At 41.3% G+C, this 54,474-nt stretch overlaps 2 protein-coding genes across 2 annotated transcripts; both read right to left on the bottom strand.

The window, feature by feature from the left end:
- Positions 1-9,946: 9,946 nt before the first annotated feature.
- PDCL2 (phosducin like 2) lies at positions 9,947-16,351 on the bottom strand (the record flags this gene model as incomplete). Its single annotated transcript, XM_084266762.1, has 6 exons — positions 9,947-10,110; positions 10,475-10,683; positions 11,572-11,715; positions 13,578-13,668; positions 14,133-14,253; positions 16,346-16,351. The coding sequence occupies 6 exons, from the start codon at positions 16,349-16,351 to the stop codon at positions 9,947-9,949; spliced, it is 735 nt and encodes a 244-aa protein (XP_084122888.1).
- Positions 16,352-18,457: 2,106 nt separating this feature from the next.
- NMU (neuromedin U) lies at positions 18,458-31,708 on the bottom strand (the record flags this gene model as incomplete). The annotated part of the gene is made up of 9 exons (XM_084266763.1): positions 18,458-18,493; positions 19,511-19,564; positions 21,553-21,627; positions 23,615-23,665; positions 23,772-23,801; positions 24,331-24,390; positions 24,487-24,534; positions 28,211-28,269; positions 31,564-31,708. 9 exons carry the CDS (start codon positions 31,706-31,708, stop codon positions 18,458-18,460), a joined length of 558 nt encoding a protein of 185 aa, XP_084122889.1.
- Between the last annotated feature and the right edge of the window lie 22,766 nt (positions 31,709-54,474).

Consider the following 54,474-nt stretch of genomic DNA (forward strand, 5'->3'; position numbering starts at 1 on the left):
CAAGTCATAACTTCTCATTTCAGTGGTAACCTTCAGAACATGGAAGGAAGGGAAAAAATAACACAAAGGTTTGCTGGACAGAGCAGAACCAGTAGTGTGCATGCCTCTCTAGGGAGAACAAGATAGACAAGTTCTGGTTTCCACTTCCTAATGGCATTTAAACATTTAAATGGAAGAAAACGTAAAATTGTTTTTCTAACATAGACCAGAACACAGGTACCTCCTTCTTCTCTGAGAAAATTAGTGGCCTAGTACCTCTCTTTGGCCCAATTAGACTTCAGTCAGCTTGGACACAAGGAAAAGTGGATTTTTAGGGTTTGGGGTTTTGATTGTTTGTTTTAAGAGACACCAATAAAATCTCTTCCTCCTCCCTGCACAGTGTTTCTGAACAAAAGGGAGAGTCACCACAGGGTTTTGGTCGGAGTCCAATCCGATAGGTGTGCCTGAGGTGCGGTTTGAACATGCCTTTGGACAAGTGAATGCCCAATTTATGATTGCCTAATTTATGAATAGTAAACACATTTAGATGCCAAGATGCTCAGTTGTGGTAAGATTATGGAAGATTTGAGTGAGAACAAAATTTCAAGGTGTTTGGAAAACTTTACTAGTGAAAACCAAGACACCTGTAAGAAATTTAACCAACAGGTGGCTACAATTCTGTTTGGGGACAGATATCAAAAATTCATTTAAATCACAGTTTTGTCTCCTCTATATTACTTTATGGATCTGACCACATATCAAAATAACAGTCAGACAAAACCTTCCCACTGATACCTGCAAATAACCTTTTTAATGGAACTCTAAAAGGACCTCTGTAGAACAATGGTACATACATTTATTTTTTAAATGTATTTTAAATGGGTCTGTCTTACTTCAGCAAGCGCTTTCTTCTATTTAACACAAGGATAATTTTCTAGCAGCATTTATCTCACGGTACCAGGTGGTCATTATGGGTAAAATAATATTAGCTTTAAAACTGATGCTTTCTCAGGTACTGAGATTCTTAAACACAGTTGTAAGCAAAAAGCATTTAAGTAGCTACATTTGCACCTAATTTGGCTACATTTTTATCATGAAGATGAGGAATGTCAATAGTATCTACCAAGCTTCATAAGATCACTCTCTAAACACCTCTTTATCAGTCTTCAATCTCATAGGGAGTATATTATTTCTAATGACCTATATTTAATAAAATATTAATACCAGTAATGATGGCTTTATAATATACTCAGCAATGCTCCTCAGAATATCGGTGGAGAATAAGACGACTAATTCAGTGATTTTAATGACAAAATGTAACAGCTGGAAGGAGTCCAAAGTATGCAAGGCTAAACTGCTGAAAGAACCTTAGAACTAATGAATCCTCCTTGCATCCACGTAACACTAAATACATGAGAACCGCAGAGCACCAAAACATTTCACATGTATGATTATACATTCTGAAAGTGTCTGTAATTAAGAATTTATATCATATGCAAAAAAGTGTGGTAAGGGAATAAGAAGGCTATAAAATTAAACACTCAGGCATGAGGTATGCCAAAATTAAAGTGGCCTTTACATTACAAAGGAATTGTGGCAGCAGTAGAGGTTGAGAATTCAATCCTTCAGGGCAGCACACAGCTGCGTTAACCACCAGGCTCCTTCCTCTTCCGTGATTTTGCATTTCACATCTTTAATTCCTGCAACAGACTAACGGTGGAATGTCCCACAGTTTCAAACTATTACAGAATGTCATTAAGTGAGGTAACCAAACGACCAACTGCATCAGTAAGTTGCTTTCCTCAGGTGGACCACCCACAGAAGCGAATGAGCCATCTTCCCAATGGATATAGCCGAATGTGCTTATGCCGGAGATATACTGAGACACTGGGATCTTCCATTTCAGACTCTTGCTACGTGACTGCAGGTGAGCTTCTTACACCTCCTTCTATCCTGAAACACCTCTACATTCAAAACAAAACCATAAACTAATGCTACTAATAATAATTGAGCATTAGAAGAAGATAGGACACCGTTGACTGGTTTGGCCATGGTCTATCTGTAGTCTCAAGAGATATTTTTTCATTCTCCAGAGTTAAAGCCACCTTAAACCAGCTACTGCTCTCCCAGCAGCCTAATGAGACCCTCCTGTTATTGTGCCACCCCTTCAGTGGTGCCAGTACAGCTTTCTACGGGGTGAACCAGCTCAATTAACATGGAAAGGTTAAAAATACACTGTCAAATAAATAAATAGAAGGTAAGAATGGCAGTAACAAATCCTAGTCTCTTTGAAACACAACTATTCTCACAAACATTTCTGCATTTACTTTATCATCTGGCTTTTCTAGTTTCTAGTGTTCACACAGAAGCAACTACTTCAGAAACACTAAAATACTCTTCTTCACTTCAAACCTCTACACCAAATTCTTCCCTTCAAGAAAACCTAACCTGTTTCAATGCTATGAAAAAGAAGGCACCTTAGTTGTAATTCCATTTCTTCCTAATTATATTCTGTTATTTTGTATTAAAAACCTGTATTAGGGTACTGATTTTGTATTTTATTAGAACTATTCATATTCTTTAATAAATACGAATGTCTGTGAGGCTTCAGACAAGAAATTCACACGTCTCCTGAAATGGTACATAGGTAAAAAAGGAGCTTTCTTCACATGATTAAATTATCTGGAGAAGACAATTCAGTTTTGATTCACAACTATTTTCAACACAAGTCTATTTTTTTTTTTTTTTAGTAAAAAGCCCCACAACTTTGCAGGTTGATAAAACATTTCATATAAAGAGCGTGTGAGGATTGGGTGGAGGAGGACATCCAATATCTCTAATACTAACTTTATCTTCAACTTTTTGCACAAATTTAGAACAGGGCCAAAACAATAGCAAAATCCCAAAGCTCTCAAAAGCAGCAAGTTCCTTGGCAAGACCAATCCATCCACAATGATTTATGACTTTGGTGAAGTTCTATACTAACAAGATAATTAACACTACAAATTAAAGTAATTACCATTCAGTTTTTAAACTGTTGAGTATAAAAAGTGTAAAACTAGCTAGAGCGGAGAAAACACTCTTTGCTTTCCTCACGTCTGTTTATTTGACCCATATGTGTTAAACTTTTCTATGTAAGAACACAAAGAAGAAATAAAAACAAGACATGGCTGAATGACATCTTAAACTATTAAATATCAACTCAGGAGGTATTTTTTTTCCCCTGTTTGGACCATTGAGAAGAGGTAACTCTTGCCTTACCAACAAAATTCTCAGACCTTAAAATGCTAGCACTCATATTCAACCAGAAAAACTCCAACCCTAACGTGTTTGGTAACCTGAAAGCAGCATCTGTAACACTTCTGAGAAAGTGTCTTAAACGGATATAAATGAAAATTAATAGGGATTTTAAAAATAATTTTCAGAGTCACTTGTTAAGTCAAGTAAAATTCCTCTATGATAACATTCAAATACTGTCTAATTTTGAATAGAAGTCCAAAACCCCGCAGATATTCATAGACAAAATCGAATTTACTCCCACAGACTGAACAGTGTGAAACAACTCAACTGCTCATATTGAACTTTGCCAGGGCTACTGCAGTTGAGCTGTATTTCTCAACTACTTCTTTAACTAGTGTATTTGCTTAAACAATCCTCTTGCCTTCTGGCACACCTGTCATGCAGAGAAATGATCTAAGTTAAATATAACCACATTAAAAAAAAAAAAAAAGGTAGTTAATTTTAACCTGGATCATTTCCCCAACCCAGTTACGGGACACAGTTCCACGAAACCGTTGTGCTGGTATAGCTGAGGGGGGCAGCAAAGAGGTGAGAGCTGGGAGCAAGGCACAGGCAGGCCTGTTTAAGTCAACACTGCCACCAAAAGCACTGCTTGTCAAACTATGTCATCAAGAAAAATACTTACTTGCAGGATTTAGAGGATCAGAATCTATCATCAGCCAGCTCGCCCTTACATGCCCCTTCATATCCCTGCTAGGTCTGTATCTGACTTTCCTTGTGCCTCTTAGTAGGTCAACTTTTAACACGTCCATGAAGACAACCAAAAACAATCTCACGCCTTGCAAAAATCTCACGACAAGCACGTTCGATTAGTTAACAGGCACTCCACGGGGAAAAGAGAACACTCCCAGTTTATACCCAGGCCTAAAGGACCAGGAATTAGAAACCACAGTCAACCAAGAACCCGAAATCGACAGGGACAGGAGAACGGAGCACCGCGGGCTCCCAGTCCCTTGCTGGCCGTATCACACACAGGGACGCACAGCGCGTTCGGCACTGATTTTAAGGACACGCGTAAGTCGGAGAGGAGCGGAGGTTAGCGAGAAGCCCTCGCATCTAACAGCGCCAACGCGCCACAGGCACAAAGTTACCGCAGATAAAAACCCAGCCCGCGAAGCCTGTACCCCGCCCGCTGCCCGCCAGCTCCGGTCCACCTGCCGCAGGGAGACTTCGCGCCGCGGGAGCGGCGGGCGCCTTCCGACCGCCCGGAGCCCGAGGCCCCGCAAAGCCGTCCCGCCGCAGGCAGGGCCCGGGAGCCCGCCACGGCCCAGCCGCCTCCTCACGGCCCAGCCGCCGGGCGGGCACCTACCGCCGCGGCCCCCGCGCAGTCGCCTGCCCGCTGTGTAAACACCTCCCTCTCTCCGTCCCTACCCCCCCGCCCCGCTCACCGCGCTGCGCGGAGCCGCCGCGGAGAAGTCCCCGTCGTCGTGTGTGTGTCCGTCCCACGCGTGGGGCACCCGCGGAACGAGCCACCCCACGGAGGGGAACAGCGACGGCCGTGCCCCGGGGGGAGGCGCTGCCCGCGGCTCTGCCCGCCCCACCGCCCAGGGGCTGGCGGCGGCTCGGTTCGGCACGGCGGCGGGGGATGCCGGGGAGTCCCGCGCCCGCCCCGCCTGCGCGCAGCCCGGGCGGCGGGGGCGGGAGCGGCCCGGGCAGGCGCCGGGCCAGGCGGGCAGGGCTCCAAACGTGCCCGGGAGTTGTCACAGGAGCAAAGTGGGTCACCGGGCCTAGCGGGTGCCCCGCGAGCGCCCCCCGCCCCCGGCGGCGGCCGCCCCCGCCCGCGCCCTGCCCAAGGGCAGCGGCTGCCCTCTCCGCACGCCGCCGCTGCCCCGGCGGCGGAGGACCCGCGGGCGCTGTCAAACTTTAACGGGTCCCCTCCGCGGCGTGCCCACCTCCGTTCTTCCCCCAGCCCCCCCCCCCCGCCGAGGCCGAGACCGGCAGAGCCGCCCTCTCCTCTTCGCGGTGCGCTCCTTACCCGGCCCCGCACGGCCGCTGCCCGCCCGACCTCTCCCGGCGAAAGCCGCTCCCTGCGCGCAGCCCCGAGCCCGCCGCCGGCACAGAGCCTCCTCCAGCGGCAGCACCAGCAGCCGGGCCCGGGAGTCCCCGCCACTGCGCGTGCGCCGCCGAGCCCACCGCCGGCAGCCGCGGCGCCTCGCGCCACCGCGCGTGCGCCGAGGCGCACTGCAACCCGCAGCACTTCGGCCCCTCGCGCGGGGCCGCCTCCGCGCATGCGCACCTGGGTGCCGACGGCCGGAGAGGTGATCCCCGGCTCCCCGCCCGGCTCTCTACGCATGCGCGCCCACCCACCCAGGAGCCGGCCTGGCCGCGAAGGGCTGGGCACGGGGGGCGCCCGCGCAGGCGCAGTGAGCTCCGCGCCTCCCTGACCTCGGTTCACCTCGCCTCACCTCACCCCGCTCCCTTCTGCTCCGCTCGAGGAGGAAATGGCGGCGGCCGCGCCGCCGATCGGGGCGTTGGCCCTCGGCCGCTGGGGGCGGCGCTCCAGCGGGGTCGTGTCCGGGCGTCTCGGGACCGGGGAAACCCGGCTCGGGGACACCCAGCAGCGCTACGTCTCCAGCTCGGAGCGTCGGCACTCGCCGACACACCGAGCTGACAGTAGCCGGGGCCGCGAGGTGCGGAGCGGGGACGGTGCCCGGCCGCGCTCCGCCTCCGGCCGCGGGAGGCTGCCAGCGATGTTACCTTGCGGCGCGGTCCGAGCGGCCGCCCGCCGCTGCCAGGCGTCGTGCTGCGAGGCTTGTGTTGCAGGCGGGCCCAGGGCCCGGACCCGAGCCCCGGGAGAGGGTTCCGGGAGCGCTTGCCTGCTGAAACAGTAAACCTGGTACAAAGCTCCGCTCCGGTCAGCTCCTGGACGTCCGACACGGTATCGGGCCGCACGGTCCTTCCCAGAGGGGAATAAGCAGCAGCTCGGGCGCTCTGCGGGAACAGGCGTGTCACCGCGAGTTAGGTGGGGGTACGGTAACCCGGCCTGGTGCCGGTCGGTGCTGTTACCGGTGTGTGCTGGTGACACTTCACGGAGCGGCAGAGAGCAGACCCGGCCCGCTCGGTCCTTTTGCCTGTGTACAGTGCTTTTAATATCAGTTTCATAAAATAGCCTTACTTGACGTTAAAAATGAGGAATTTCAACCCATAATAAAATGGCATAACTTTAAAAATACCGCCCTAACGTTGCATGGCTTGTACGCTTTATCGTACCAGTACTGGCTGGTGAGGTGTGAGATTCCTGGACCCCAAGCTGATGTAAGGCTCGGCATAAGTGAGTTTCCTGCTTTCTGGCTAAAAAGAAGCAATTTAAATCCATTCTTGTTGGCTAATCCTTACAGGTTGGGGATGGGAGGCTGTGTGACTGCAAGATGATTTGAATTTGTAAAAGTGACTGTGAAAGGTAATTCTGAACCTGGTGAATTGAAGCACGCTGTGAGGGGGCCTTGGGGTGTAGATTTGCTCAGAAAATATTCCAGCACAGGGATACACAGCTGTGGTAAGAGTTGCAGGACTCTCTCTGATAGTAAACATGACTATTCTTGTGTTTGTGTGTTGGTAAAGTTTATAAAAACTGTGTGATCTGCCTGTATTATTGACTTTGCAGAGAAACAGCCCAGCTAATAAATGCAACCAGCAGCATTTGAGTTTGTCAGATGGCTGGTACTGTGCTGCCTTGATGTATAACTGTGGAGTCCAGCCACACTGCTTACTGCAGGACTGGAACATACTTGAATGTGCAGTGATTATGTTAGTTTAAACCTGTTCTGTGTGCAGCAGAACGTAGCAGCAGTTTTCTGTAAAATAAAGCATTGATCAGTGGCAATAGTATGTAAATATTCCCAGTTTTCTTCTCAGTTACAAGGATGTGTGTTTTTTTAGTTGATCTCCTAAACAGCAATATATCTAAAAGCCTAACTACAGAAGTGTTTCTATACGGGTGTTTGTGACTGGAATGAATTAAGGAACTCGACTTGGCTGCAAAATCTCATGGATTTTTTCTTTCTGGATTACATTTCAGGCATTTCAGCTTCACCATTTGATTCACCTACTGACCAAAGTCTTTCACAAAGGTATTGTAGGGACCAGAACCTCTTCAGCAGTAATACTGCTAAAGAGCTAACCATGAGCTTGGTTTCTCCACTGGAAGAATGTTTAAAAAGCATTAGTAAAAACACCTGATTTTTTTGTTCTTACTGATTCATAATAAGTTATTCCTAGCTTTCAGTTGTGTAAAATGTGATTATCTAAATAAAACTAATTATTTCATTACACGTGCAAAGGGTAATGCTTCTATGATTAAATGTAGTAAATGCATTAGGATACAGCAGGAATGAAAAATCCATGAGAAAAGGCAGGAATATTTTCAACAAAAATTAATAACTACCAGAAGTAGCATATGGCATAAAATTAACATCGAGCTGTATGTATCAAATTTGTTACAAGATCTGAAGTAACCAGTAATTCTTCAGAAAAGCAAAGTAGAGGTACTGTACTGTCCCTCTTCACACCTTACATGGGAGCGTAACACCTACCTATGGCAGTGTTACAGTAGCAAATCACTCTTAGTGGCTTGCACAGATTTCATTTTGGGATTTGTCAAGACCAAAACAGGCAGTGCAGCTGTGGAGATGACACATTTGCATCTTATGCCAAAGTTATGGGCTGACCAAAGTAATTTAATTCATTGTTCCTTTGCATTTGAAACTATTTTAAAGGTTTCTGAAGGAACAGGACAGAAAGCTTAGAAAAGGTATGATGGTTTTATGAAAGTACTCCCCCCTTGGAAATATTATTCTGGCTCTCATTGTCAGTCTGAGTTTGCTCTGGTGTGTAACAGTGGTTTTGTTTCACTCACAAAGGTTACATTAGAGTTAAATTAATTTGCAGACATTGCCAGATTAGGAGCAGCAAGTTTTTTTGTGAATTATTGAATGATGAGACTAGATTGAGCCAGAAGTACAGAAAATTCTAGTGTGCTTCCATTGACTGTTTCCTACAGAACTGTCATCACCATCTTGTGCATGATAGACTTCAGAGCCACAGAGCAATCATCTGCTCAGAATGTTGGCTTTTTTGATCTTCACTGGTATATTCAAGTTGAGGAAACTGATTTTGTAACTAATTTTCTCTCCAGAATACTGAAATGAGGGGATTCAGCAGAGATGCTGACTTGAGAGCCCATCACAATCTACACAATCCTTGTAAAGCCACGTTGACGAATGTTCATTCGTAGATACTTTTCCTACAGATGGTGTAACTGACAAAAAGCAAGAAACATCTGCTTCTAACCTGCAGAGTCCCTTGGATTTTGCTGCAGCTTTGTCACATCTAAGGGCTGTAATCATGATCGCATGGTCGTTTCACTTGGATGATGTAAGAGTCACCAATGGGGGAGGTTTGGCCCTTTCCTGACATACCTAGCAGTGTATTATTGCTTCCAATGTAACCACACAATCGCTCGTACTGTTGTGTTACTGTGATCACGTACCTCATGGCAGCCACAGTAGCAGGAGAGAGGGTTGCTGCGAAGAGGAAGCGGGTGGTAGTACAGCAGCCAATGCTGATGTTCACCTGACGTGGCTCTGGAATCGTATCTAAAGTTACTGATGACCTATTTACATTTAAAAACTAGTAGCTTTCTAGTTTGAAGTGACAGATAATGGCTGATAAACCATTATCTCTGAAATGCATCTGCCAGTTATCTCTTTGAATCTGCAAAACACAAGTTTCTAGAAGCCTTATCTGCCAGTAGGTATCTACTGTATCGCGCTGTATCCTGCTGAGTGAAAAAACCAAAAGGCTGATGTGAATTTTCTTGTTCTTCTTCCAAGAAGAACAAGTGGTGTGTGAACTGTTTCTGTTTCATTTTTTTCCTGCATCCTGGTGCTATAAACCATGTCAATGGTTTATGACTAAGTCTTCATTAGCACATTGAGACTGTTGGTTTTTCTATGATGAGTCACTGGAAAAATAACATTGCTACTATATAATTTGATTCATTACTCAAAAATGCTGAATCAGGAGCATGGGCTCTTCATTCACCCATGTAGTTTTGCTTATCTGCAGTTGTACTGTAAACTGTTTTATTAAGGATATGCATATTTTTGTTTGTAAGGAACTGATCCAACCATGACTATTATCAAGGATAAGCTTCCCACTATTTTACAATGGAAAAAGCTCTCAGACAGCTGTCAGACAAACAGAACTGTCAGTCAACAGATTCAGGGTCAAATCCTGATTTTGTATCTCTACACACATCGTTGTCTTTAGGTCCCCTTTTCAGTGGGGGGAACTGAGAAGGTCCTTAGAGCTGTGTTCTGCTCTAGTTGTTGCACGAAGAATTCAAAGAGCATTTTGCACCCCTCCTGAGTAAAAGGAGGAAGAAAGGATGGATTAGAGCCCACCAGCTAATACCTTCCTCTCTGTTTAAGCAGAGTTTGTATGAAATGGAGAATGCAGACTCTCAGTGACAGCCATCTCTGTCTATCTAAAGGTGTGCATGGCTTACTGCATCAGTTTTCTTCCACACATCAAAACTAAAACATACACGAGTGAAGCAAGGAGTTTGGTTTGTTGGGGTTTTTAATTGGTTCGGGCTTACCAGAGGAGTAAAAGACTGTTTTTGAGCAATTTTATGTCAGAACAGATGAGCTGCATTAAAATTTTCTCAAGTACTACATGGTTTTATCACATCACTGCTTTGTGTATTGGTGCCTTCATGAGCAGAAATGTTTTGCACTGACAGTGTCATCATATTCGTAATGTCCTTTCTGGGGTTTTCTTCTAAGTCGGTTTCTACTGCTCCAACTTCTGCTAGTTTCCATTCAAGCTCTGTAAAAACAAACTACAGTTTGTCCTGATAATTGTAACAATTTTTCACTTAAGAGGTAAAGGGCTTTATTATTAAAGGCCAAAATCCATCTCAACAGCACCAAAAAATAGTGTCCTCGCAACAACCCAACTTTCTCTCAATAAAATATCTAAGCATGCAATTGCAAAGTATATATGCTTATCCAATATTCTTACCACTGAATTACATGTATTAATTCTATGCTTTTTGTAGACTTTTCTGTAAAAATGATCAAAACCCTTTCCCACCTCCCTTTCACCACAAAAGCAGTGACTTCTAGGTCTAATGGTTACAAACACCACAAAATTTTCTGTAACACGAATTGCGTGAAAATATTTCTCATACCTTCCACTTTAAGATACATTCCCCCACATTCAGCTACTCCAATGAACCTGCTTTTTATTTCACCAGATTTATACACAAGTATTGTGGGTAAACATCTGTCCTGGTAATTTGGAATGCAGCTGTTTACGATGGCTTTGAGAAACTTGACTTCTGGAAACTTCCTGGCTAGCAGGCTGAGGTGTTCATTCACCAGTAGACACATAGGGATGCTAGAAAAGAAGAAAGTTGATGCTTCTGGTAAAAATGATTGATACAATAACTAAAGCTATTAAAAATAAAGCCTTTGAAGAAGAAATGTACCTTTTCCTGTAGTCTGCTTCTACTTGAATTCGTGTTAAGAATTGCACTACAGATTTTACTTAGCTGCATCTAAGATCATTATGATTCAAAGAGCTGCTCAAGTGAACATAGATAATATACACAGCCTGTAAAATGTATCAGCAAAGCTATCAGATCCTTCAAGCATTGTGACTCTACTTTCTTCTCTGCTAAGATTTTAAAGCTCACTTTGGCCATTTTTTGTAGAGCTTAAATGAGATTTTTAAAATCTGTAATAAACATTATGACTTTAATTCATTTGAACTGGCTTTCAGTTTAACATTTAACTACTTCCTCATTGTTTTAGTGAAATCCAGGTAGTGACGGGGAAACCTTAGTATAGTCTTAACACCAGGGGCCTGTGGGCCTGTTTGTGACTTTCATAGCTGCTATTTGCAATACAATCACTAAATAAACCCCTGTAAAAAAATAATGTAAATAAAGGTAGAACAGTTCTGTTGGAGCACTCCTGCTGAGGAAAGAATCTGCAAACGTACTTCCCTTAACAGAGACACCGAACCCTGCTTTCTCAGTGAGACTCAGAAATCTCAGTGAGGTTAAGTACAAGGTAATAAGCACACACAGCAAAAGAAATCTTTCATATCATTGAACAGAAGTGAAGTGAGTAACTCTCACAAAGAGGTCACATGCTCTATGATTCCATCCCCCCCAAACAACTGTTATTCTTTAATCTGTTGTGTTTGATTTTCTAAGTATTGCTTTTTAATTACCAGTTCGATTGTCTGTATTCAAGTATTCATAAACAAGAAAGTCATTACCTTGGCCGATACAGATGAATTATAACCCAAACATCCTCTGCAGCATTTGTGACTTCCTTTACATACTGCTCTCCACAAATTTCTCTTAGCTCCCCGTACTTTTGCATTCTCTGAAGACGTTTCCATTCTTTCAAGCGTTGCTGCCTATTAAGAAGTAATCATAAAAACAAGCATTTGGAACATTTTAAATGCATTTAAAAATTAAGTTAAAAATGCTTCGAGTAACTCTTTAGCTCAAGGGTAATGTAATTTAGCAGCTGGAAAGGTTTCTGTGCTAATCCTTATTCAATACAGTATCATTAAAATATATTGTCTTAATTTTATGTTGCCTGGTATCAGCTTTGGGAAACTTGAGTAACATGTTGCAGAAGGCTTTAGCATTTGAGACAAAGCAAGAAAAAAACTAAAGCAGATACTAATTGTTTTCCTGATTCTGAAAATTAGATTAGTTTGTGTCAAAACTACCAGCGCTTATGTTTATGAGACAATTTTGAAAGAATCATGAAAACTGGAAGGTAGAAACAGTAGGTGGCAGTCTTCATCTGTACAAATACTTGCAAGGTAGAACAGGAAAATGCTTCATTGACATTTGTTCAACTAAAAGCAGCTGCTGATTTTACTAACTGAAAGCCACTACAGAAGTGGCTCTTTCAGAAAAGATTACATAACATGTGTGCAATGTTGTTACACTCTGGCAACAATGCATGATAATTTAAGTTCCTAACTTCCACATAATTATGTGAATTGTTATCTTCCTGTAAGAATACAGCACTAGATACAGTGTTAGCACTAGAATTATTATAGTCTTTTTAACAATGTGAAAGCAGTAAGTGCAGGTAGAATCTAGACAGAGGAAATGTTTTAATCATATTAGTGTTCTGTGTAAATTGAGTGTCTCATTTTTTCTTAGTGGCAGTACAAAGCTCTGCAGAACTCAGCAGAGTACTTTATAAAATACCTACAGAAATATCCATGCAAATCTCCAGTACAGGTACAATTAGAGACCTCCATAGAAACTGCCAAAGTTTTCTGAACCTGAATTTACAAACCACATTAACTCTGCATGGTATTGTAAGTAAAATGATCAGTGTGCTCCGATTAAATAGTTGAATACGGTTGTGCCACAGCTATGCCTAAGAGCAGTCTATGACATAGCACAGAGGGACACAATTACAGCATGGCTGGGGTTGTAAGGCAGCTCTGCTGATTCACACCCCTGCTCAAGCAGGAATACCCTTGAGCAGGCTGCCCAGGAACACGTCCAAGCAGCTTCCAAACACCTCTCTGAGGATGAAGACACCATAACCACCCTGGACAACCTGTGCCAGTGCTTGGTCGCCCTCACAGTAAATAAAAAAACGTTTCCTGACATTTGGAGGAAACCTCCTGTAGTTCAGTTTGAGCCCACTGGCTCTGGTCCTGTTACTGGGCACCACCAGAAACACCCTGGCTCTGTCTGCTTTATACCCTCCGTTCTCATATGTGTAGACAATGCATTATTACATCTCCCCTGAGCCTTCCTTCAATATAAACTGCAAATGAATATTTTCATGAAGTAAGAAATAGAAGAGCAATTTAAATTAATCTTGGATAAGAAGCAAAACAAACACGATAGTTGTGTATCGGAGGTCCACAGCTGACTTGATAAACAACTTTCAAAAATACACACCTTTATCAATTACCACCATTCCAGCATAGAAACTGCAGTGCATGGTATAGTGAAACTGTAACTTATAATAAATTTTACCAAATGTCCATTTCCTCCTGGCTCAAAATCTGCAGAAAGTGCTATCAAGAGAAGGGAGCAAATAGGATATAGAACTTCTGCCTTCTTTGAACAGTTATCACTGCTCTAGCTCCTCAAGACTGGAAGAAAGTATCTTCAGAGTGGCAGAGCAGGGAGTACAGTTTAATCAGGCAAAGAATGGACCTAACTTAGATAAATGTCGAGCATGCAACACTTCACATTAGTGCATATTGATCTGGATAGAAATAACTTACTATACCTGTACATTTCAATAGCTTTCCTATCAGCCTCATCAAAGTCATCTTCAGCTTCCTTCAGTTCTTCAAGATTCATTCTTTCATATGGTTTCACTACAAAAGACAAACAAAAAAAATTAGCCACCTTTTGTTCTCCAAAGTATCTACAAACATTTTAAATGTACAATAAGTATTAAAAAGATAAAGATGCACTAATTGCAGAAAGTAGTCACGTTTGGGCTAACTGTGAGAGAGAGGAAAAAAGTAGAATTTATTTCACTCTAACTATACAGGAAAATACAGAAATGCAGGACTGTATCACTACCAATTTTTGTGGATCTTGCTTATATTGACTGAAATGATGAAATAATGAAAATTAGTTATCCATGCATATTACGAGCCATATTAGTCATCATGTTGTATTTTTAATTCTGAATCCTTTTTAAAATAACAAAGTGAAAATCATAAAAATAAAAATAATTATTTTACAATGTTTAAGTTACAGAAAGCATTATCAGAAATACAGTAGCTTTTCAAATTTTGTTACACTAATGGCATGTATACTTAATTTTACTTGCCTTCTGCTTCTTTCTGCAAGTGTAAAACCATTTCTTCAATTTCATCTTTTTCTTTTTCTTTTGGAGGAAGAATTCCAAATTGTCTCAGTATGTCATTCCATTCAGTATCTTCATTTGGATCCTGTTTTAATATTACAAAATAAAACTAATGCAACAAATCAGTCTTGTGTTGTCTGAAAGGTATATGGAAATCTACTTCAGAAACTGTAAACTATACAGTTTTAACAGACCTAAAGAATACAGCTTTGTACAGAATCACAGAATGTTCAGAGTTGGAAGGGATCTCAAAAGATCACCTAATCCAACCCCCCTGCCAGAGCAGTGTCACCTAGACTAAATCACACAGGAATGTATCCAGGTGGGTTCTGAACTTCTCCAGAGAAGGAGACTCCACAACCTCTCTGGGCAGTCTGTCCCAGTGCTCTGTCACCCTCACAGTGAAAAGATTCTTCCTTATATTCACACGAAACTTCCTGTGCTCCAGTTTGCACCCCTTGCCCCTTGTCCTATCGCTGGCTCCATCCTCCTGACTCTCATCCTTATCGTGGTTTCACTCCAGCTTCCTCAGGGTTTGTGTACATAAAAAGTCTTACAGTCAGTCTTACTTCAACTTTTCAACACTTCACCAAAGCAGAATTTTGACTTCAGTACAGCCAGGGTATCATAAAATCCACAGGACTAAGAGGACCAAGTGACTCACTGAAAAAACACAAGTGATACATATGCACTTTTCGCTTCCACCTAAGTGCTTGGCTTAAATTGGGATCAGATTTCCCCACTTCACAGGATACAAATCCCTCTCCCTAGCACGAGGATTACAAAGACTCATGAGGCATTTAAAAACAAAATCATCATCATAACTGGACAAATCATTTCAAAACCACACAACAAAAAGGACTCCTGAAACAGAATTGGAAGGAGGGCTATTTAAAAAGTAAGCTCTGGTCAGTTTTTGCCAGGAAAGGTTTTGACATTTTGTGATTTTCTGTGAATGTATTTAGGTCCTACATAAAATCTCTCCAAAGTATTTTACTTAAATGGTGTATTTTATACTATTTCTAGTTAATGTTTGTAACATTCCATAGGTTTATGTAACCAGTTGTACACTGGACTTTTTGTAGATGCGGTTATGACTATAAAATGTGGAAGCAAAAATACCCTAAACTGGATCTTAGATCACAGCATAACAGAACCAGGTGTCAGATAAATCTGAACTCCAGTCCCAAGGAAGAGATCAGAGGCTAGAAAAACCTTTCACAATTTTTTGCAGACTGAGTTAAATAAATGTTTAAAAAGCTGGTGTTAAGTGATTAGTTCAAGGCTGCAGTAATGTGCACAGATGAGATAAATGAAAATGGCATCTAAAATTATGTAATTGTAAGAGTGCAAAAGATCCAAGCAATGGCAAAAGTGATCCAATGTAAATTGGTTTCAGAGTATGAAGCCAGACTCCTGAAACAGTATTACTCTACTAGCAGGCCACAACCCCAAGTGAAAAATCTTGTCCTATCACTTCTTGCTGCTGCCAATGACAATGACAATGTTAGTTACCACCAGCTTTGCTGGGGTGATGCATATATCCAGTGTGGGAACCCACAGGCTCCACAACTTCACTCCTTAAGTATAAATAACACTTCTGTTAAATTTAATTTGCAGGTTTGTTGTTTGTTGGTTTTTTTTTTTGTGAATGACATGAAACAAATTCTCAATTTTGTTTTTAAAGTAGTACCTGCATTCGTCTGGCTACCAAAGTGTAGCATTTTATTATTCTTAGAGGACAGTATAGACAGTTAATTCTTAACCATCAGAAACTCAGAGTTTGCTGATATATTCTCACAAGAAAGCCACATAACCTGCTGTCCCATCTGGCATTTCTCAGGACCCCTGCTGTGCCTGGGAAGGTTCCTCAGGACCAGGGCAACGACTCCATCTCTCTCTGCCCTGCCCTCTGGGCCCCTTGGCAGGTTTGGCTGTGTGCGGGAAGACAGCTTTGCTCCTGCCCTCCTTGCCACCTTGCCTTTCTCCTCTCCTTGCCCAGCAGTTGCCTCAGGCCACACAACATGGCTCTGGCAGCCCCTCTCTTGGCCCCAACCACTTCCCATCTGCAGCCTCCCCTGTTTCCTGGGCATCCCCACCCCAACTCCCCCATCACCCTCAGTCCCAGCTGCAGCCCCACCACATAACTCAGGGCTGGGGTGACCCTCTGTGCCCACCTGCATGGCTGCTCCCAGGGGACTGCCTGACCCAGTGATGGCAGGACAGCGGCGGCCATTGGGACAGGGCCACCCTGCCCTCAACGGCTCTAACGGTGACACCAGCCATTTGCCCCGTCAGTCGTTGGGTGCTGCCAGCAAAACCAGTCCTGTTTAAAAACATCTCAGAAGAAAAAAACCCAACAAACAAACAGAAAATAACCAAAATCCCAACAAAAAAAACCCAGTAAACATGGAGCATTTTCAGTCTGGGTTGCTTTAGGCCATGGTTTGGTGCTGGGTGTGACTGAGGGAGGCAGCTTCCCTGCTTGCCCTTCAGCCGTGCCCTCCTCCTCCCACTGCCTGCTTGAGCAGGGGTTGTATAAAACTGGATCACCGGATCCTCAGTTCACAGATAATTGCACCAGTTCAACTGGAGACACAGCGAAATGCAGGGTAGAAACAACTGGGTAAGAAGAGGAAGACTTCTTAAACCAGTTTCCACCTCCAAGGACATCTGTTTTCCCATCTACCTTCTGAAATTCAGCTCCTCATCCAAGCTTAAAGAAGCAGGAGTAGCAAGACAAATTCAGTGACCAGGCAATACAATGTTAAAAACAATACACTTCTACATGGAATGATTGGTTACTTTCAACATAATTTCAACCTCAGCATCCCATTTTAACACAACCCTGATGTGCAAAACTCAGAAGCTAGGAAGTTTGTGAGGCTAATTTGTTCCTTTAAGTAGACTTACCTTAAGTCCGCATCAAAATCAGTTGAATTTTCAAGTGAATCCTAATTGCTAATGCAATGAACCATCTTTGCCTGAAGACGTCAAGATTCTTCTTCAAAACATGCAACACCAATTTCCTTTCATTAAAGGAATTGAGATTCTCCTTTTTTTCTTTTTTTTTTTTCCCCAGCCAATGGAACACTACTAACCTTAAGGCTTTTTGAGGACTGCTAAACTCCTTTAACATCAGTATAGTTCTGCATGGCAGCCACCTGCAGAGCACTTATCTTGACCCTGCAGACTGCCAGAAGTCCACAGGCTACTGTGAAGGAAGTGCAGGGGTAGAGAAAACCATCTTGAAAACCAAACCATATGTTTGGTTTGGCCTGTCAGGAGAAGCTGTGATTTTAAAGACTCCACAAATCAAATAAAATATATCCTGAAAAAATGCTGTAGTCTACATTGCAAATGTTCTCATTAAAACAAATCTCTAATGGAGTGTCTTTATTTATGATGGAAAATAAATGTGCACAACTGCATTGTTAGAGGCAATGTCTGTTGCATGCACACACTGACTTTTCGTTTTTACAGTTGCATTACACACATTTGTAAACATAATGCTAGGAAACAAATAATTTGAGTATGCTTTTAATGTAATCAAGAAAGTAAAGAAACTTTTGAATCCTTAACAGAGTCTAGTTTAAGAACATTTACATTCTATTAGTTTTTAATTGTACATTAGTAATGAATAATTTTTGTAAGGAAAACAGTATGTCCGTGTACTCAGCATTCCTGCAGCATTAGTTCTGGGTCAGGAATCTAAAATCCTGAAAAATAAGAAAAAGCACATATATAACACTAACTACTTAAAGTATGATAGAGGTATACCATATGTTAAAAAACAGAGAGCTCTAACATTGGTCTGCTTTTTTATCTCTCCAAATAGTTGAATGCTTTGAAATGAAATTCTAAAGTCTGCACTTAATGCCAGTGTGAGGCTTTTGGTTTTGGAGGGGTTTTTCTGTGTAAGGTTAGGGCATTACTCCCAGAATGTCAGTTTACTTCTCAGTATGTATTTGATAGTTGAATCAGTTCTTCCTGACATATTATCATTGGTACCTTTCCAAACTGGTTAGAAATCTGGGATATTTTCCAATTCTTGCTGCCAGAAACACATCTGTGTTCCCTATTCTAAAAACTCAGTACCTACAGCTTCTGTTCACTGCAACTGAAGATACGTGAATTTAACACGCCTGGGAAAAGTTTGTCTGTGGACATCTAAATTGACTACACAGTTAAAGGCTGAGACTCCTCAACATAAACATTGTGGTCTACTTGTATAAAAGTAAAGTAATCTAAATGTAGATTGCAATTAGAAGTATTAAATACATACCTCCTTAGCGAAAATCCACTGATCTCCTCCCATTGCGTGGCTGAAAGACAAACAGTCAATAAGTGCTCTATAAAACTGACTGGTTTCAGTAGCAAAGCCTCACCCAACTGGCTACATACAGAAAACTAAATTACTGAGGTTCTGTCATCGTGATCATTCATTAAAGATAAACCTGAGACCAGTTGTTTCATGCACATCCACCTCTGTAGGAGAATTACACAGTAAACTTTGCTACATATAAATTGACAAATTCATTACTCCTGCCTTGTATGATTTTACAAGGGGAAGAAAGCCATGAGAAGTCAGAGAGACCATTCTCCCTCATTCATTATGCATTTTCTTTAAATACACTTTCAGATTGTTGCTATTCTTTCATTATAAGTTTTTTTTTTGCAATTAACATAAAAATGCCTAAGTCACTCTTGATTATTGTCCCTTTAGACCGTACTCCTTCGCGTAGGTAAAGAGTTTCTCTCTTTACATTGTGGTTATTTTCAGAAATATTTTACACTACTGAGGGACTCGATACAACTTCTACTAAAGCTGATTAGAAATGTCTTAGTGAGCTTAATAAGGATTAATTTTTCACTCTGGCATCTGATGTTAATATTACCCATAACTTTGGCCTGTCCTAAGAACTCAAGAAGATCCAAGCCTGATACATAAGAAGCATAGCTATACAAACTTGCTATCTTTTCATTACAATCATAGAATCATCTAAGTTGGAAAAGACCTTTAAGATCATTGAGCAATGCTTCAGAAGGATTGTCCAAGACACCGTATTTTCTAGAACTTTATATACATAATTAACTTAATAAGACACAGTATGGTATTGTGTATACACAGACATTAAGATATGTGCAAAAGCTTCCTAGCATGCCTTTATTATAATCCAAGAAAATGTCTGGAGCAGATGTTGAGCAGTCCTATACGCTGGAAAGCTCTTACTGAAAGAAATTTCCTCAGTCACTGGAATTCTTACTGTAATTCATCAGTCTCTCTACTTTTTGTTTTGTAATGCTCATCACAAAAAGAAATAAAGTTGGATGAACCATACCCTGTAGAAAAAGTAGCCTCTGCTTTGAAACCCTCCAGGTCCTTGAAGTTCTTCCTGAAAAAAAGTATTTAAATTATACCTTCTCTCATAAATTAATACATAAAGAGAGGCTGCTTATATTGATATTAACAGTATTTCTTCAGTGCTGTTATAAGGTCTTGCCCCTTAAGGCCTGTTTTATGTGTATTTCTCCATATCAGTAACAAGAAGTTCAAGCTGTCATGTAGAAATAGGAGAAAGCATATGAGTGAGGGCCAAATTCCACCTCAAGTTTTGTCTCGGTTCAGATGACTTTAGTATGCTACTAGTGATAATGAGTAGCCTTTGCCTTTGACTTTCCAGATTTCATTACCAAGACACAACCAGAGTGTCTACATGGTAGTGGAGCCTCTACAGATAAAATAGAGTTGATCTTTGCACCTTGCAGGAGGACAACAATAGAAAGATTAAATATCAGAAATACTTGGGCAGGAATGAGATCCCAGGCTGTTCCCTGAGGTATGTCACGATCACCCTTCTTACATTAACTCCCAAAGAAAAGACCACTGCTTACGATATTCTATCCTGTCGCTGCTGCACACGCTGAGAAACAACTGACTACTTTTTCTATTTAATATGTCAAAAATACCATCAAAACCAAACCAAAATAGGAAATTATCTAGAGCAGAAATGAATCAATTGTTAATATGGAATTGTGATTGATAGGTCATCCTCTGCTTATAGCCAGATACCTCTTAAAGATGATGTTGTTTTCTTGTTTGATTTCATGTCAGAAGATGGGTGTTGGAGAACAACTGAAGCTAAAATCTGTATTCATTGCAACACCTGCCTTCCAAACTTCCAAGGGTTTGGAGATGTTAAAAAAGAATTAATACATGCTGTTATGTATATACATGTATATTCACAAACCTGCGTGTATATATGGATACAGAAATATACATGTTTGTGAAATAGAGTTATTCAGAGTTTTATTTTGATGCCTGCCCTCTCTTAAGTTATCTTATTGAGTCTCTTAGATTGACTTGCCAACAAATTTTTCCTGCATCTATCAGACAGGATGTAGCTCAAGAGAAATCAAATTCATGACAAAATTTGATGTCAGTCCAAACTGGGAAGTAAGAACAGAATTAATAAAGCAAGTTTCCTCCTTCACCCATACGCCTTTACAATTTCTTATCTGGTCAGAGAGGTGGGTGTGTTTGTTGACAGCAAGTTCTGATTTGCTTCCCAGTATGAGAAATAACAAAAAGTAATCCACAGCAAGCTAACCCTTCCTGAAGCACATTCTGTGACTCCAGAGTCAATCCACCCAAGGGTGGGCAGCTCACAGGAGCGTGGGGGTTTTCAGCTCCATGGGAGATCGGAGTTCCTCTGCACATCTGAGGCAGGGTCTCTCTGATCCTCTACTGGTTTTAAAGTTTACCTATGCTGTTTCCCCATCAGCCCATCTGGTACAGGCTCTTAGAAAGATATATAGCCTTAGCCTATAGGAAAGAGTTGCAGCCCTCTCAGGGAATAACTGCAATACTTCTATTGATGGCAGATATTTCAGTGTTTTCTTAATTTTCTTGTCAACTTGAACGGCCATCAGCAATAACATTTAGAGAGGGTTTTGAACTCTTATACTAAAATATGATGAAATCTGCCTTATAAACTAATAATACGTTTAAGGAGTAGACTGTTTGAATTCCAAATGGGGGGAAAAAAGATCCCCCTAAAAAATATAATATAATGGTACAGAAAAATTTGAAAGTACTTTCTCTAAAAAGAACTAACAGATCAATTTTGATACATAGGCTCTGTGTTCTACCACTGTTTCATGTTAAAAATGTGGTTTTGGGGATTAAGTATCAGCAGGATTATCTTTCAGTAATTAAAGACTTGAAAAAAACCCTTGTGTTTCTAATGATAATACATTAGTGTGTTATCAAATGATGAAAATAAAAATGTTGTGAGCAGAACGGTCTAAAAAGGCACTTTCAGAAGAGCTCATGAATCCCAAGGAGAGAGAAGGCAAGCATGCAGAGTTTAAGATTACATACGTCCGCTTTGTATCTCTTCAGTCTTCTCTCATTAAGCTGGGGAACGAGTTGCAGCAAAGGATGCAGGACAGACGACTGAGAGGACACGAACACAGACACATGAGCAACAATGACATTTGGGCCTTATGATGCAAAAAAAAGAGTCTCTTCCTGCAGTATTGGCTTATGGACCAAGCATGCACCAGAAAAGGACTGAAGATGCTAATTGAGAAACTGACTGGTTTCATATTCTGACTTGACAACATTTATATTTACACTGTGAATGTGACTCACAGATGAACAGAGAGGGGAAAAAAACCCTATGCATCCTCACCTTTATTCATTGAAAGTTCAGAATTCCTTACAGACTTCTTGCCCAGGCAATTGCATTTATTCAGACTTCAATCAGCCTCTGAGTGGTACAGAGAGTATTTCCATACAAGTACTCCACCTAAATTTCTGTAAGTACCTACTATGGGAGTTAGGAGCTTCCATCTCTGTACTACTTCAAAGTAGCTTAAATCACAGCAATAAAAATTGGAGTTTTTTTTCTAGAAAACAGTGTGCAGGAGGGATCCATTTGCAAATAAGATTTGTAACCATGGCATGGTCACTCTGCCTAAAAGTCAAGCTCCAGTCATTAATTTCCTTCTGTTCAATAAGACTTTAAACTTGCAGACAGCCTGGTTATGTACAGAGACACTGTGTGCAGTGTGGGCTTGTGGAGACATATCCACAGTGAGAAATGTAATAGAAAAACCTATATTTCATCAACCCATTTAAACCTTCAACTCATGTACACATAATTTTTAAAATAACGCATTTTTAATATAATAGTCTCAGAAAATTAATAAAAGAGAATTATAATATATTAAATAAGTAGAGTTAACAAAGTGTTAATGTATTTAATAGGTAAAATGAACCTGCTTACTCGGGAGCCAATTTTGTCTGCCTAAGGTGGACAATGTGGCATCATAATACGTAAAAGAAGGTAAAAGTCTGATGTGAGTGTAGGAGTTAAAGGGTATCCCAGCTGGTCACTTGGGCTCTGTCTTGCAGTCAGTAGAGAGAGGTTAAATAAAGCCAAAGGAACGATGGATCTCACCTAAGTTATTATCTCTGAGAACTGGGCTAGAAAATAGCAGCAGTGGAAGTGAGAAAGCAGCAAACTGTAGGGCAGGCAGGGACAAAGGTATTCACTATGGGTTCAGGGGGATGCAGTAACAACTTTAGTGGGAGCAGCAGGAGAAATAGTTCCTTTCACCATGCCTTGATCACCATTAAAAACTCCAGTGCAGCTCTGTCATGAAAACACTGACCCAAATATCAGCAATATCACTTTCTAGGAAAAATACCATGTATTTCTGAAGAAATGTAAAGAACAAGGCAAAAATGAACATTAACATACAAAAATGATTGTTAACAAATGAGAAAACATGAATATGTTTAACTTCCTCAAAATCCTACGGTGCACACAACACTACATAGATGCACAGAAATAGCAGATTATGTTTGTGCTTCAAAAGCAGGAATGGATCACACGTAGTTTGGCTTAAATTAGTGACTTGTGAGGGTATCTTTATATGAACAATACTGGACTGTTTTTTTAATTGTATTTAAATGAAAAATACAATTTAAAGTCTGAGTGAGCTTTAAATACTATTTTGCCAGCTATAGATTTATGATGTGCAAATAAATACATATCATATAATTGGTAACTAATAAGAATTCATTAAAAGTATGTGATTTTTACAGTCATTTTCTCAGCTTCTCTCTATCCACATTGTTTCACTGTGTACGTTATGTTCTGGTATGAGAAACAAGCATTTGGTCTTATTCTTCAATGTGGTAACTACAAGATGAAGATGGAGTTGGGATTCAGAGTCTTTGGTCTGTCTTTTGCCTGCTTACACAGTACTGATGATCCTCCTCAATGTTATTAAAACACATCCTGTATCTTAAACACCAAGCTCCTAGTTCTCAGCTTGTTATACAGCTGGAGAGACTACTGCAAAGAGGAACATTACCTTGTTCTTATGTTACAAGCACACATGTACTCACAAGGAGGTGCTATGCCACTTACCATGATGTCTGAGTTGCCTGAGTCATGAGTCTTAGAATAATGAAATAAGAACTGTTCAAAAAAATTAAAAGTGGGATTTTACTACAAAACAGGGCATGGGTGTTATGATTTTCTTGACAATTTTAGCGTGATCATAAAACATACATAGAAATCTTACCCTCTTGGTGTTGTCTTTTTCATCTAAGCCCTGTGGGAATAATAATTGGTAGATAGGTTTTTATTTGTTAAACAAGTAAAAAAGAGAAATGGGCAATTCTGATTACATTATAAAATTTTCAGTACTGGATTGGCCTATCATCCTTCCTTGACAGATATATCACATGTCTTTGCTTATCAGTGTAACTACTCTTTTCGCACTCTGTAGAGATCATCAATTACTCTCCACTAGAAGAGTAGACAGGTTTAGCAGATGCTCCTTTGTATATCCCTAGGCTCTCCTAAGTAAATTTCTTTCTCCATTGAGAGTTCATAATTTTTCTAATGTAGAGCAATAAAAACACCTAAAACATTGTATCCAACCTGGAGATTATTTTCCAAACTCTGGAGACTCCCTGTTATCTTCAATAGGACACATAGTGTTTCAGAGTAAGAACTCATAGTATTACTTCGAGCACCAAGCGACATTTCAGATACCAGGTCCTCAAAATTCATTGTAGATGCTGACACACTGAGAGATGAGGCTTCAGAAATGAGAAGCAGGCTGTCATGCATGTTACCTGTGGTTTCTGGAGAAATCCCATGACCAAAAAACAAAGTTCTTCCAGTGTACTGGACATCTAATGCAAAGAAAACATAAACTCAGGTATCACACATCCCCAACCCTCCTGCATATAACAAATAGCATCAAAACAATAAAGTAACCTCTGACTCACCTGAGTCTGAGAATCTGTGGACAGGTAGGCAGAGCATGCATCATCTATCTGTAAAAGTTCACACAGTCCTTATTTAAGAAATTAGATTAATAAAAACAAGTGAAATACATATTTTCAGAAACAGTTCCATGCAGCTAAAGACACAGCAAGCTTGCCCACCGTAAGGAACCCTTATAGATGTGTTCATTAAAAATCTGGCATTCAAGGGGGAAAAAAGACCTTAATCACATAAAATGATGTATGTTTGCTTGATCTGTACAAATACATACATATCTGTGTCCTTTATTCTCTTATCTGCCTCATGCCCTTCTTATTTGTAACCTTCTCAAACAGAGTCATATTTTAAATTATGATTTTAAGCAGCTGGGGTATGGACTATGAACTTAAGTACCTTGAGCAATATCTTTGGATTATACAAAACTGTGAAGAAAATGATAAACTAAAACAAGTGGTTGAATAAAAAGTCCTCACACACAACTTTTCCAACTGGATTCCAGCATCCCTACAGGTGTATGACACACACAGCTCTTGAGGGATCATGATACATGCCAGCACATCTTACGCATGCCAGTCATTTTGTGCAAGTCATCAAGCAGCCAATATCTGAGGTTTGCACTGATTTCTTTGGCAAATGAGGAGCCTGAAAAGATTTTGTTTAACGGAGGTAGTTCCCAAATCACAGTACTGGTAAGATATATATATATATTATATATATATATATATTTCAAGAGAATGTAAATTCAGACAACACCATGGAAGAAATCATTGCTGGTGAATTTAGGCACATCCCTACAAAATGGAAGGTAACACAGAGAGACACACAAATGAAATCCACAAATGAATCCAAGAAGTCCCAACTCCCATTTCATCTGGATCAAAACAAATGTCTGTCTAGATCTACATCTGTTCTCCAAAAATGACCAAATGTTGAGATCCAGGGAAGAACCTAAGATGAGACCAGTTGTTGAGTAAAACCCATGCTCTCCAACCACCAGCTACCTGTAGCGTGAGCATTTTGTGTCAGAAGGAGGGCTAAAGCTCGGTGGGGTTTTGTGTTGTGAATTTGACCAATCTGTCTCTGAACCCCTGTAAACAACATGTGTCAAGGATTTCCTAAACACTGTGTGAAATACTGCTTCTGTTCATCTTGATCAGTCTTCTCAAAGCTGACTTCATTCAGCACTAGCATGACCTTGTCTTTGAAGAAGTAATGAATAATTTTCTGCTGTTCATAACCTTGTGCAAACAATTAACCTCATCTTCCTCCTGTTGTCTCTTCTCCAAGAGGAAAGAATCCTGTAATACTGAATCGTTTTTGTGGAGTTATTTATTAATTGAGAAGGAAGAAGAAATGGAGTAAAGGGTATTTGAATTCATGGAAGTAATATTACTAGTGCTGAAAGTTCCAAGTATACCTTGAGAAAAAGTATTTCTGTAATGAAAAGAATCTTCAGTATTCCAATTGAAGCTGCATAGTTTAAAAATAAAAATATACATATATATAAAAGGTTTAATGTCTCGTTATATTACTTTAAAATTTTATCAATAGCAACCTCCACTAGCATGCACTATTTTTTCCCATTGAATATTTGATATTGTTAGTCCAGGTGCCAAAAACCTTTGCCAACTGTTATGTTCATTGACTACATAAAAAAAAGCAATCTTTTTTAAAGTAAAAAACAGGCAATACGATGGGTATTGAGACATTATTATAAGTAAAAAGCCCAAAATGGCACTTCATAGCTATGAAACCATTAAAAGAAAAAAAAAAAAGCAATAAACAAATAACGCATATCTGAGTACTTCAAGACAAGAGATGATTCATTTCTCTGGAGACAAGCTATGAGAAAGCATTAGCAGAGATAGTGGGAAAGCTAATAGCTCACAGAGTTCCCCTTTCAAATGTTTTTTGTTGGTGACACAAACTCCCCATTCTCTTTTTGCCTTCATCTTGCATTTGTTTGTCTCTTGGTATGTCAGTTCTAGTTCACTACTTGAAGTAGAAGTAACAAAGTGTAGAGGAGGAATCAGCAGGGATTTTTTTCCATTTATTTTGATTTTCAATTGATTTTTTTTGCTTGTTTTGTAATTGGAGGTGACTCAAAGAACTATGATAATTCTGTAGCAGGACAAGCCAGGGACTGCTTTGTGTTCAACACAATGCAAGGCAAGGTATCTCTCACCTAAAATCTGCATGGACAAAGCAAAGGCTGAGGAAAAGATATGGTTTCTGTTAATTCCCTTTAAAAAATAAAAAAATCTAATAGTTTCTATCACCCTTGATTCATCTTTTCTGTAATCTTCTCTCCTATCTCAGAAATGTGGCCCGAGGGCAGGAATTTGTGAGCTGTTGTGTTGGGTAAATAACAAAGAAACAAAGGGATGTGAGAGACAAGAAGAGGAACACAATGCTTGGGCACAGTGTTTCCGAACTTAAAGTCAGAGTCATTCTTGGAAAACACTAGGTTCATTTAGACATAAGGCTCCTCCTGGATGATCCACCAGTCAAGTAATAGGGAAGAAGTGACTGTTTTTACTTCAAACAACTCTGGTGAGCTACCATGCTTCTGTAATGAGGTTTATTTAGGGTATAGAGCCATGCATCCAATTCTCTGTCCTTAGAGCCTCTCCAGTCCTGCCTTATTCTTGCTATAAGAGTAAGTTTTATGTAGTTTATACTCTCCAGTTTTACACAGAATTTGGTATCCTATGCATGCTTTTTTCTTCACTGAAGTCAAGAGGAACTTTGCCTCTGTTTCCAGTCACACAGGGACAGTTCACCCCGTGTTACAACTGGCAAATCTTAGCAATAAATGCAGAGATAATATAAACCAGCTTTTTTAATCCAGAATATATTTTAGGTTTTGAGTCAATTCTTCTGATATGAACTAAGGGCAGGTGACAGCAAGGGAAGTTTATCCTCCAATGGCCAAATATGAAAAATTTACTCTCTGCATCTGTACCCCTGGTGAGTCACTTGCTTTCTAACGTTATCAGAAGCTACAAAATTAAATGTCAACAGAATACTTGAAGGTTACAGCAACACCAGAGCATGCGAGTCACAGGCTGAACCTTCTCTGCGTGTTATGCCCTGCCACTCCATCTGTTCCAAAAGGGCAGGGAACAGCCCATGTTAGTACACATGTCACATCCTAGAGTCAAAATAAATGTTCTTTTTTTAAGATGAGAGCAGAAGTTATGCGAGCGATCAGTAGCACAGTGTTAGAGGACTAACTGGCACAGGACATTATCCTTTACCTGCTAGATGGAGAGGCTAGGGTAAGATTAAATACAGTGCCCAAGCCCAGTGTGCAGAACAGAAGATGCAAGAGGTAAGACTGGATGAGCTGAAACAATCCCTGCATATTGTGTACAGACTGTAAACCTACCAGACAGAACACTGTGTTGCTTCTCGGGACAGGGACTGCCTGGCCGTTGAGAGTTAAATGACAACTGCTATCAAACATAGCTCTCTCTTGAGACAAGACAGTTTTTTCCTAGAACAACACCTCAACACCCAGCCTCCACATCCTCCTGCTACAACAGTTCAGAAAATCTGGAAAATAAGATGTTTCACCTCTTTGTTGATATCAGGATAGGAGATGCACAGGAGAGGCAGGACTGGAAGAAGCAGCACCTGCACTCCGTGCAAGTAAAATACTGGAGAGGGAGGGCTGACTGTAGCAAGGATAGGCACAGAAGAAACATGGGAGGTGATGCTTACCTCTTTCCACAGCTGCAAATCCTCATCTGCCTCAAGTGCTTGGGATGGCATTGGTGCACCTGGAAGCACAAGCCATGCTCAGCAATGCTCTGCAGCAAAGGTAATTTGTGCAAGTATCCTGTGTCAGTGATTTAAAGAAAACCTGAGCACAATACAATACGTAGCACACATTTACTGCAAAGAATGAGAGCTCCGTGTCCAAGGAATTCTGTTGCCCCTGGTGTGATGGGGCTTGTCAAGTAGCTTCTGCTCTCTCTGTGCTGGCAACACAGCAGGAGGCTTCTTCACAAGTTCACAGCAGATATAGACAGTCACGTCTCTCAGCAATAAACAGTGTGGAAGTTGCTAAGGGTCAGGCTAGTATTAGCCTGTTCTCAGTGGTAAGTAGCAGGCAAGAAAACTTGCAGGGCAGCTGTTGAATGGTCTGGACCTGCTCAGGAAAACACATTCCAGTGCGTAGAGCCTTGAGCTCTCCAAGAAGAGCTCACCTCCAGCGTGTGCCTCAAGCTGAGACTCTGGATCCTACCTCTTGCTTTGTTGTATGTTACAGCTAAAGAATTGAACATGCACTGTCTAATGTACACCTGCACATTAATAATGCCCATGACACAGACATGGTGCTTTTGAGAAGACAAGAGATAGTACATGTGTAACTGGCTTCGGTTCCTCTGTTTGGTGTAAGCGATGTGGAAAAGCTCGGTCCCTTAGAAAATCAAATGTATTATTAACTGCATGATGCTGCAGTGATGCTGTGCTTGGTTTGGGGGCAGCTCCTTATGCTGTCTCTGCCCACCCAGGCTGCAGACCTGGAAGTCACTGTCTCTGGGTCCCTCCCAACTCAGTGCCCAAAATATTTACCTTTCCCTATTGCTATTTTATCTGGCAGTATAATTCTAATACCTATAGTCTCTGTAAATAATAGAGATGAACATCACTGAATTGTGAGTACACCAGACACCACACAAGCCTGTCATTGAGGGGATGTGTTGTAACTCACCTGGAGTGAGACTGCTGCTGGAGAGCATGATGCTTTATCTGTCCAGCCCTAGCACTGCAGAAAACCCTACAAAGTAATCCAATTCATCCCCCTGCCCAAAGCTGCTGCCCAGGAGGCATGCACAACCAGTTCATACACTGATCTTGGAGACCTCAGATGAATAGAGATCTTAATAACCTCCTAGGCAGTCCATAAGTACCTCACACACATTTTTTCCCCCCAAAGAACTGAACGAAAATAAACAAAGAAAGTAAGGTAGACTTAGTTTGAGTGGCCAGGTGAGCAGAGCATTAGTGTCCATTATCTCCATTTGTTTTGCATGTACCACTAATAACAATAATTACAACAGTAGTTAGTTCCAGGCATTAACTGAGGCATTAACTCAGGGGGGAATTCAAAACCACATTTTGCTACTGGCACAGACTTCAGGTGAGTAATAATTCTGGATGCTTGTTTTCCTCCAAAAAGAATTAGAGGGGCTCTTAATTTCACACTGTGTAGAAGTGGGATATTACTGAAATCTCTGAGGGGTGCACAAAGCAAGAAAGCAGCTTTCTCATGAAAAATTTGCCTTTTTTTGGATGTTTGTTGAAGTTCACAGAAAAATACCAAATAAATTAAACATTTTGCAATACTCTTACTTTGTTTTCTGTTCTTAAATTAGTATATTCAAATTGCGGTATTGCCTGGGGCTGGTATCCAAGCTGCAAAAGGTGGAACTGGGCAACACTTTAAATTAACACGCCTTCCCCATTAAACCTTTGACTGCCCATGTCTGAACACTGCCTTCTGCCACTGCCTGGTTCCCAAGGCTTTCCAGGGGGAGCAGCTGAGGGAAGCAGGCAAGAAAATCTGCATATTAAAGCTTGGGTTTTTTTCCGCTGGATTTTTTTGCCTAGAGCATAAACTTTTGGACAGAGGAAACCTAATTATTTCAGTGGCTCCTAAGTTCCCTGAACCCTTCTTCACAAAACCCTTATATCATGTGCTGTCCCATTTGTTACTTGCTCACACCCAGGACTATGCTCCTCCTTGTCGAGTGGTGTCCCTCATTCACCCCTTCCAGAACAGGGCTGCATTCCCTACAGGACTTCACTCATTCATTTACACACGTACACAATAGCACAAATGGGAAAAGACAAGTTATTTCGTAATAAACACTGAATAACCCTGGGAGAGGAGGAGAAAAAAGAAAGAATGCTGCTGAGGAAAGCAATCCCATACAAAAAGAACATGGTGGAGGAAATCCACCTACTGAATTGATGCTGTCTATGTTGTATTTGTTCTCTTATCTTTCAATTCTGCCAAATTCTTAACACTCAACTTCTTCCAAGGCAGCAAAATGCCAGCTGCACAGTTTCAGTCACTTTCCAACCTGGGATTCAATTCTTACAATCTGCTCTTCCCTCCACTGTTCTCCCCACATAAGCTCCTGTCAATTATTTCTGTAAGAACAAGGATGAAATGTCCTTCCTTTTCCTCCTTTTTCTTCCCTCCACATCTCCAGAATTCATTTTTAAGAGAATATCCAGTACACTGTACTTAGATTTGACTCTTGATACTAAAATAAATCAGAACAACAACTCCTGATGTAAGTAACTCAGACACACATAAAGGAAACAAAACACACAGTACTCCTTGCACAGTAACTTACTTTCTAATTTTACACTGCAAGGCACAAGTAGTTTATCCAGTGTGGGAAAACAGAATGGAAAAAAGAGTATGTTTTGTTAAAAAGCCCATTAGCTGGGCTTGTTTGTACGTGCTCCCATTAAAAAAAAAAAATAAACCAAAAAGAAAATAAAAGAAAATTAAAAAGGGCTGCTTTCAGGTGTAACAAAACATTTCCAATTAAATCAAGATACTCAGGCTCTACGGCTAAAGCAGCTCTATCCTTTCCCATTTAACCCCACCTCCAGGGATTCCTCATGCAATAAAAATCTCTTCGGGTTGGGCGAAAGGACTCCTAGAAGCTCCTATATTTTCCTACAATCCCGTAACACATCTCCTTTCCCTTTTTTTTTTGCTTCCAAATCAGAATAAATGACATTTAAAATTACTCTTAACAAAATTACTTCCTCAAGTTCCTGGAGCGTAGTTTACCAGGACAGGGTAAAACGGCCGAGGCACACGAGGAAGCCCCCTAACACCCCCCTCCCCAAATCGTACCCCGCAGCTGCAACCTCCTGCGCATCTCCCCATCTCTCCCAATCCGGCGCCTGGTCCCAGCCCGGCGCGGCAGCGGCTTTGCAGCCCCCTTCGCAAGGCTGCCGGGGTCACCTCCCATTTCCCCCCGAAAGGAATAATACCGCAGGGCTGGAGGTGGAGAAGGGGTTGCGAAGGGGATGCTCCTCACCGTTGCAAGCAGATATGGAGGAGGAGAGAAGGAGGAGGAGCAGCAGCAGCGGGGATGCCGGCAGCGCCGCGCCGTCCCCTGCCTTCCTCGGGCTGCTGTGCTGGGGGGTGGCTGCGGGGGGCTGCTGCCGGCAGAGGGTTCCCATGCCCGCGGTGTCCCCTGCGCTACCTCCCTGCCAGCCGCTCTTCTGGGCATGTCCTCGCTCCCTGCCCAAACTTTTTAAATCTCCCTGACACGTGGACGAGCATCAGCCTGACTCAGGGAGGGCGCGTCAGCCGCCCTGCCCGCCCTGCCCGCTCCCCGCCGGCCAGCCCAGCGCCGGGCCCCTCGCCCCCTCTGCCCGGCAGCCCGTGGCTCGGCCCCGCTCCCACCCCCGGGGGAGGGGGTAACCCGCGGTGGGGGCTCCTGCTTGTCAGCCGGGAGAGGGATTGGGCAGACCCCGGGCGCTTTAGTAAATCCTCCCCCTTTAAGAAAACCCCGCGGTTTAAAGAGCACACGCTGGCAGTCGCGATGGCGGGCGTGAGAAGTGCTGCCTCTCCGCCGTTCAGAGAGATGACATGGAAGTGACAAAGCGAGGCGTTCAGGCACCCCCCGGTCCCGGTGCGGAGCAGGGAAGAGGCAGGATTTGAAATGGAGAATTCTCACACGGGTTTGCCCCCACCCAGCTGAACCTGGGAGTTAAAACTCATGGGGCTTGCATGCGGGAGAGAATGGCAGTGGCTGGGATGTGCGGTTCTGGGGACATGAACCACCTGCCCTGGGGACCGCTGATGGATCACTGGGAGGACCCCCTGCAGTCTGACTGGTTCCTGACTCCCTCCATACCTTACATAAAGGCACATGAGATGCCACACCATGAAACAGAACTCCATAATACGGCGGTATTTGGGGATATAAAATCCTAACATGGTGCTTTGCAAGGCATTTCACTTAAAGTACAGCTGCAGGCCTTGTTCTCAGGTGTTATTTATGCCTGTGGACACCCAAATCAACTGCATTATAAGATAGTCAAAAGCACACAGACCCCAAATCTGTAAAGACACTTGGGCTGCTTAGTCCAGCCACCCCTGAGCCACAGCAAGCCCTGGCTTACCAGATGCCAGTCTGTGGGTGTCCATGCCACCCAATCACACCCACTCCCAGCAGGATGCTCAGGCTGATGCTGACCTGCTCCTCATGCCCAGCCAGCAGCAGGGTCTGGCTTTCGCCAAGGGCGTGTGTCTGATTGTCTCTGCTCCCTCACTAATTCCTCCAGGAAGATCCTGTCCAGATGAAGTGCTGCTCCAGTACTGAGATGCTACGGAGAGCATTTCAGAGCAGCATCTCCCATAGGCGAGCTTTATGATTTATTTCCCCCCTCTTTTCCTCCATTTGCTTGTATCTTTTGGCTTAGTTGCTCTTTTCTGCCTCCAAATGAAATGTTACATTGTGGTCCAGGAATGAGGCAGTGATACAATTTTAGAGATTGCTATCTTCCCTTCAGTGGGTTTTGATGAGGGGGTGAATGGTGGGGTGGTGGAGTAAAGCTGCCTGGCCAGAGCGGTGGCTGTTCCTGTGAAACAAAAGGTAATTTTGATTTGTCACCATAGCATTCATTGCTCTCTGCTCTTTGCCTTTACCCTTATCAGTTGCATGTGCTTCAGATAGTGCTCTGCCACCCTGAACACTTGGACAGGCCATCAGAATTTTGAAAGCTTTGCCAAGCAGCATGCTAAGATGCCATAAAATTCTCATAGTAATAGAAATACCTTCTCTGTCAGATTTGGAGGCAAAGCTGTCCTTAATACGACGGGACAGAACTAATCTTCATGCCAATGGAAAGCCAGTGATCAGACCAGCACATGGATTAAAGAAGCCTGTATTTCGTATGTATTATTGTATTCATACCTACCTAATTAAAAGAGTTGGTTTTAAACAACCCAAATCGAGGCATTGCATTTGGTTCTGGTTTCTGTTAATAAAAGCAGAAGGCATTTATTTAGAAGACATTATCATAAATGGGAAGTCATCAGCGCTGAAAGGTATCTCCCTAATCTATCTCAATCCAAATACATGAATCAGTGACCTGAGCCTTGGCCTGAGGAAGGCTTTAATTTGTTATGCACTTTAATTAATACCTTCTTTTTAAATATTTAAGAGATTGTGAATTAAAACACAGTCTTTTGTAATTTGAGAGTTAAATACCTGTAAACATGCTACACTCATCTATGGCACAGTGTTTTAAGAACAGTGAGAAAAGGTACAACCAGAATTAAACTTTTTGTTCAATTGAAAGAGCTCTGATCAGCCCAGAAATGGCAGTTTTGTCATATGATATCTGTCTTAATATCACCGACTAAAGAATTTTGCTGAGCCCATTTGCACAAAAACATATTAAAAGAGATTTTTGAAGATGATGAGAAAAATCTTCAGAAAAATCCTGATCTTCTATTTACCAGAAAAAAAAAATAAAAAAAAAAAAAGAAAACTTCTTTCTATGCTTGGATTTGTATTGCTCAGTAATCTTTCAGTAACCATCACACGTGACCCTCTCTGCACCCTGAGTTACATGATCTGAATCCTAGTAGGCAACAGTCTTCCGGCACTTCCAACCCCCAATGAAATACATTTCATTTTAGACCATGCCTTTTTCACTAAGAACAGCAATGTAGCTTTGCATTTCCTGATATATGGGTAAGGTAAACTGATTTGGGGATAACTGTAATCCTCCTAATTGTGTATTCCTGATACATGGGTAAGGTAAACTGATTTGGGCACAGCTGTAATCCTCCTAATTGTGTACAAGAAAAAAACAATAGAACTTTTAGCAAAGGTGTATATTTTCATTAAGCCCAAACTCAGGTTTCTACAAAGACAGTATTTCTATTGAAATCCCTGTGGATTTTGACAGAGTTCTCCAAACTTGAATCTCAGTTTATGGGAGGTTTACATAGCTTATGATGCTCACCTTTACACAGGGAACTCATTGAAATGCAAGTGAGCATTCTTGTGAACAGGAGAATAAAATGCATCTTTCTCTGTTGTGTCTGTTTTTGTTTTGTTTAATTGCTTGATGAAATTAATGTTACACTATTGCAGGAAAAAAAGCACATCCTCATTAAACGAATAGCTTGGAGGATGTTTTGGATGCTGTAATTAGCTGCTTTGAAATATTTATGTTCTTCCTAATGTTGCTTGAATAAATGTTAATTATGGCTAGTGGAAAGGAAATCAAACATCTGAGTATGTGAAACCATCATCTTCTCCATCTTCAGAGAAGCCAAATTCAGGAGGTACATCCCTGAATCCAATTGCTACATACATGCACACACACACACACAACCTGTGAGGAGGTCAATGCACACTGTTTTTTCCATGACTTTAATAAAAACAACAAGAAATCATTCCATTTACAGCTGGACTTAAGGATTAGCAGGGTTTTTATCCGTGATGCACTTTTTTCACCAAAATATTCCAAACTTAGTGCTTGAGATGGGTCAGTGTGTGCAAGCATACTGATGTTCTCTCAACATCAGATGGGTCCCCAACATCTCTTCTCCTCCTATGGAATGAACAAGTTGCATACATGGATTTCCTTCTTGCTTTTTTATGTTCTAGAGAATTGAACTTTGGGGAGGCAAGTCTCAATAATCAATTAATGCCTGCTCAGACACCACGCTTCTTCAAAGTATTCTCTCTCTATATTACTGACTAATGATGCACAGGAAGCTTGCATCACAACAGAAAAAGATCTCACTGGAGATTCGATTCAAGAATCAGCATCTCTGAATGGGCCTTTATTAGTGTTGGCTTAACCCAAAATGATACTCACTACTAAGCCTTTAGGGATATGTCCCTATAAATAGGAAAACAAAACAACAAAATAGGAAAACAAAATAAAAAAACCCCAGCCACTTAAGGCAGATAGGCCCTCTATTTTCTGAGAATATTATTTTCTTATTTTATCCAAGATAATGCCTCAGCTCTTCCTTTATGAATAAGTAAAATTTAAACGATCTTAGGAGCCTCTAGTGAGGGGAACTTGTCTGAACTACTGGAAATGAGCACAGAAACCCCAGCCCCTGGGCTAACAGAGACTCCACTGGGGAACAGTGATGGGTCTGATTCCAGCAAATGTTCAGGACTCTCTTTAAAAGTCCCAGAATGTTTTGTATAAAAGGTCTCTGCGTAGGAGAGAGATGGCTGAGCTCTTTAATGACTAAAGAAAATTTGCTCAACAGATGACAGTGACAAAATTGAGCAAAACACCATAATAATAGTTCCAACTACTTCCAATAATGGGCACCTGGTTAAATTAAGGCTGAATTTGGCTCACTGTGCAGCGAGTCTGAAGGGTCCTTGTTCGCAGACACATAGCATGGGCACAAATTGTGTAATTCCTCATTCCTTTAGCTTGCAAAGAATCCTTACAGGCTGAATAGGAGATCTGAGTTTCATTGTTCCGAGTCTCAGTAAAAAGATCAATGAAAAGTAATGCATGTGAAGAAAAATAATCTTTGCTGTACCTCTGCAACAATAGGCAACATCCTGGCTGCTATCATGTTGAAAAGAGATACCAAAATCACCACAGATGTTTCTCTATGTACAGCAGCTCACCTCCCCATGAAGTTAAAAAAGTGAAATAGGATGCCATGAATCACTAGGAAAGAAGTACCATCACTGCCATTATAATTGTAGAGATGTGGGGAAGAAAAAGAATCCTCAAGGTAAAGAACATTACTCAGCCTTTGCAGAAGCCCCTAGTGCTTCCACATGTGGACCACTGCAATTACCATCCCACTGTTCCTTCCAGTTGAAAATGCAGAGAATGGAAGACAATTTAGGGCAAGGTAAGTTTGAAAAGTCTGGGGCACTTCAATGTAGAAATCTAAATCTTAGAGAGGGATACAATATAAGTCAATTAACATATATGCAGACAAGATCAATGGGAAAAAAAAAGTTGAATTACTTTTAACCAGTTCTTAGAATAACACCTGGAAGTCATGATTCTGTATCTCATTTATTATATCCTGAATCAGTGCCATGGAAATAAAAACCTCTGTGCTCTATCAGACATCCCTTGCCTAGTCCACGATATTTAATTTTAGAGTAAGTATATTTCATTAGAAATACACTGAGTAGAAGTGTGTGATTTTTCATGGATGTGTTTATAAAGTTCTGATATAACTTGCCAAAAATTCTGAACTCTCGTTGGCCTCAGAAGAAGTTACAATCCAGGGCTGAATTTGATATATTATCTAAACTCTCTTATTTCTCTGGGAAAAAAAAGTGATGAAGGGATGTAAATGCTTCTGAATATTTCCTTTTATTTTTTATCCTCAGCTGAGAACATTCTCAAAACCACCATTGATTTCCTCCCAGCTTGCTCATGAGGTACCTGTGATGCTGACTGCAGGAAATTTCTGTGCACAGATGTAATATGTAGTCAGCAGGGAAAGAAATATAAGGAAATAATTTGGAAAAATGGACTAAAACCCCCTGAGTCTCTTCCAGTCTGAATCATTTGGAGATTCTCTGTCTGAAGTGTTAAGCAGTGGGATCCCAGCAGTCTGCTTGTCTGTTCACTGCCCTACTAAGACCAGAGCTCTCAGTATGTGTCAATTTTACTTAGAAGTTGTATTTATGAATAGAGCAGGCACCAGTTTAATAATTAATAGATTTTTCTCATGTCAATATAGTGGTAATCGCTTCATTTTCTCCCACCACCACAAACCTTCTCTTACTGTGGGTTATTCAGCTACGCAGCTTATCTGACAGGGTATTATTTCTGGACACAGCCTGCTATTTATTTCTATTTCTTATACCAACCACCAAACACAGAAGAATGCCAAAAGTCATAGGCAGAGTCATTAGTCCTGCCCTCTAAATGGCAAAACTCAAGCGATTTCTCTTTGTGTAGTTTGAGGGGTTTGGAGTCAATGAGATTGCTAGCATTAGCTCTGAAGTTTATTATATAATACATCTTTCTCTGCAAAGTTCAAACTGGGAAGGCAAATTCTTCTGTTGACTTGTCTTGAGATGAACTGCACCACAGTCCTAAGCCTACATGGCAATGTCTTGAAAATTAAGTATCATAAGCAGAGTTTTGTAACGTGTCTTACCTGGCTAATCCCAGGCAGCACGATCTGCCACATGAACTTTGCAATGATACAGTAATGACAACCAGAAACTTAGAAATGGCAAAAAACTTTATGCATGCCAATTAAAAAAAATTATTTCAATCTTAAATTCTCACTTTCTCCAGATACTAATCAAATGTATCATCGATGATCAGCTTGCTATCCCTTGCCCACCCTTTGCAAGATTTTAACCTTCAGGCTGTCACTAACCTCACTTCAGAGCCACTTAAAACCTGCAAAATGCTGCATATTCATGATCACTTGTAAATGGAACACACTGATCCTCACACTTCCCTCCAGTGCTATATGCTTCTGGCATGCACCCACTGGGAACATACACTTGTCTTTAAAGACTCAAGACTTGTGAACCTAATCCTCTGTCGAATGTCTTGTGAGCTTAGAGCTCAGACCCCAGCATTATCAGAATCATGGAGCACTTGGGAGGCACCAATTTAAAAGGAGTCCAAATTTATGAGTAGCCTTTTGAACAGAAAGAGAAGCTACACGGAGTAGAGCAGGACTACAGGGATATGGTTTAGCATAGGATGGGAATGATTGGACTTGATGATCTTAGAGGTCTTTTCCAACCTTGTGATTCTGTGATTCTGTGAAGTCTGACCTGGGAGAGGTTGAGGCAGCACCCTGAGCTCGTTTGTTCACTAACAGTGTGCCCTGGTCTTGGTATTTGAGGTAAAACTACTTCAGGTGAGTTCAAAACCAATGTATGGGAAAATTCTTGGGTCAGGTATCATACATATATATCTGCCAAGTACAGCATAGCAGCAACCCCATCCTTAGCTATTGCTTTCTTTGCTGTACCACGCTATTAATTTTTAATATTGCTTTAGGTTACATTTTACAGATGGCACACACTGGGAAGATGTAGTAATAAACTTTCAAATGATTCATTCTTCTTTCATTTCAGAGAACAAAACCCCCACCCAACTCAAGACACCCTGCCCATGTTGACAGAGAGGAGCTGCAGGTGTATTTCTGGCTCCACTCAGGAGCATCTGATCCCTGTGACAGGCTGGGCTAGCAGAGCTGCTAGGCTAACTCCTCACGGGAGTCTGTGTGTTTTGGAAGCAGCAAGTGACGCTTTCTCGATGTAATTAGCTGGTATTTTGGCAGGTGCATGAACATACACATAGATACATACGTAGCTACAGACTGTGCTTGAGTAGTAAGGATGACTCCGCAGAGCCGGTGTCCAAATGAAAGGTACTTGAACCGCATGTTAAGTATCCTCTCGTTGCAGATCTGCTGGTATGTGGTGGGTCACACAGGTGTCCTCCTGGAAAAACAGAAAGTGACTTTCCTTATGAAAAAATGCTACTTATCAGGAAGAAACATTTATGGATGTTGAATAATTCAGGCTATTGCTACTACTGTGAGTGACAGTTCTTCCCATAACAGCAAATAAAACCAAGCTGTCTGCGTCGCTGTGGCACTCTTACTACTTGTTGTTACTTATTACTTGTTATTACAGAAGTGAGCCCATAAGGGCCATAAAAAGGACACAGACTTAAAGGCATCAGTTTTTATACACATGATCAGTTTAAAAAAATTAGTTCTTGCCTAGAAGATTTTACAAGGCATTTTGAGTTTGGAGCACAGGACTATGGCTTTTGCAGGAATGTGTAGTTACATGAGTAGTTTTCCTTTAAATTGTTTTATTGAGATCATTACCTTTAATGAGTGAGGTATTAGTGGAACATACTTGCACTGAAGACTGGCTGGATTTGGTATAATGGTTAAAACTTTCTATTCTTAAAGCTATGGCAAAATCATAATTATTCTGGTAGAGAAACAAATACAGAAAATCAAAGAACAGGTATTGTTAACTTCATATCTTGTAAAAATGAAATAATTACAATGATAGGCAGATAGAAAACAACAACTTGTTCAGAGAAAAATTTTATGTGCACACTTTTAGAGACTTTTTATGAATAACTGAGAGTAAAAGTTTGGTTTCTGTGAATGTAATACAGCTGAATGTGTGTGTACATAACAGACACACAGGGAAGAAAAGCCTTTAATATTCTCATCTTCTATCATTTTCTTCTATTTTAGTTAGGTTAAGAGAAGCCTAAACAGTTTCAATATATCTTATAAAGACAATAGAAATTATAATTATTGCATCGTTCCTTTCCCTCACATCAATTAAATGCATTCTTTTCTGGCAGAGAACATCTGCGTGCCTGCAGGACTTGTGCTGTACAAGAGGACCAGTGCTGGCATTGTACCACCCAGTTTGCATTTATGCCTTCTGGTTGCAGTGCAGGTGTGTCAGAAAGCATGTGTTCAGCAAGCTTTCTCAACCAGTTCTGTTAGTTTGCTGGGCTGAGTCCCAGTTTAGGAAGATGCTGCACACCACCAGCTTTACTCCTCAGATGCATAGCCAGCTCAGAAAATCACATCTGTCTGTCCACTGGTGGATGTTGCACTCACCCTGTGCTTAAGTCACCCTCCTTTCTGTTTAAATAAACGGGAGATGCTACTGCTGGTTTGTTTACTGAAAACTGAACCTGGGATGGGCAGAAACAGTAGGAGACCCCCCATGGCAGGTTAATCAAGGCTGCAGGCAGCTGTCTTCCAGATGAAGCTCGGCCTAAGTAGAGGGATAGATGGAGCCCCACGCAGCTTATCACTCACTCACTCCTGGAGGGCTGGGGAAGAGAATTGGAAGGGTAAAAGGAAATTCATGAGCTGAGATACAGACCGTTTAATAGGTAAAGCAGAAGATGCATGCACAAGCACAAGCAAAGCAAAACCAGGAATTCATTCCCCACTTGCCGTGGGCAAGCAGATGTTCAGCCATCCCCGGGACAGCAAGGCTGCCTAATGCTGATTTGGGAAGACAAACACCATCACTCCAAACATCTCCCCCTCTTTTTTCTTCTTTCCCCAGCTTTATATGCTGAGCATGATGTCATACAGTATGAGATATCCCTTTGGCCAGTCGAGGTCAGCTGTCCCAGCTGTGTCCTCTCCCAGCTCCTTGTGCATCCCCAGCCTACTTGCTGGTGGTGTGGGCAGCAGCAAAGCCCTTGGCTCTGTGCAAGCACTGCTCAGCAGTAATGAAAACATCCCTGTGTTACCAACACTGTTCCCAGCACAAAACCAAACTACAGCCCCACACTAGCTACTGTGAAGAACATTAACCCTTTCCCAAGCAAAACCAGCACAGTCAGGAAAGTTCAAACTAACATATGCAGTCTGAAATCCATTTATACTCGCTAAGGAACCAAAAATCTCTCTACACCAATCTTTTGATGCAACATTTTTCAAGGTTAAAACAAAGCAAACTTTGTCTGAGCTTGAGTCACTATGTAAATTAACAGGATGCTCGAAAACGTTGAGGTTCAAACAGTCACAGCACTCAGTGATGCACAATCATGTTTCTTTTGTCCTTTCAGTGCGATCTGGTAACAACACAGAGAACATGAGCAGCCTTCAGCATCGTCAGGAGTGACCAGGAGTTGACGCCTCCGAGCTTGCTGTTCCTGCACTGGTTTTCACTTGCGGCAGATTTTTACTGACACATCATCTGAACCTCATTACTTCAAGGAGTCATGCTTCAGGAAGTGAACACCTTGAAATGTCACGACCTTTCCATGACAAGAAAAAATGTCACCAAAGAAAAGGCAATAAGAGTGGAATAAAGAGGCTAAGGATCGCAATTAATGAAAATACATTTATTGCACTATAATACAGCAACAGACTTTGTAGTGGAAACACAATGTCCACTTCAATAGCTGAATTTCTAGGAAGACAGACACAGAATATATGCACTGGTTTAGCAGTTGGTCAGAACCTGGTGAAAGAGCATCCGCTGCTCTCTGACTCTGTTTTGACACAGTTCAATTGTAGCAAAACAATGGAGCTACACTAACTTTAAACTGATATAACACTTGATGAGGCCAAATCAGTCATTAACATAATCTGTTCTGGAAGTTTTTATTGTAAAGTTACTGCTGCAGTGTACGTCAGGGTTGGAGAGCTAACATTTCACCAGGCATTTCACTAGACATACAAGACCTGACAGCTCCTGACGTTAGTCCCTTGTGCTGAGTGCTCTGAATCTAGAGATAGCTTCTGACTTTTGAAAATATTTAAATGAGAAAAATTGTTCAGGTGCTCTGTTGGCATGCTGAGGAGAGGTTATCAATGGAGTTATCTCAATTTACGTGAGCTGAAGTTTTGCTTCAGGCAGTCTTAATGTCTGGTGGCTCAGGACTGAGCTCTGTATACAAAAGAATCACAGAATCACAGAATCTCCTGAGTTGGAAGGGACCCATAAGGATGATCAAGTCCAGCTCCTGGCTCCACACAGATCCAGCCAAGTCAGAGCATGGGACTTGAGCGCATCATCCAGATGCTTCTTCAACTCAGCCAAGCTCAGTGCTGTGACCACTTCCCTGGGGACCCTGTTCCAGAGCCCAGCCACCCTCTCAGTAATCTATGCAGACACAGTATTTTATACAATATAGAGAGGTTTTGTACTTTTGGGGTTTTTTTGTACAAGAGAAGTTTTGTAGAATTTTTTACATAGATTGTTGTGTATAAAATATTCTATGCTTCATATAGAGTTTCTCTCCATCTTCCTCCCACAGAACCATAGAAATTTTTGAGCTGATGCAGCAAGGCAAAAGAACATCAGCACTGGCTTTCCTTGGTGGCCAGTACCATCTCTGATGTCTCAGGCTGGGATTTGCAGCAGGTGACTCAAAGGTGATCAAGGTTTTTAGCAGATAGCTGAGTGCAAGGTCAGCTACAGGATGAAGTGCCCTGTGTTGTGAAATCATTCTTTAGTTACATGGTCATCACCATGTGCAGAATGTGGTAACATGATAACAACCAAAACTTGTGAGGCTGTAATTAAAAGTATTATTTTTCCTGGCCAAAGCTAGCACTGAAATGCCATAGAAGCAGCATGGAAATTTCACCTAGTTTAATTGCATGGGCAGCTACCTATTGTCATTAAATTCTTGTTCATTTGTAAATATAATCTTTTACATAAAAGTCTATAAATACAGTTAAGACTCAATACTGATGCACTGACTAAAGCATCTCAAGGGACATTCCAGGGCTGTCTACATATAGGCTGGTGTTCAGGCCCCAAAGGAGGAGGCACAGCAGAAGGTCAACTGATGTCCCAACTCCTGTAGTGTCATCCCATGCACTGGTGCAGTATGGGGCCATAATGTCTCAAACATTTGCAGACTTCTACTCGCTCACCTGTAACACAGGGGCAAAGCTCCACTTTTCTTCCACCCTACAAGCTGGCAGCAGTCCCCTGAAGGAAGTTACGGGTTAATCCCTTCTCTCTTTCCAACGGAGATAGGTGTAATTCCTTAAACTCCACCTGAAGCAGAAGAAAGTTGGGATCAGCCTACAAAGAGTGGCCAAACATGAGGAAATAGGCTTCAGGTAATGGCGGTGTATTTTTGAAGGAAGACTAAGAGCAGCCCTTTATAAAGGATTCATGGTTACACATTTGGTGGCTTTACAAGCTTTATTAACTATATTATTTAGGCAGCAGTGGTGTTTTAACCCATACACACTCAAAGAAAGAGTGAGGACACACTACCACGCCAGGCTTCCTTTTCTGGACTATCTTTTCCTGAAAATTTGTGTCTGTTTCCCACTCCCATGGATAAACAGGTTTCTACAGGATAGCACTTCCACAGCAACTGATACTTAAAAAGGTTAATTGCTCCTAGTCTCTCCCAAGAAGGAAGACAGTCAGAGCAGGTATTACCTACTGTTCTCAAAGACTGAAAACGAAGCTGGAAATAATTTGTCAAAGGCCAAAAAGAACAGCCACGTCAGGCTTGAATTTCCAGGCTCTTTTTTCAAGATGTGCAAGCATATACCTTTCCCCTAGGCAACAGAAAGAGAAGACACAAATCATGATGCACACCCTACGTTCAGTTAGCTACAGTGAACAGGCAGGCAAAAAAGAGACAAGGGATGAAAAGCTCCCTCCTTCCACTGGCACAAGGCTTGGTGCAGAGTCAGGAGCCTCCTGTGCAGAAAAGCCGAGCAGATCCTTCTCTTCACTGCTTCCAAGATGGTTTGAAGGGCAGGCAGCACTTATGAGAAACTCCCAGTAACATCAAGTGATTAATATGCCCTGGCTGCCTCTATGGAACGACTGATCACTGTCACTTGCAATTTTCCCCTGTTTGGAGGGCATGATTTCATGCCTGTCAGTCTTAATCTTGTGGTCCATTTTGGGACTGAAGTGCTACTTTTTTCCTACATTTTAAAAGTTTGATTCAGAAGTGGCAGTTGGGATATTATCTCCTACAAAAATTGACACACTCCAGACATTTTCAATTGATTCCTATCACATTGTACCGTCCCAGATTACTGTTCTGAAAAACTGTAAATGCTTCTGTATGTTAGACAGACTTACAGCCTTCCCTAGCTGAAGGACACTCAGAAAGTCTTAGTGCTTAAATGGCCTCAATTCCTTGATATGCCTGAGCCACAGTTTTCTGTAGCTGCAAACCATTTCTCATAGTAGCTTTAAGAGATTTATGCAGCCTCTTTATCTATTTCAGTTTATAGGTCCTGATTCATCCTGAATTATAATACATCCTACAACAGGCATTATGTAAAGATTTTCACAAGATTGAAGACAAAGATTGGAAAAAGAAAAATCTTAGAAATAACTGTAACCAGGAACATGAAAAAAAATATGTTAGGTTTTCTACCAAGAAAAAAAGCCCCTAAAAGTCAAGGATGAGATGGTATTGCTTTTCTGGGCAGTTCTAAGTCTTTGAAGTGTCATTTATAAGGGCTACAACCTTTGCTACTCTCCTTTCTGAATACAAGACATTGCTTTACACTCCTTGTGAGGTTGAGGAGACAGTGGGACATTAACAGTCCAAACCCCAGGAACTGGAATATCATGTTTTCTTCCAGACATTTAAAAAGTAAGGTCCGTAGGTTTGTGATCATAGAATGTATTGGGTCGGAAGGGACCTTTAAAAATTGTCTAGTTCAACCCCCCTGCAGTAAGCAGGGACCTCTTCACTACATCAGGTCGCTCAGAACCCCATCAAGCCTGACCTTGCATGTCTCCAGGGATGGGGCCTTCACCACCTCTCTGGACAACCTGTTCCAGTGATCTACTACCCTCACAGTGAAGAATTTTTTCCTAATATACAACCTAAATCTCTCCTTTTCTAGTTTGAAACCATAACCCCTTGTCCTACTGCTACATGCCTTCATGAACAGAGATGTGCACTAGGGTTCTAAACGGAGCTTTTCGATTTCAGTTGTATTTTTAGAAGTGTGAGTAATACCTGTGGGGAGAAATAGTGGGAAATTGGGGTTAAGACATTATTCATTCATATATAGTTAAAGCAGTGTCATCTCTTTATTTCAGTCTAGAGAATCACCCCACACACCTATTACAAACAAAAAGTTGTTTTCTTTCATATTCTTAATATAGTCCTAAGGAAACAATTCAGTGAGCTTCCAAAAAATAATGTGTCTGATGAGTTCTTTTATTGCTAATACCTTAAAAACCAAGTTTTGTTTTGGTTGGGTTTTTTTTTGCTAAAATGCAACTGAGTTTTAAGAAATATGAATCACTTTTGGGAAGGAATGAGAAAAGACATTCTTGTTTTTTGAAAAAGCTTGTGAACTTAAATTAATTGGACAGGTTTTCCTATTGCTTCCTCCAAAATTAGGTGGATGTTGAAAAATCTCAGCACTTTGCCCATCTTTACTGTTGAAATAACCGATGCAGGTTTAAGACTTTTAGAGAACAGGCTTTTAGGTAACAATGTTTATGACAACATGGCATAAAGGTGTCTGACTTCAAGTAGGCTGAATTATTATTGGAAAGAAAAAAATATTATTGGAAAGAAAAAGATTGTAATAAGAAAAGGCTTGAGCCACTGATATAAATTTATGCCTGAAGTGCGGATACCCCAATATTTGTTTTTATACCTTTATACCACATCCAAATGTTACCCAATGGCAAAGAAAAAGCTTTTTATTTTTCTGTTTTCTTTTTATTAACACTGTTCTGTAACCTTGCACTTTCCCACCAGAGCATTACTAAGGACACCAGCAATAGATGCCAATGCTCTGGACTGCAGAAGGTAAATAAAACCAACTGGAACTGAACAGTACAGGTACCTGCAAGCTGTTTTTTCCATTGGCAGTCCAAATTAGACATAGTGATAGATGTGGTATCTCTGTGATTAGAGGTGTAAAGTTGCTATTAAATAGCTATTTGAATTCATAATCATGCATGTGACACCTGTCACTAGATTAAGAAAACAGAGGCAGGTGAAGTTTCCAGTGACCCCTCTCTCTGCTAAGGAATGAAATGTCTATACTGTTCACCAGTACAAGCCCAACGGGCATCAGCTCTGACACTGCTGGGAGTCTAAATTACTGGACTGTTCTTCTAGTACCTTGCTACTGCAGCAGTTAGTCCATGCTAACGAAGATGTAAACGGGGGACACTGAAGAGCATCAACCTACATGGCTTTCATTGTGCTTACATTGTGCTGCATCTGGAGAAGAGGAGGCTGAGGGGGGACCTTATCACCACCTACAACTACCTGAAGGCAGGTTGTAGAGAGATGGGTGATGGTCTCTTCAGCAAGGTGACAGGAGATAGGACAATGGGGAATAGCACAAAGCTGCACCAAAGCAGGTTCAGATTAGAAGTTAGAAAAAAATTTTTTACTGAAAGAGTTCTCAGGGCTGGAACAGGCTGCCCAGGGAGGGGGTTGAGTCACCTTCCCTGGATGTGTTCAAAAAAAAGATGAGGTACTTAGGGATATGGTTTAGCATAGGACAGGAATGGTTGGAATTGATCTTAAAGGTCTTTTCCAACCTTGTGACTCTGTGATTCCTTGATTCTGTGATTCTGTGTGACAAAAGACACTTTAAAGGTGAATGACTCCCTGTTGCTAGGACAGCTTCCCTTGTTCTCCAGCAAACTTTGCTTTCCCTCTCTTCTCCAAGCAAATGTCACAAAATGATATGCTGTCAGCAAGAATTACCCACTACAGGGCTTCATGCTGGCTTTCAGCCAACTTCCAAAGAAAGGAAGTATGTGTGCTTTACCTTGCTTAGTTAGGAGAAGATTTACAAAGCAGGTAATGGTAGCACAATCACTGAAGTGACTCTCAACATGGCTGTTTGTAGGATTTAGTAGTACTAATAATGGATCTAAGTAGAAGTAATAGCCATTTTCAGCCTGCTTTGAATTCCTTTATTTCATAATATCAGCAACACTCCTAAATTTTATCAATAACCCATGTACAGTTTTAACAATTTAAGTTGTTGGATCTGGGGACACTAAAGAACAGCTCAGGGCTACGGTTATCATCCCCCAGACTAAAGTTCTCCCCTTTTATGGCACCTAACCAAACTGCTAAATATTTAACAGCATAAAGACCAGGAGTATAGAATGGGTCAATTTAACTTCTCTTCACTTGGCTAAGATGACTTTTCTGTTAAGTGATGCTTGCAGCTGCGTATCATTAACAAGAACACCAGCTAACAACTTCTTCACTTTAGCAGCCAGTTTTCATTCAGGTCTAAAGGGCAAGTTTCTCTCAGACAGCCTTCTCAAATGGAGGACAACAGAAGTCACGCTACAGTAAGGACCATCACTTTCTAAGTGTTCTTTGTAGTGGGTTGTTTTCCAGCTAGTTAAATACAATTCAGCTTCAAAGATAACTAGAGTGTTATAAACCATCTTCCTGCAGTTCCTGGTGCCATGAGTATCTCATACCCAGGTTTTTAGGATTAGCCTACACTTAAGCTCTGCTGTTCCCAACCTGGTGCATGTGACAGAGTTTACAGATAAATTACTTCAAGCAGCCTAACTATGGTATATATGAAGCAGCTACACCGCATGTAAAAACTCTGGTGTAGCTCATCATTTGGCATGTTATCTTTTGACCTTGCACTCCTCTGCCCAAGTAAGAGAACAAATTAAATGCACTCACCCACAGCTCACAGAGGGGGATATGCAGCTGTGGAGCCGAAGGCAACAAAGGACTCTGGCATACCTGCTATTGACTAACTCTGAGCAGCTTCTCTTTCCCACCTCTCCCCCTTTGACGTGGAGATGGCAAGTGGTTAAAAAGGAATAGAAATCAGGCTCTGCTTAATTTAATGGAGGAACATAAGGAATTTTCAATCCTATAAATACAGTCCCACACTGAAGCTTGTAAATAAATTATGCAATATTCAGGGATGGTTTTAATGATGGTAAGAACCTTCTGAATTATAGATGATGAAATGATCTCCAGATTTACACAGAGAGGAAAGTGTAATAGCCTCATTTCCCTGCAGGCCCAGGGAGGATTTGATGTGCTATGTGAGAGGCTGTTTCAGAGGCAAACCCTCCAGTGAACATCCCAAGATGCTTCACAAAGCCTCAGGAATTCAATACTTACCACTTCACCTATGGCAGCCTATGATAGAGAGATAACTTCCCACCAAAATTTCAGGCTTTGGTGCGAGGTCACTGTCACATTGCACAAGTCATTCTAGAACTGCAATGGCAAATTGTAAAACTGCCCCTACACCTTAGCAGACAGCCTAAAAGAAGAGACATTTGTGGGAGGGAGAGGAGCTAAGAAAAGAGACAGCTCATGTCTTCCCAAAACACACATGTACCCCACAAAACCACCAGTTGGACTGGGTATGCTAATATGGCTTTTTTTAGGTCATCTTCCCTATAAACACTCTGGACCTCACATATACATATCAAGTGTAATAGCTTCAGCATTAATAAATCAGTCTCTCCTTATTGTTATTCCAGACATGATCCTATAGAGTATTTTAATGGTAAGACTAATTTTTAAAATTATACAAGTCTCAAGAGGCACCTTCTACTTCTAGAGGCACATTGTAAAAGAATTAGACTCCTTAAGTCTTTTTCTTCAAGTGCCTCTTTAAAGGTCTCATTGGAAAAGAAATTATTTGGCTTTATTTAGTTCTCTCTTTTTCCATGGCATTGTTATCTTCGGGGGCACGTTAGTGGATCTGGAGTGTAACTTTTCTCTTGCCCTCAGTCTTATAGTAGATTTGCCTAAAAAACCTGAAACTGCAGCTCAGTATTCTTTGCGTGTGAATTATGGGATGGGAATCTGCATTTCCAGCCTCTGTAGTCCTCATTTAAGGACGCAAGAGAAGACAATAAAGGAGATGTTAATGGCAACACATTGTCTCAAGGGGTAATAGCTTTTACAGACTGAAGAAAATTTACAGTGAAGAAAATTGAAATTTTCTCTTCCAGGGTCTGCCCTGCCTCTCATAAAAAAGCCTTGGTTTCACATGATTCCTATCTCTAGGGCAGCAGTTTATCTCCCTGTTTCTGAGGATATTAGAAAACTGGAAGCTGCACATACCTTCCTAGCACAGGAAGGGTGTTTCTGCACATGCTTTTGAGACCCAAGCCATAGCACTGGAGGCCAAGTGTGTTTTTAGAAAGGGTGCAATTGTGCAGACAACCTACAGGTGTGTATGTTAGTACATGCTTCCAAATCACGTGTTGGATTAAAGTTAATAACTGAAAAAAAATTAATAATCTATTGTCTTTACTCTGAAAAGTCTATTTGGGTTTAAGTATGCCATGCTTTAAGTTAAGTATGATGATCTATTAACTACATCTTGGTTTAGCATAAAATTTATTTCATATACTTGTCTCTGAAAAATTAAGATTATTTTCAAAAAGGCATGCATACAGTATGTGGTCAGTGTATAGGGAGCAAACACACAGGTTTTATAAAATAACAGGTTATGCAAAATGTATTAGAAGAACCCCACATGGCTTCTTTGCTGATGATTGAGGGTATGTTTCTACCTTACTATAAACATAATCTATATATTCGACTGAATATAGGTAGCTACCAAGTATGGGAATGTTATTGTACAATTCAAGCTGATGACAATATGAAAAACAAGTGCAGATGGTTTGCTCAAAGACAGTCAAGCAAGTGAAAAGCCCCACACAAACATATTTAGCATGAATAATCAATAAAATAGGAGTCTGCACAAATTTCTTGTCTATATTATGAAACAAATTCTAATCACAGCACTTCATTTCTAATACTACAGATTTTAATACAGAGCTCTGATTTCCTGTTTTGGAAATACAGAGGAATACCTCTGATTCATTGTGCTTCCACCATCCCCGTGTCCTTCAAATCTACAGTAACCTCCCCCCATAATATTTGATTGTCTTTTGAAGCGTAATTAAAATAAAAACGTCATCCTGGAAATCTCTACCTGAAACTAGAGAGTGCTGCATCAAGCCCTTCTGATTTACAACTAGAGCACGTATGTGACTTTTGTGCTTTTCTCCTGCTTTAACCCATCTCATTACATCCTCATCCAATATAATATGTTTAAAAGCATTGACCTCTGGCCCTGGCAGAAACAGAGGTGTAAAAAAGGATAGAAATTTCCCCCAGAATCAGAACTTAGTTCAAGCTGTGACTGGCAGTACATGACCAGGAGGACAAACAATTTCATTTATCCAATATCTTAACTTTCTGAATCTGCAGTACTATGTCCTGGAGAGAGACAAACCTATTTTGCAGAAAATTGAATAAATTGGTTTTCTAAGAATCTTTTAGAAGACAAATACAATTTTGGGAGCTATGGTTGCTATATAATTCCTTAGAAAATCCGTACTTCTATTGACCATAGCTTGGGGCAAAGATTGGAGAGCTGCAATGGGTGAAGGAGCAGGTGCTCACATTCACTGTGATGGACCAGAAACTTCTCCCACCCTGAGCTGGAAGATGCTGGAAACTATAGACAGCAGCCAAACTACAAGAGGGGCAAGAAGCCACCAAACCATGGAAAAACACATTTGATCAAACATACAAAACAAGTCCCATGTATTACACATTTCAGCAAACAAAGGGGAAAGCAGGACCAGGCAATGAGTCAGTGTCACTCAACTACCTGGGATTACCTACAAGGAGCGCTGGGTTTCAGGGTGGTGTGCCAGAAGCCCAGTGCTGCAGCCATCAGAAGATGGTTCTTCAGTGCTGTGTTCTGTCACTCTTCAAGCCAATTAAACCATCCAGCTTCTGGAATACATGACAATTAAGCAACATATGGAAACTGCTGGTCTTTTGTTGTGGGGCTTTTTTGTTTTTTAAAAACACTTCTCACCTCTTTTTGAATTCTGGGTCAGTTGTCTCTACAGTGATCAATCCCATGGAGCAGTCTGAAGGAAAGCAGTCTGTACGAACCAGGACCTGCTTCACAGACTTTCCCTTCACAGGTTCTTGACTTACAGGAGACAAGTGAATATTGCCTCCAATTACAGGATTGCCACAGCTGTGTCCAGTCCAATGGGCAAACACGGGCAGGCACGCTCATGTTCTGCCTTTGTTCAGGCAGAAGGATTTTGGATCATCTATTGCAAGGCCTGTTCTGCAGAGGCAGGATGCCTTGGTAGAGCTCACCAGCTCTAAAAATGTTTCTTCATGAATGGCAACCTTTTGATGCATTTTGTTATGGTTTCCATTTTCACTGTGTTATTGGAGCTGCTGGTGTTAGTAACATCAAACTCCAAGCCTTTTTGGTTTTGTTTGTATTCTCCTAGAAAACCACACAAATCTGGTTTTGGTTTAGAAATATTCACATTGGAAGAATTTTTTTCTGTTTCCAGTTACTGATATTTTATGAGCATTTTCACATAGTACAGATATTGGGGACAATACCCACTATTTTACGCATCACAGTTTACAATGTCTGTGCTTTCGTGGGTTCATTCACAGTAACTTCAGCAAACTACTTGTAGTCAAATTCTGATCCACCTCAAATGCTGTTGACCTCAGCAGGTCAGATTCACCCCCAGCTGTGGTGACAGTTTGCTCTGGCAGGATAGCCCCATGACTGCCTGAAGCAGACTCCCACAGCACTGCTTTGAAATAAGTCACAACTCAGAGGCTTAACCTAAAGATACAGTCTGAGGGTCCCAGAGTCAGTGAAGACAGAGGCTACAATATACTTAGATCATGTTTAACGTTTGATAATATAAAATAGCAAAGAGTATACAATCACAAACAATTTTCACTTACCAAGTTGCAAATAACTTAGAAATCCAATCCACAGTGTTAAAGAAATCTCACACTGCACGTGGAACACCTGAGATGTTAAACAAGCTCTGCAAGGTACTTTGAGTAAGTGTTGTGGTTAGGAAGGCATTACAGCTCCCTACAGAAGCAGGTCAAGCTAATGCTAGATGGAGTGGAAACAAAGGAGTTGTTGTTTTGAAGTAGGATGACTCCTAATTTCCCTTCCCACATTAATGGGATGAATTGTGCAAAGGAGGAAAAAGGAGCCTTGAAGATACATAAAATTATGTAGATTCATACAACAGGAAACCAGCATGGTTCATGCCTGGTTTGTGGTTCCTGGGCTGTGCGAGCCTCCAGACAGACTCACTCAGACAATTACCAACTGAGATTGAGAGGCCAGACCAACCAGCCAGCAACCTCTTATTCCGCTCAGCAACCTCTTTCAACGGCAAGGGTGGGAGGGTTAAAATAGTAGCACTGTAGTGGGAATTGCTGGGTTACAAAATCAACTTCCTGATTATTCTTTCCGTTGTTCCAGTTGTGAGTCCCCAGAAACCATTAGCACACACTGACCTGCTGTGTCTTGGAGAATGACAGCCACCAGTTAACTCCTTTGCCTTCTGCTGCTTAATCCGTCTCTGACACTATATTAATTATTTATCTTCCATACACTAACCACGCAGATGTCATCAGCACTCAAAATATGCATCACAACCTACAATTTCCAGGGAGAGCACAAACACCAGGACTTGAACCCACAGGTGAGTTGCTTAAACTTCCAACCCAGGTGAGCTGCTGAGGCAAGTAAGTGGAACCATTCTTAATGGAAACAAAAAAAAGAATTAAAGTGACTTTTCAAGAAAAAAAATCTTGCTACTGAAGTCCTACATTATACTTCTGCAAGCTCAGAGAAACAGAGCCTGACACATAAAATCATAGACTTGTTTAGGTTGGAAATGATCATCAAATCCAGCCATTAAACTAGCACTGGCAAGTCCACCATGCCTCCAGGGATGGTGACTCAAGCACTTCCCTAGGCAGCCTGTTCCAATACTTGACAAACCTTTCTGAAATGTTTCCTAATATCCAATCTAAACATCCCCTGGCACAACCTGAGGCCATTTTCTCCTATTCCATCACTTGTTACTTGGGAGGAGGGACCTGGCTACAACCTCTTTTCTACTAGTTGTGGAGAGCAACAAGGTCTTCTCATCAGCCTCCTTTTCTCCAGGCTGAACATCCCCATTTCCCTCAGCTGCTTCTCAAAACACTGGTTCTGTTCTGCTCTAACCTTGTGACATGCATGCACAGCTACCAGCCATTACCAGTAAGAAGCACATGTATGGTCAATCATCTTTCTCCTTTGTTTTACTGCCCATGACTTTAAAACATGAACATGAATTAATTCAGTAGTAACCGTTAACTCTCCAGACAAAAATCTGTACTTAAATGTCTATTAAACTTGCATTTTAAAATTGTCATGTGGTAACTTGGTAAAGCCTCCATTGTTACTGTGGGAATGTTGAAAATAATGCAATTATTTTATTTTTCAGGCACCTATACTGACCACAGTTGTCAGCTAAAATCTAAAAAAAAAGACATGATAATGTTACTAGATTTTAGCATTTGAATTGTTTGCAAGACTTGTTTTTTTTTATAATTTAGTACATCTTGTCATATTGATATATTGAACTGAACAATGCAAGTTTGATGTCAGTGATTTACATGGTCAGCACAAGTCAGATTCACAAAAGTGTTAATCATCAGAATTAATAAATGTACAGAAAATATAAAAAGCAGACAAATGACTTTTAAAGATACGTGAGCAGTTGGGAACATTTCCCCAAGAGGTTTTGCTGAGCACCATACCATCCTCACTTTGTTATTGCTTTGAATTAACTTAAAACAATTTTGATTTTCACAGTAACAAATTTTAGGAGAATAAAAAAACACGAAGAACATAAATTCCTATGAAATAATCCATGGGGTTTCAGCATTAAAACTAGCAAAAGTCACAAGTGCTAATTCAGATTCATTTGGTCTTATTTGAAAAGGCAAGCTCTGATGTTTGAAGATCAGTCATCCATAACTTCCCCACGGTGTCTGATGGAGTGGGACCATAATTGGTGGAGTCATCAGCCTTCACATGCGTGTCATATCTATGAGGAAAGGGTTTCCCATGAGCACACACCAGATTATCATTGCCCTTTCCCTCATGGAAAGTGAAAACATCTATTTACCAATAATCACCACCCAGGGCTTCCCAAAAGAAAATAGAGGTGAGAAAGGCCTCGTGCATCTCTAGCTGTTTGATGTTCTTTAACATGCTCCTGACTTTCAGACAAGCATATTCTTCTCTAATCATGCTGCCTGCAGGCTGGCTGTTTGCCATGACAAATGCCACTCATCTGGCTTCGAATGTGCTTCTCTAGGGATTATTATTTTTTTTTTTTTAGGAATATAAGTGCACTCAGCTGCCTCAGTAATGTGTGGAAGACTTCACAGTTAAGAAAAAAAACAAACCCATGAAACCAAACAAAAATAGACACCAAGAGTGGTTTCTAAGCAATACAAAAATCTTTTCCTAGATGCTCCCATGCATTGGTGATGCCAAACACTGCTTAAATTCGCGTGTGCATTTACCACCACAACATCTGTACTTACCACAAGTATCAGACCCAGAATTATACCTAACG

This window comes from Gallinula chloropus (genome assembly GCF_964237585.1).
Source record: "Gallinula chloropus genome assembly, chromosome: 7".
In the NCBI taxonomy this organism is placed as follows: Eukaryota; Metazoa; Chordata; class Aves; order Gruiformes; family Rallidae; genus Gallinula; species Gallinula chloropus.